Below are 63557 nucleotides of genomic sequence, written 5' to 3'. Positions count from 1 at the left end.
GTCAGGTATGGTATTCTATAAACTTCAGGAGAAAGAGGAACCAGGGACTTCCCTGGTGGTGCAGTGGATAAGACTCCATGCTCCCAATGCAGGGAGCCTGGGTTTGATCCCTGGTCAGGGAACTAGATCCCACATGCATGCTGCAACTAAGAGTTTGCATGCCACAACTAAGGAGCCCACAGGCCACAACTAAGACCCGGTGCCAACAGATAAATAAATAAAATTTAAAAAAATAAAAAGAGAAACAGGAACCAGGTATGCCTCAAATTAACCATGCGTTTCTAAAATGTTCTGACAAATCAAATCACCTACTAAGCACTTCAGGGGGTGTTAATATTTAAAGGTGCTTTGGAATGTCCTGTTAAAAATTTGGCAATAAAGACGTTAAAAAAAATTGGGGAGGGATATATTTGTTTTTTAAAATTACATTAAATAAACTAAAAAAAAATTCCATAATCCCACCCATGTTTTTAAGACTGCCATCTGTAGAGAAAAATGTGTGTGTTGCACACCCTTCCTTTAATTAGCTGATTCAAATTGATTTCACGGGAATTATTTCACAATTCTATAAATTTTAAGTAATTTGTGGACAAGTAATTTCTGACTTGTCTGACAGAGGCTTGATTGTTTCCCCTCCTTTCCTTGTGGAAAAAAGTCAGTTTTACCTCTGCTTGCAATTCCTTTCAATATATTTTTTAAAGTATTTATTTATTTATTTGGCTGCATTTGGTCTTAGTTGTGGTGCACAGGCTCTTCGTTGCGGCGTGTGGGCTTCTCTCTAGCTGTGGCGTGCAGGCTTAGTTGCCCAGTGCATGTGGGATCTTAGTTCCCCGACCAGGGATCGAACCTGCATCCCCTGCAGTGGAAGGCGGATTCTTAACCACTGGACCATCAGGGAAGTCCCTCCTTTCAATATTCTAATGGAAGAAATTTTCACATATTGTGGTATGGGGAAATCATTCTGGCTTGTAGATGATTGAACTTGAATTTTATGCTAACTAAAACAGCCTGTTTGTGGCCTATCGAACATATATTATACATCTGTTTTAGTCATCAAAGAAAAGGTTATATTGACCAGAAGTAAAAAATGTCCATGTTAAAAATAAAAATTAAACGCCTCCCTTCCTGGGACACCAATGCTGGTGCTCCTTTGATGGTAAGACTCCCTTCCCAGGTGTCAAGGCCATACTGCTTGCTGTGTATGTGCTGATCTGGGTTTTTATTTTTTTAAACCTTGAAGGAATGTATCCCTGACTTTTTTGATGTTCTTTGTTCTGACAAGATATAAAACTGTGCTGAAAACCATGCTTCTCCAGAGCAGTTCCTTAGAGATATCTGAGGGGCTGTGTCCTATGCTATAGTCCTCAGTTGGGCTGAACTACAACTCCTTTCTATTCCTATTATAGTTTGGTTATTAATTATTTACATCGACAATGCTTGGAGTTCTTGGCAGGATATCAGAAAAACTGGCCTGAGGTCACATTGATGCTACTTTGTGCTGGTGCTTGGTACCAAGCCCCCTGAGGAGACTCCCACCCTCCACCCCTGCTTCACAGCACTCTTCAGATGCTTTGGTGAGTTTTTCCTGATATCTGGATATCCTTTTATTAAGTAATGGTCCGTCACTTTTATTTGAGCTGTTATCTTAAGATTTGTAGTCTTAAGGGGGTAACAGTTCATTTTCTAGGTGAAAGTAACCTAGGGAGAATTCCTAGACAAAAGGACCTAGGGGAAAATTCCTAGGCAGGGACCTAGAGAGAATTTCTAGGCAAGGGACCTAGAAAGAACTTTGGAGTGAACTAGGTCGGCTGACCTTTTTTAAAAAAATGTAGCTTAAAATTGGAAAGATGTGTACTTTATAGTAAAATTAAACTTTTTTTAAAAAGTGGGAGGGCTTCCCTGCTGGAGCAGTGGTTGAGAGTCCGCCTGTCGATGCAGGGGACACGGGTTCGTGCCCCGGTCTGGGAAGATCCCACATGCCGCGGAGTGGCTGGGCCCGTGAGCCATGGCCGCTGAGCCTGAGCATCCAGAGCCTGTGCTCCACAACGGGAGAGGCCACAACAGTGAGAGGCCTGCGTACCGCAAAAAAAAAAAAAAAGTGGGAAACTATGCTTCTAAAGCCTATCAGCTCGCAGACAGACAGCGACCCACTGGAACTGTTGGCTTCATGTACAATTACGGAGCCAATACTTGCAAGTACTTATCTAACCCTAAAATGGCCAGGATGGAGCTCTTTTGACATTCCAGAACTGGTTTTTGCATGTGCAGTTAAAGAAATCTGGCTTAATAAAACATCTTTTCAAAATTCTTACCCTGAGAGAACAGAAGTACTCCTAGGAGAAAACTTGAAGTTATAACTCTTATCATGTCCTTGAAATGCAAACACAGCCCACATTGCCTGAGACTACAGCCTTGGGTCAATTACTGGAAACTAAAATTGAAAACAAAAGGGCAGGTGGGGGGAAAGGGAGGAGAGAGGCCTTTTAAACTCAAGCAAGAAAACTATGAGATCTCTGTGTGTGTCTATCTGGATATACGTGTGTCTTGTGTCTGTGTTATAAATATGATGTTTCTACCTCCAGATGATATTATCAAAATTAACTTGTAAAAGAGCTCTATTTAATTGACTTAAAAGTAAGCACTTACAAATCAAATATTTCTACATGTAACGAAAAACTAACCCCAATTTTTAAAGGATCACATGATCTAAGATTAATCTTTAATGAACGAAAATGAGTTTAAGTTATTGGTTTTATTAATACAGGCATGTCTTTGGAGTCATCAACATTAAGTATAATACTTTTAATGTGCCTGGGTTTACTGAAAGTCAATAAACTTATGTTATCTCTGTTATAAAACTTGTCAACAAGAAAATTAACTTGGTATGATGATATTTTCATAAGTAATAAAATAGAGACAAATAGGATAAGAGTTTTTAGGTGATTAAGAATAATTACATTTTTAAAAATTAATTAATTATTTTTATTTTTTATTTATTTATTTTTGGCTGCGTTGGGTCTTTGTTGCTGCTTGTGGGGTTTCTCTAGTTGTGGCGAGCGGGGGCTACTCTTTGTTGCAGTGGATGGGCTTCTCATTGCAGTGGCTTCTCTTGTTGCAGAGATCAGGCTCTAGGCACACAGGCTTCAGTAGTTGTGGCATGCAGGCTCAGTAGTTGTGGCACACGGGCTTAGTTGCTCCATGGCATGTGGGATCTTCTTGGATCAGGGCTCAAACCCGTGTCCCTTGCATTGGCAGGCGGATTTGTAACCACTGTGCCACCAGGGAAGTCCCGAGAATAATTACATTTTATGGTATGTCTATTTATTTTTTTGGCCACACCACGCTGTTTGTAGGATCTCAGTTCCCCGATCAGGTCACAGCAGTGAAAGCCCAGAATCCTAATCACTAGACCACCAGGGATCTCCCTGGTATGTCTACTTAAAAATAGGTTCTCCATATTTTGGGGTTTTGCTAAATTAATTTAAATAATGGAACACATTGAATATCCAGATCATTTCCAAATAAGATAAAATACTAAAACATTAATTGCTAAGCAAGTCTATGTTTACCTACTTTGTCTTCTTAGATGTTTGGGTTTATTGGAAGAGAAAATGTATGTTTCTAGAGGTTTGGGAATATATTCATAAGTTTGCCAATCAGGAAATGTTGGTATGACAAACAGTTTACAGTTGCTTGTTTCTTGGTTTCTTAATCTAGCAACTAAGGTTTTTTAAGGGCTAAAAATTATAATACATATGTAATTAAAGCTACTAGAAATAATATGGGAAACATTTCAGTATACAAGGAAAATAGGTGTGTGTTTTTAGTAAAAGAAGGTATGAAGAGTGACTTCCCTGGTGGCGCAGTGGTTAAGAATCCAGCTGCCAATGCAGGGGACATGGGTTCGATCCCTGGTCCGGGAAGATCCCGCATGCCATGGAGCCACCAAGCCCGTGCGCCACAATTACTGAGACCACGTGCTGCAACTACTGACGCCCGCGTGCGTAGAGCCCATGCTCTGCAACAAGAGAAGCCACCACAATGAGAAGCCCGCGCACTGCCATGAAGAGTAGCCCCTGCTCGCCGCAACCAGAGAAAGCCTGCGTGCAACAACAAAGACACAATGCAGCCAGAAAAAAATGGTATGAGGAATGGAAATGACTTTTGTTAAGGGAAAAGAAAGTAATTTTGTCCTAAAGTGTCTCAAAGGGAGATATTAAACGAATTGGGCTTATTTGGTATGTTAAATTACATGGGAAGCATTGTCAAATAAAAGGTAACATTAAGCCTTCTTTATGTTATGCCTATATAAATATATATTATAAATGTTCCAGAAATTATGTGAAATTCCTGGAAGTCTTATTTTTTTTTTGGCTGTTTCAGGTCTTAGTTGTGGCATGTGGGGTCTTTGTTGTGGTGCGGGGGCTTCTCTCTAGTTGTGGTGTGTAGGTTTTCTCTCTCTAGTTGTGGCATGTGGGCTCCAGGGAGCATTGGCTTTGTAGTTTGCAGCACGCGGGCTCTCTTGTTGAGGCACACAAGCTCAGTAGTTGTGCCTGGCAGGCTTAGTTGCCCTGTGGCATGTGGGATCTTAGTACCCTGACCAGGGATCGAACCTGTGTCCCCTGCATTGGAAGGTGGATTCTTTACCACCGGACCACCAGGGAAGTCCCTCCTGGAAATCTTATATGTCCTCACATAAAAATGTCATTTGTCATCAAAATTGAGGCTCACACTAAAGGGACTGAACCGGAGTATTAGGGAAATGCTCTAGCTGACTTTCATACAAAGGCAACAACAACAGAATCTGTAAAGGTTATGGCACGTGTAGATAAAGTCCATTCTGCTTTTGAAAAAATGAACCCCTTGCTGTCAGACTTTTGCCATCTTGATGCCTTTGTAACATGACAACAGTCTGCTCCCAAATCAGAGAAATTAAGATGGGTAAACAGTAGCTGTAAATTAAACAGTTGGGGCTGCTATGGGAAACCCAATACAGCTGCTTGGCTCTTCCTGGCTCCCTGGCAACCCCCTTTTTGTTTGATGGGTTAAAGCCTTCCCTTGCTGCAAAGCTGACATCCTCCCAAGGACAAAGAAACTGTTAGAAAATGTATTTTCCATGTGGGGTATGCTTTCCACAGTCTCCAGTGATCAAGGCACCCACTTCACTGGGCAAATCATAGGAGTCTTCTTTTTACCTTTTATTTTTAAAAATAAAAAAATTTTATTTTTTATTTTATTTTTTATTTTTTGACCGTGCCATATGGCATGCGGGATCTTAGTTCCCCAACTGGGCATCGAACCCGTGCCCCGTGCAGTGGAAGCACAGAGCCCTAATCACTGGACCTCTAGGGAATTCCCAATCATAGGAATCTTTAAAAAAACCTTACAAACTTCTTAAAATTATTACTGTCACTATCATCCTCAATCACCAGGCATGGTCAACAACACTAAAGGAAAAACTAAACTCAAGCAGAACAAAAATCAACTACACGGGATTTGACTAATTGGTAAATATGATTATGATTTTTGTGACTTTTTATCTGAAATACTACTGGCTTTTAATCTTTGTTTTCCAGATATAAGGGAACTTTTCCCCTTAAGCTAAGTATGGCTTATAGCAGTTTGGTAAATTATACCTTTGTAAGCAGAATTGAAGCATTTATCTTTTCTTTCTATCTGATCCCTCCAGAATTTGGAAACTCTTAGGTTCTCAGCAGCCTTTCCAAGTGAATAAGGAAGGCCACTTCCTGGCAGATGCAAGAACTTCAAGATATTTTGGACCCCGAGAAGGGAGGAATCCACTTAAACCTGTAGGTATTGCAGGTGGAATCTGATGGCCAAGTGCTTGGCATGGATTTCCTGGCCTTGAGATGCCTTTAAAAAGTTCCAGCAAAGACAAGTTTAAAAGAGGCTATATGATCAATTATACTTATGTAAATAATCATGACAAGTTTATTGAAACCAGACTTATTTTGCAAACAAATTAATCTTAACTTGACTACATTTGGTATAAATGAGGATAATTTAGAAAGAAAAATTATGTTTCAATAATATACCTTTATGGATATTGAGGTTTTGTATATACTTCTTACATCTAAGATAACCTCTTTGTTGCTATGTTACATTATTATAAAGTTTAATTAAATTATTAAAAGGATATTCTAAGACTGAGTTTTTTCTTTTTGTAAAATTATCTATTTATTTATTTATGGCTGCACTGGGTCTTACTTGCGGTATGTGGGATCTTTCACTGCGGCGCGTGAACTTCTCTCTAGTTGTGGCGCGGGCTCCATAGTGCTGGGGCTCAGTAGTTGCGGTGCATGGGCTCTCTAGTTGTGGCATTCAGGCTCCAGAGCACGCAGGCTCAGTAGTTGCAGTGCGCAGGCTCTCTAGTTGTGGCATTCGGACTCCAGAGTGCATGGGCTCAGTTGTTGTGGTGCACAGGCTCTCTGGTTGTGGCATGCAGGGTCCAGAGTGTGTGGGCTCAGTAGTTGCAGCATGAGGGCTTATTTGCCCCGCAGCATGTGGGATCTTAGTTCCCTGATCATGGATTGAACCCATGTCCCCTGCACTGGAAGGCGGATTCTTAACACTGGACCACCAGGGAAGCCCCTAAGATTGTTTCTGAAGTTGATCATAGTAAACTTTTTTTGGATGAAGATCAGATGCTCCATGTCCTGCAACCAGGGGATTATGCATACTGGAAAAGACATCATTTAAAGGTCTCCCTCCAACTTATTTGGAAGGACCCTTATCAGGTATACTTAAGTAGCTCATACGCAGTGAAAATGAAGGGACTTTACTCTTAAATTCATATTTCCCACTTAAGAAGGGCTTCTGTACTGGACTGGTCTATAGAAAGGATTGCTGACCTCAAACAACACCCACACCAGGACAAGAATACAACATCGGTGGTAGACTGCTGACCCAAGAATCCGAACCAGGCTTGTAAGACTCATCCTACTAATTCAATTGTACTGTTTACCAAATGTTTGTCCCCTATCAAAATTGAAAATTATTGTTTTACTTCTAGCTATACTTTCACCCCAATATTCAGGATGGAAAGAAAATTCTTTAGTAAAGTTGTCACAGAATATAGCTACTGGGGTAACCTAACCAATTGTTGGATCTGTCATCAAATTCCCCAGTCAACACAAGATCAATATAGGTCCCTCATAAGTCCTGTCACCAACTTTTAAGATGTTCCTAACATTACCATTTACCTAGACCTACCTCCCTCTGGCCTAACCTTTCAGGTTCAAATTCTTCAACATATTAATGTGTCCATCCCTTGTCTGATACTGTCCTCAATCCTTAGAGACTGGACACAACTTGCCCTAGGACCCCTTCACTCCATCCCTTACTTAATAAACAAATGTCTTAAAGAGAAAAAAATAAGTAAATTATGCCCATAACTCCTTTATGTCAAATACCATATTGATGGCTTTTGGAAAGCCTGCAAGAGAAATGACCCATGGTTTAATACCCTGTTAACAAAAACTTCCAGTTAATGAGGTTATCAATAAGAGCACTCTAGGAGGGATCACTTGTGTCCCTCCAGGTTTTGTCTCATATGTGGTATTGGAATTGACCCACCTTCCCAAGGATGGGCACATAAATGTCTTAATAGCTGGCAGATAGGAGGTTTTTGCTTATTGGGACATTATGTTACCCCACTGTCTATACACAAGGAAACAGATGAACTTCCTTTCTCTTCCCATTACAGAGCCAAGAGATCCACGTTAGCAGGATACCAAGATACCACATGGCAAAATCTTTTGGGAATCTTAATTCCTAGTGCAGGACTATATGTAATGAGAAATCTATCAGCCACCATTGATCAAATAGCCAGAGACTGAAAAAAGCACTGCTGCACAAAAGACATCCCTAAACTCCTTAGCCCGCATAGCATTAGATAACAGAGTTGCCTTAGATTTTCTACTGGCTGACCAAGGAGGTATTTGTGTTATTGCTCATACCACTTGTTGCACTTATACTGATACCTCTGGAGAAGTAGAGACATACCGAGAAAAGATTTCCCAAAAGGCAAAATGGTTATAAGATGTAAGAACAACTGACCTTTTAAATGATCTATCTAGTTGACTCCCCTTAGGAACAGATAATTTTTCCACTTTGCTTTATACACAATTATCTGAATCATTGTCATAGTATGTATTATTATTCTTTTCCTAGCTACCAAGCTATTCATGACATGTATCACTGCTTTCTTTAAGCCTACTGCTAAAAGCACATGTACAATGTTTGTATGACAATTTGATATAATTGATAAAATGGATAGCCTATAAAATGTTTCCCCATCAGCATTTACCTCTATTTTGGTCGCTATGTCTGCTTAGTTTCTCCCCAATGTAGATAACTAGGGAAATCTCTATACATATATAAACAAACAAACAAAAAAGGAGGCCTAGGGCTTCCCTGGTGGTGCAGTGGTTGAGAATCTGCCTGCTAATGCAGGGGACACGGGTTCGAGCCCTGGTCTGGGAGGATCCCACATGCCGCGGAGCAACTAGCCCGTGAGCCATAACTACTGAGCCTGTGCGTCTGGAGCCTGTGCTCCGCAACGAGAGGCCGCGATAGTGAGAGGCCCGCGCACCGTGATGAAGAGTGGCCCCCGCTTGCCACAACTAGAGAAAGCCCTCCCACAGAAACGAAGACCCACCACAGCAAAAATAAATAAAATAAATTAATAAACTCCTGCCCCCAACATCTAAAAAAAAAAAAAAAAAAAAAGCATACAAGAGAACTATACCTAATAAAATACAGGTGTTGGAGGAACAACAGAGCAGAACAGAATTAAACCAGAGCCCCTAACTCCTCATTTTCCTCATTAAAAAAAAAAAAAAAAAAAAAAGGAGGCCTAGCACTGAGGTACACGATGGACCCAGGGCAGGCAGCAACCCCCCTGGAATTGAGGGACAAATATTTTGATGATCAGTGCTTTCTATCAAAAGATTTACCATCAAAAGGGGGAAATAATGGAAGAAATTCTCACATAGAGGTATGGGGAAGTCATTCTGGCTTATAGATGATTTAAGTTGAATTTTATGCTAAGTAATACAGACTATTTGTGGCCTATCAAACATACATTATGCATCTGCTTTACTCGTCAAAGAAAAGGGGACATTGACCAGAAGTAAAGAATATCCATGTTAAAAATAAAGTTCCTGGGACACCAGTGCTGGTACTCTTCTGATGAGAAGACTCCCTTCCCAGGTGCTAAGGCCATACTGACTTGCTGTGTACGTGTTGATCTGGTTTTTTTTTTTTTTTTCCTGGAAACCTTGAAGGAATGTATCCCTGACTTGTTTGATGTTCTTTGTTCTGACAAGATATAAAACTGTGCTGAAAACCATGCTTCTCCAGAGCAGTGCCTCAGAGTTATCTGAGAGGCTGTCTCCTGGTTGGCTCAAATACAACCCTTTTATATTCCTATTATAGTTTGGTTATTGATTATTTCTGTTGGCAATTCTTTTTATCAGACAAATTGTGCTGCTTTTTTTGAACCAGCTGAACGATCTATCTGACTATCTTCAGTGAATAAGTTAAATAACATCTTTAACATGCATTCACTTTTATACCAGTAGGAGTCATGGTTTTACCGTTTTTTTGTTTTGTTTTGTTTTTTAATTAATTAATTTTATTTTGTTTATTTTGGGCTGCATTGGATCTTTGTTGCTGCGCATGGGCTTTCTCTAGTTGCGGTGAGTGGCAGCTGCTCTTCATTGCAGTGCACAGGCTTCTCATTGCAGTGGCTTCTCTTGTTGCAGAGCGCTGGCTCTAGGCGCCCAGGCTTCAGGAGTTGTGGCTCGCGGGCTCTCAAGCGCAGGCTCAGTAGTTGTGGCCCACAGGCTTAGTTGCTCCATGGCATGTGGGATCCTCCCGGACCAGGGCTCGAACCCATGTCCCCTGCATTGGCAAGCAGATTCTTAACCACTGTGCCACCAGGGAAGCCCCGGTTTTACCGTTTTTGGTGAACATTCTCTTAGTATTTCAAAATTTTAATTCAAACAAATACACGTTTGACATAATTACAGTCACAGCCTTTATAAAATTATTTTTCACTTACTACTATTAGGTAAAAAACTCTTTTATACTGTTGTAAAACTTCATAATGATTGGGTTTTTTTTTTTTGGTTGTTGTTACATAAGTGATTCTACCACAGTTTACTTCCCCATTCTCTAACCATTGAATATTTAGGTTATACATTAAACAAACTTTATTTATTTATTTATATTCTTTTTTGGCTGTGCTGTGCAGCATGTGGGACCTTAGTTCCCTGACCAGGGGTTGAACCCATGCCCCTACAGTGGAAGCACAGAGCCCTAGCCACTGGAATGCCAGGGAATTCCCTAAGCAACTTTTAAAAAGCAAAGATTCTGCATCTATTTAACTGCTTTGTAATTCTTGAATTTAACTATCATTACTATTTTTACCCTATAAAATGATAGCAACGTGTAAGTGAGAGGCATCCATACTATATGTCCGTGTCACACACATAAATATTGTTTGGCCCACCAAAAAGAAGTGTTGGTGGGAAATGAGTGTTCCAAGCACTTTGAAGAAAAATAAAAAGGCAACTTTGCAGAGGATCCCTTGCTACATGCAGTGCACTTATAAGTGCATGTGTCTGGGTGTCTCCCATGGCACCCAGCAAACTGCCTTGCACATAGAAATTGTTCAAGTAATGTGCCTGTTATTTCAGCTGCAGTCAGGGCACCTTCTATGGAACTTGTTTCTAAGAGCATCTATGCCAAGAAAAGGGTGCCCTGAAAACAACCATGAGTAGCTCCTTTCAAGGAAAGCCGTTTTCCCCAGAAGGCAGAGGGAAGATGAAGAAGGACAAGATAAAAGAAGCCTGGAGAGCTTCCCTGGTGGTGCAGTGGTTAAGAATCTGCCTGCCAATGCAGGGGACACGGGTTCAAGCCCTGGTCTAGGAAGATCCCACATGCCGTGGAGCAAGCCTGAGCACCACAACTACTGAGCCTGCGCTCTAGAGCCCACAAGCCACAACTACTGAAGCCCACGCAACTACAGCCCATGCTCTGCGACAGGAGAAGCCACCACAACGAGAAGCCCGCACACCGCAACGAAGAGCAGCTCCTGCTCGCGGCAACTAGAGAAAGCCCGCGCAGCAACAAAGGCCCAACGCAGCCAAGAATAAATAAAATAAATAAATTTAAAAACAAAACAACAAAACAAAAAAACCGAAGAAAACCCAGGAGCCTGGAAGCTCCATTGCCCTCGTCAAGTAACCCCATTCCCAGGGGCTCTCTCAGCCCCACCAGATACATACCAAAATGGGAGACGTCAAAAGAGGTGCTGGACAGCAACTTCTGTTTCTATTTCACCAATAACAGTACTAAGAATGTGTGAAGGAAGGAGCAGTTCTCTAGGAAACCCTGCAAGGCCTTGGCCAAGCCACCATATTTTTCTGGGCCTCACTTTCCTCATCTGAAAACAAGAGAAATACCAGGGTCTTTAAGATCTCTTCTGATTTAACGAGACTTCTGATTCTGTGATTGGACACAGTTCTATAACATTCCCTAATACACTGCAGCATTTCAACTCCCTACTTCATCCCTGGTACACATACCAAGACTTTCTTTTGACTGGCACAGGAAGAGAGGGCTTCTGGGGGAACCTTGGTTCAGGGGAGCAAAAGCAGGACTCTCTCTTTTTTCATTAATTACTTAAAGGAAGCATCTCAACCTGAGAAACAGAGTGTGTGTCAACTGTAGAGTAAACAACCTTCTGAGGGTTTTGTTATTGTCTTACTATTTATTTAGTCAGGTGGGTGCCTTAGGAACAAAAAGTGAAAACAAAAGTTTCAGACCTGTACTTTTTCACACACTCTTCCCTCTGAGTTGGAGCTCAGAGGAGGGGACATAGTTCACATTTTGCAACGACTGGAAGGACCCTCCAACACACTGCTTCAACCTTCACACCCAGGCTCAGAAAACCCCTCAGTTATTTGTCATGTGTATTTTTCTGTTTCTGGTTTGTCTGCTACAAATCGTTGATGCCCTCTGATTTCCTGGCTGTCACTCTCTGGCCCTGGAGAGGATGCCCAATGGGGTCGAAGCCTGCTTTGTTCTACAGTGGGGGCAGCTCTACTATTCACCCTGTGTTTGTTCTTGTCATCACCCCTGAAAGGACAGCAGTGCCAGGCTCTGGCCTATTAGCTCCCACTGCAGCCAACCCTCTCAGAAATAACCCGTTGTCAGGGATTTTAATGGAAGCCCTCTGGAAGCTGTAAATCTTTGCAGCTCCCTCCTGCATCCTCTCCCTCATTTCCATCACAATATCACTCCACAGGAACCAGAGACCAAAGTGTGAGCTTGCCAGAGCAGATTGGTAGGACACTGGGGAAAGAAAGAGGCAGGGTGGGGGAGGGGAACCAAGCTGGGACAGTTGGTCTTAGGGAAGCATCTGCTGAGTGACCAGTGGACGATGGTCACCTGGGTCCTCAAGGCCCTGGAGAGGGGGAAGGGCAAGATGGCCTAGGGCCACCTGGAGGGAAGAGGGAAAAGGGAAGAGGGAAGAGGACAGGACGGCAGCGAGTTTTCTGGAAGAGCAGCAGAGGGGCTGCTGGTTCCACCTCGGGCCCTACAGTGTGAATTTAAGTACCACGTAGCAGGATTTCAGTGTCTGCTTCGGGTTAAGCTATGCCTTTGCCTCTATCCTCCTGCCTGGGCAGATCAGCAGGTAAAGGGGCAGTGTCCTGTGTTGGCAGGAAATCTTTTCCTCTACCAATTTAGGTCTGAAAGGTAACAGTTTATATGCATACGAGAGCAGTCAAGAGTGAGTAAACCTCCCAATAGCTAGGAATTAAGGTTTATACATCAGTTTAATAAGGGTGTGTGTGGGGGGGTGTTCAAGGCTTCAAAGGATGGAAGGCTCTGATGAGACTTATTTAGACAGTTTTTTTGGAATATCCGTGTATCCCGGGATGGTGCCTCCCTGACTGGAGGTCTCCCTGGAGGGGTGGGAGTGTTGCTGGGTTGTAACTGCTGGCTCTTGTAAACCTCTGCATTATTCAGATAAGGGAAGTTCAGATAAGATTTCTTTCTGCATCTGCTGTAGCTCAAATGTTTCCACCTTACAGTAAAAACCATTCTGAAGGGTTTTTTTAGTCCCTTCACCTGCTGTTTCTCCAATATCCTATCACAGCATAGCATGAAGTCCTGGGCAAAGTCACTGACCAGAATGTTCCCAATGGATCTGCTAAAAGCTTACATACTCTAAGAAACACTCCTGGACTAACTCCAACATGCTTCAAATCAGAGATTGGATTTTGCCTCTTCCCTTAGTTGCTTCGACTACAGGTTTTCTGAGATGGCCTTGTTTCGCCTTTTTACATGTCTCCCCTCAACTGCTGGAAAAGAGCTCTACCCTCAGTAGAAAGTAATGATCCACATCTTACATAAATCTTACTCCTTGGGACTAAATGATTTTTTTTTTACCGGAGCAATTACATTTCAGTGGCATCAAGTTAAGCATCTGGAAATATTTCAAGAATGAAGAGGGATGACTCCTCGGCTCAATCCATAAGGGAGTTTCTCCAAATCACTATGGTTCAAGACCTTAACATCTATCCTTCGTTCAATCTTTCACCAATCCTGAATCAACCCAGGCAGAAACAGCCCTACTGGCTGCCAATCCTTTGCAGGCAGGACTCTGAGCTTAGACAAGTGGAAACGTTAGGAAACCACAATTATTTAAATCCAATCACTACTCTGATTCTCCACCTGAGGACAGTCAAGGTGTTGCTTCGAGAAGCCAAGACCCCTGAGCCCTGGGCGGCCCTCTCTTATTGGCCAGTTCAGTGCAAGGGCCAGGACCCCCCACACTCTGAGGAGATGTCATGATTCAATAAGCCTGAGCTGTTCATCACAGGTTTGCGATACCCATTTTACTGCTAAAGAGGCGAGGCCTCAGGTCACGTCAGCTGCCTGAGGTTACACAAGCAGCCTGAGATCTTGACTTAGGTCTCAATCCAGTGCTCTCCGCAAGGCGCCTGCTGCTCTCGGTTTTGGCTTTTTATCCTCCGCAGACGCCCGAAGGGGCAAGGCGCCCCTAGCTCGGCACCACCCGCGCCGCCGGAGCTCCGGAGGTAGACTTGCTGATCTGCGTCAGCCCGGACGTTCCAGCCGCGCCTGCGCACGACGCCCCGACGGCGCGGGTCTGGACCGACGCGGACGCGGGGGCGGGGCGGACCGGGGAGGGCGGGGACCTGCGTAGGGTGAGCGGTAGTCGCGCCTCGCGCGCTGGGAGCGCGGCCCGGCGTCCCCGCGTCCTTGGCGTCTCCCGGGGCGACCTCGGACGCTTCCTTCTCCGAGCGGTTAATTGGGGAGCGGGATGGGCGCGCATGTCAGCCTACCGCAGGGGCCAGTCGGAGGCCTGGAAAGCCCTATATGCAAATAGGAGGGCCGGGCGGACCCCAGGTTAGGAGGGGCGCGGGTTGGGGTTACGGGTTGTCTGGCAACCAATGGGAGTGTGTCTCCTTAATCCTTCGAGCAGGGGACCCACAAGTGTGGTTGCGAGCAGTACGGGCGGCTGAGCTGGGGCGAGCCGGGAGAGTAAAAATCGCGGGTAAGAGCGCCCCAAAGCTCGGTGCTGTCCCCAGGCCGCGGCTTCCTAGTGCCTCCCCACTGAAAACCAGGTTCTACATGTCCCCCTTGTCCCCCACGGTGCCCAGTTCCCCAGGGCTACCCCCTCCCTGGTGGCGTTCCACCAGGTGGCAAAAGCCACCGCCCCGCACCCGCTTCCTCTCGGCTCCATAGCCCACCGCTTCTCAGCAGTTCTAGGTATCGCTCGCCGTCTTCCACGCCCCATACTGAGTTCACTTCGCACACCCTTTTCTCATCCGCAAGACCCCCATGCCAGGACCTTTCTCACACACCGACCCTTCTTTTCCCAGCTCCTTACTCCCCTCCTGTCCTAGCTTTTCTCCCGAACCCGGGTCGCCCTTTGTGTGCACCCTCACTTCCTGACCTCCCTCGATTTCCCAAACCCGGTGACCCCAGGGAGCTGTCCCTTAGATACAAGAGATCCCTGGGAATCGCACAACTCTCTCCACCTCCCCCTTCTCCATCTTTGGATCCTTCTCTTGATAACCTTTCTTCCTTTGTCTGGAGAATCCTTACAGAAAGACACTGCTGTTTTTCTTGGCAGCACAGCCCTCTGCAAATAACCTACCCCCTTTCCAGCCTCTTTTTCTTTCAGTTCCAGATGTTATTTCTCACCCTCCTGAAGGAAAACTCTTCTAGGCTTGAGAAAAGTTCTTTGGGATATGAACCCTACGGAAAAATGTAACTTCCATTTGGGGGTGACGCAGGAAGGGAGCTAACAGTTTCCTAAGCACTGGTAGGTGCCAGGCACTTAAATAAGTTATTTATTGTATACACCAATACCACCATTATATTTTCATTTTACGATATAGCCCTTATTTTGAACCAAACACTGCTTTAAGAGCTTTAGAGATATTAACTCATTGAATCTTTAAAGCAACCCCATGAGATGAATATTATTATCTTCACTTTACTTATGAGGGAACTGAGGTACAAAGAAACTCAGTTACTCACCCACAGTCGCCCTTGTAGTAAGTGGTAGAGATGGCATTTAGATCCAGAGCCATCTGTCTTTGTTAGTTATGCACTGCGTTTTGTGGAGAAAATGACTGGGCATGAGCCTGCTCTGAAAATTGCATCTTCCAGTCTTGCAGAATTCCTCAGTTTCCAGCAGAATAAAAGGTGGCATCTGAGTCAGCAAGATTCTTATTGTTCCCAGGGAATGTGGTCAGTCATTCTCAGCACTTACTGGCAAAGCCCTTGAGTACTTGAGTGCCCCCTCCCCTCCCTTGTTTGTCCACGTTTTGCTAAGGATCCCTTCAGGCCCTGTGCTGAAATTCAAAGGGTGGCTAGAATGAAAAGCCAAAGACCATAGAAGGCATCTTATTTTATCCTACCTGCTTCAAAGCTCAATGCACTTTTCTGGATACGAAGCTTTTATCTTCCTGGTGATTCTGTAATGATGGAGAAGACAGGGAATGAGGGAGAAGATAAGTACTGGCTTCTTATGACATACTATGTCAAAGAGGCAAAGCTGAAAGCAAGATCCAGGGGTCCTACCTCCACATCTTTTTTTTTTTTTTTTTCCCTATCTACTTCGACCTTTTCCAAGGGCTACCCACTGAAAGCCTTCAGAGGATGCTTCTAGGAGGGGAATGAGGACCAAAAGATGAAAAGGGGAGGGGAGTGCAGGAAAACCTATTATTTGGGAGAAGAGAAGGAAAGTCACAGGCAGACACAGTAGGAAAAACTCTTCAGTGCCGTATGAGTTCCTACAGACTGAACGAAAAGTCTAGGCTGTGAAGATCAGGGTAAAAAAACTGGGCTAAAACTTGAAACACTTAACTACCAAATGATTCTTTCCTCCCATTTACAGACCACCCATATTAATTCAGCCTTGCAAAGGAAAGCACTAAACATTTCCCACCCTTCTGCAATACCTTTAGAGCCAAGAAGAGTAGTCAACATGAATAGTCCTTCAGAAGTGGAAAGGAGTCCAAGTAACCTGCAAAGTGTTTGTTTGCATGGTGCCATCCCAGTGCTCATTCCCTCCCCCTGGTGGCCAATGAAGGTCATTTTCATGCTGCCTAACCCGGCTTTAGTTGGCAGCCTCTGACTTGGAAGATCCCAAGAGCAAATCCCATACCAAAATGGAAGGAAACATCAGGGTTTTTTCACTGTCTTAACTCTCCTACTTGGGAAGGTGAATTGAATGTGTCTTGTGTCATCAAGAAAAGCTGAAGATGGTATTTTCTATGTTTGCCACATATATTTGTACAACATAGTGTTCTTTTTTTAACTCCCCAAATCCCTTGGTCCACATTGCCTGCCCACCTACCTGGCATAATGGAAAGCTATGTAGAAGGGCAGGAAGCTGGGGCTTTCATCCTGGCTCTGCAGACTTCTCTCCGGCTTTGTGCATGTCCCCTCCAGTAGCTGGGAGGGGGGATTTCAAAACCTCTAAAAAGCAAACAGATTGAACTAGACACTCTCCAAGGTCCCTCCCAGCCGTAACATTCAGGACTTCCACTAGAAAATGTTCTAATTACACTCCAAATAAGAGCCCTGGTACAGCATGGATACTGGTGAAAAGAAGGGAAAGAAACAGAGTGAAAATAAATGCGAAGTAGAAACAATAGGGCTGGTCCCAGATTATGTCAAACCTGAGGAGACCTAGGCCCCTTGTTGGAAGTGGGAATTTAGAAGCACTTGGCTTTAAGGCAGACAATGTGGGACCAGCTGATTCTTAAGGGACTAAAGTCACCGAGACGCTTCTGGGAGCTAAGAAGTCAGTTGCTTCTCTTTATGGCCACAAATCATTTATAGGTGATCAACAGAGAGGAAAAGGCAGTGCATGGAGTGTAGAGGAGAGACAGGTGGTGGGGTCAGACAGACATGGCTTCTAATCCCAGCTCTCCTCTTAACCTCTCCATGTTTCAGCCTTCTCATCTGTAATAGAGGGAAGAGAGTATCTGTGATATGATCTTATGAGGATGAGATGAGACAATATGTATATAAAGTGCTTTAGTATAGTTAATACCTGTTACTTGGTAAGTAGGTTGTAAATTGTATTTACTATTATAAGTGAATGAAACTCAGTGTTTTGAGTGCCTGCTATATGAAAGGATGCAAGGTCGATGCTTTAAAAAGTGTTTTTTATTTTTTAATGCTCACAGCAACAGTTCTATTATATAAATGGGGGAAAAGAACCTTAGTTAGGTGAAACTAGTTCATGCATTTATTCATCCTTCCAGTCCATTCATTCAAGAAGCATAAAAACCTCTGCTATGCGCCAGGCACTGTGGTAGGAGCTGAGAATTTAGACATAGCCTCTTCCATCAGGGAGTTCACGGTCCAGGGCCACACAGCTGAGAATGATAGGTAGCAATTAGTGAGCACCTACTATGTGCCAGGCACTGTTCTAAGCACATTGTATTAACTCTAATGAATTACCTCATTTAATTCCCACGGCTGGGGCAGACCATTTTACAGATGTGGAAACTAAGGCAGAGGGCTGTTATGATAAGTACATTGCCTGAGGCCACACAGCTAGGAAGTGGCAGAGCAGAGGTTTAAATCCAGGCAGATGGACTCCAGAATCTTGAGTTCTCAGCCACTTCACTACAGCTGCCTCTTAGCAAGTGATTTAAAGCCACATCCCTGACGGCAGAGGCCCTGAAACTGGGAGATAGATATAGTATCTCAGGATGCCAGCAGCAGCCCCCTTCTCTCTTTTGTATTCTCCTTAGCCTTGTCCTTTGAATCTGTGGCCCCACCTCTTTTGATTCCTCAAGGCTGCAAGACTGCTTTTGAACAAATTTTAAGGCAGGAGAGGAACCCCCAGGTTAGCGGGGAGTAGTTGCTGAGATTGGGAAAGAGAAGTAGAGATGCGAAGGTGGAGGATGGGTAAGTTCAGACGTCTGGGGTCAGGCGTGTAGCCTAAATGAGAGAGAAGTGATCTGAGGCATATGAAAATGTTCCCTCTCTCTTAATGAAGATAATAGCACAGGGGCAGCTGTCACTTGGCTCCTGAATCAGGGAGACAATAGGGAAAGATAGGGACTGGGACAAGCCGGAAAATGGCTAAAGAGGGAGCCATTGCTTGGCTCTAGTTGATTGCTGGCTTGAAGCAATGGGGACCTGCTTTTCCAAAAAGGAATGGAAATCTAGATTTTTATGAGAAATCTACATTTCCTAGTTATTGGCAGCTGTTTTTATGAGAAATCTACATTTCCTAGTCATTGGCAGCTGTTTTTATGAGAAATCTACATTTCCTAGTTATTGGCAGCTACTTCTATTTTACAGCTATAACAACTACCACCACCACCATGGCCCAGTAAACATTTCTGTAGGCTAGATTCAGGATGCAAGCCCTGGTAGGCAACTTTTGAGTGAGCTGTTCTCTTTCAAGGGTTGGAGAGAAGCCAGAAGGATTTAGCCTTGGGGATGAAACAGGAAGGAGAGGGCTGGGAGAAGAGAAAGCCCCCAAAGAGAAAGCAAATATAGTTACACGTGGCACTGACTGTTGTCTGCCGTCTTGCACCTGTCTCGGGTGCCTTCCAAGAGGCTCTCGTGTCACAGGTAGCCTAGTTTACAGGGGAAGGTGGGCAAGACTGCCATGATGAACCAGCTCCTGCAGACATATCAATACATGGTCTCCATCCCTTCCTTGCTTACGTGCCTGAGGCCCTCTCGTGCGAGAGTAAACAGAATTTGACTGTTTTTTGTTCTTCTCTTTGAGGCAGACAAATATAAGCAGCCACGACTTGTTTTTACCACTTGGGCAAGGATTCGAAAAAGGACAAAGACAACTCACAACTCCAGGGGCCAAACTCAGGGTCAGTTTTCTCTCCTCAAGTTAACATTAACCTTTAGGTAAATGGAGCCAGTCCTCCTTGAGGGCTTGGTAAACAGGAGCTGTTGTGGAGGCCACGGGAGGGGAGCTGGCCGTTTACCTGGCAGGAAGGAAGCAGCCCAAGGTCAAGATTTCATGTACTGTATCCTCTTGAGCTTTGCCAGGAATGTGCCTGTTCACTAAGAAAAACGGACTCACAAGGCCCAGGCTTCATCGTCCGGTGTCACCACAGAGGGCTTAGGTGTTAAGGGACAGCCCCCTTCAGCAAGAGAGAGAAACAAGTGGCAATCCCTGGCCATTAAAAAACTGTGCTCTCTCTCGGGCTTCCCTGGTGGCGCAGTGGTTGAGAGTCCGCCTGCCGATGCAGGGGACACGGGTTCGTGCCCTGGTCCGGGAAGATCCCACATGCCGCGGAGCGGCTGGGCCCGTGAGCCATGGCCGCTGAGCCTGCACGTCCGGAGCCTGTGCTCCGCAACGGGAGAGACCACAGCAGTGAGAGGCCCGCGTACCACAAAAAATAATAATAATAATGATAAAAACTCTGCTCTCCCTCTGAGAAGTGGCTACAAGCATTCAATGAGATCGTATATGTGACAATTCTTTGGAAAGCCTAAAGAATGATGCCCACGTAAGGGTTTATTATGAAATTATTCATAGGTAGCCTCTGAGTTAGAGCCCCCTCCCCCATTCTGGTTTGAGAAAGAAGCAGAGAGAGGTGGCAGGATGTATTAATGTTTAAAAAAACCCTGGCCGTAAGGTATAAAAGTTGTCTAGAATTAGCACGGTTGGGTACAGAGGGGAGATGATTCCCAAGAGATTGTGTGACTCTGGTGAGTCTGCTATAATTGCACGTTGATGGTGGTAGTCAAAATTGTTGGAATCCCTCTGGGAAATAACATGGTGATATAAATAAATAAATAAATAAAATATCAGAGGCTACATAATTTTCATATTCATTAACTTAGTAATTCTAGTTCTGGATAAATATCTTAAGAATATAATCCTAAAGAAATACAAGCTCTTCTGTACATGAAAGTGTGCATTTTAGAGCTATTTATGTAATAGCAAGATTGAAAGCAACTTACATTGCCAATAATAGGGCAATGGTTGGTTCAATTCAGACACATTCCTTCAATGGGATATTATTATACAACCATTAAAAATTAGAACTATGTAAACTTTGCCACAACCAGAAGGATAGTTATGTTATGATAGTAAGTGGGCAAAAAGCAGATACAGGATTGTTTATCTATTATGGTTACAATCATATAAGAATAATTATGCTTAGAAATTTAGAATAAAAAAGAATACAGGCTTCCCTGGTGGCGCAGTGGTTGAGAGTCCGCCTGCCGATGCAGGGGACACGGGTTCGTGCCCCGGCCTGGGAAGATCCCACATGCCGCAGAGCAGCTGGGCCCGTGAGCCATGGCCGCTGAGCCTGCGTGTCCAGAGCCTGTGCTCCGCAAGGGGAGAGACCATAACAGTGAGAGGCCCGCGTACCACAAAAACAAAAAAAAAAACAAAAAAACAAAAAAAAAAAAAAAAAAAAAAAAAAAAAGAATACAGAGAAGGGCCAAAGTTGCTATGTTAGCTACGGGTGATTTCCCACACTGCCCTTTTCAGAGCTTCCTTTAACGTTATAGTATTTCAAAGATAATAATACATTAGAATAAATTATAATAAAGCTATTATTAATATCTTGTTTCAAAGCCAAAGAGTTTGTGAGGAAAGAACAGGGTAAGTAGCAAGAAGAGAGAGGGCCTGACATAGTGAGGAGGTTGGCGGGCTTTGGGGAGGTGAGGAGAGGGGGGGAAAGCACCCGAAATTTGGCTTTACAGTCATAGAAGCCTCAGATGTGAAGAGGATATGAACCAGTTTATTGGGCCTGGGCAGTTCTGGGTACCCAAAGGCAGACTAAGCACATTCCTAAGGATTAGTGAAGCAGGGGCATTAAAAACCATGTCAAAAAATTCGATATTTGAAATTTCAAGCAAACATCACAGAAGTCATCATGGGGGCGGCGGGGGTGGGGGTGGAATGGGAACTTCGCTGGACTTCCTTGTAGGTATTTTACAATTTGGTCTTGCTTTCATCTTGAATTGGATGGTGAGGGAGACACTGTAGCCTCCTCTGGGGTTGGGGTCTCCGAAGGGCTGCATCTGGCCCCGGGCTTGAATCTTGTTCAACCAGCTACGAGTCAGTCCTGCACTCATGAGCGCCCGTTGTGTTCACTCTCAGGCCAGCAGATCGTGAGAGGGAGGTTTGGTGCAGAGCCCAAATAGTTAACAGACTTCCTCAAAGCACCTCATCTGCACCCACGGGGACTAACTCCCTCAGCTAGGGAGGCTTAGGGCTTGGTTCTGAGGCTGTCTCCAGACACTCACTCACTTTAATAAGATTGTTTATGGCGTGGTGCCATGCATAGCATCTCAGCTTGCTTCTGAAAACCCCAGGAGGGAAAAACCAAGGCCAGTGTTGGCTGAATGAGTCCCCAAGGTCATAGTCTTGGCAAAAGGTGGAATCAGCTCCTTGCTGGAGCCTGCACCAACTGTGGAGGTGGGGTGGCATTTTATAAACTGCAACCTGTTGTCTGGTCTCTGAGCGCTGGTCCACCGCCCACAAGAGCAAGGAAGGGGGCTCCCCCTGCAGGTGGATCCGAGTAACTGCCACTCCATTTACCCTCTCTCCAGGGGAGGACCGGTGTTTCCCCAGAGCTTCCTCCAGGCAGGGGAGATGCTCCAGTGCCTGCTTTTGGAAGGAGAGGAAGGGAGAGACTCAGAAGAGAGACAGGACAGTTCCATAGAAGATTCAAAAGAAATCGTCACCCTGGCTTTTGTGAGCGAGAACACTGGGGCTCAACATGGGCTTCAGAGTGCCCAGCAGCAGGGCAAGAAGAAGAGGAAGAAAAAGAGGTTAGGACTGAAAGATGAGGAATGGGGATCCATGTTGAACTGTGGATCCCAGGGGGGACCTGGAGGGGGGCGGGCCTTGGCTGCTAAGGAGTGGGTAAAGGAGAAACTGTGCGGAGGAAAACTCACACCACTTTTGGTTCATATAAAAAGAACCCACTTTTGATCACCTGTTTTATAGAATCCAATAATGGTGTGTACTATAAAACCATGCCTGTCCTAATCCTCCTTCTAGTTGTGTTTAGAATCCCTTTAAAACATTGTGTGGGGAGAGGCGATTGATTTCCTTGTTTTAAGAAAGTACTTATTGTCCTGGGGATTTCGAACGCTTTAAATGTAACAGAATCACGCTGGCTTCTTAGGACCTGACTGCAGCGGCCACATTCTAGATTCTATTTATATTTTGCCACGCCTTGCTCCACTCTGGGGGGGGAGTGAATTACTCCTCAGACTGATTGATGTCTGAAAGCTTGTCTGCTTTCTAACTCACAGCTTCCCTTAATGGGGGGGCAAGAGGAGGGAGACCATGAAGTATTTTGGCCAAAAGGATGTTCCCTTCCTGTTCCCGATGGGCCACTGGAGTAAAAGGATTGAGGAGGCGATGATGTTCATATGAAGCTTCAAGCAAAATCGGCTATAATCACAATACAGAATTTCTAGCTCGTGGGCAGAGTGTTCTGAACCCATGTTTGCTGTCACTCTGCAACCCTGGGGATGTGTGTCCTCAGTAACAGGGATGGTCACACCGGGCTTAGTGTGGCCACTTAGGTATCAGGCAGCTCCATGTGGGACACGATGTTTCTACGTGCAGTCCCTTGTTCTGGCATGTGTGTCTGTCTCTGTCTTGGTGCTTTCCCCTTTCTCTTTTCCAGATGATTGGTGATCAGTCTGTCCAGCTGCCGATATGAGAGTGGTGAGCATCTGCATTCAAGGCACCCACCATGGGGACCCACTGGATTCCCGCAAAGAGTTGGGAAGTCTCACTCATATATTCTTTTTTCCTTTTTTTTTAGAAGGGTGATTTTTTTAAAAAAATTATTTATTTTATTTTTATTATTTATTTTCTGACTGTGTTGGGTCTTCGTTGCTGCACATGGGCTTTCTCTAGTTGCGGCGAGTGGGGGCTACTCTTTGTCACGGTGTGCGGGCTTCTCACTGCGGTGGCTTCTCTTGTTGTGGAGCAGGGACTCGACGCTCATGGGTTCTAGAGCACAGGCTCAGTAGTTGTGACGCACGGGCTTAGTTGCTCCGTGGCATGTGGGATCTTCTCGGACCAGGGCTTGAACCCGTGTCCCCTGCATCGGCAGGCGGATTCTTAACCACTGCACCACCAGGGAAGTCTGCTATTTTCATTTCGAATTTCGGTGCTTTAGTTTGGTCCTGACTCTCCTGGTCACTGCAGGCACTTCTTCCTTTCCAGGCTCTTGAAGGCATTTGACTTTGTGTTGGAGTCAGCTCCCAGTTATTAAGATTAACAGGGATCGGGCTATCGATCGGGCTATCGGACTATCGCCCTGGTGGCGCAGTGGTCGAGAGTCCGCTTGCCGATGCAGGGGACACGGGTTCGTGCCCCAGTCCGGGAAGATCCCACATGCCGCGGAGCGGCTGGGCCCGTGAGCCATGGCCGCTGAGCCTGCGCGTCCGGGGCCTGTGCTCCGCCACGGGAGAGGCCACAACAGTGAGAGGCCCGCGTACTGCAAAAAAAAAAAAAAAAAGATTAATAGGGACCGAGGAAGAAGGACATGATGGCATGTATATGGTTTTGAAATACACTGCGTAGTTTTTTCTGTCAGTTTACCTTGCTAATTAAGCTTGGCTCTGGCCGACGTTAAGGACTAGTTTATATCCCCTGAACATTCAGTGCTAGTGCTTGGAGGAAAGCCAGAGAGGCCTACTTGCTGGCAAGGGTGGGTGAAACATTCACCCCAGACAACCTTCTGTGGAGATCACTGGGCACAGGCTGTGTTCTCCAGGACCTTTCCACTCTCCGTGTTCCTTTCTCGGCAACGGTGTGTCCAGATGGGGCAAGATGGCTTCCAGTCCCAAGGAGCCCAGTTGTCTGGCTTCAGTGTAGGGTCTGGGAGCACCTAGAAACATAACCTCCCCACCACGTGCTCCTCCCCCACTTCCCGGCTGACGGGCCTTTCTTTCTCCACCTGCCATGGCAGTGCGTAGGGCTGCCCAACAGTATGGCCTTCGAGAGGGAGGAGAAAACGACGACTGGACTCTCTACTGGACTGACTACTCGGTGTCGCTGGAGCGGGTGATGGAAATCAAAAGTTACCAGGTATCTGGGTCAGAGCTGGTCCTCTGTGTAAGCGTGGCATCTACCCCGTGGAGCCCCAGTCTTATGACTGTCCCCAAGGGGAGCTCATGGGTACTCCCATGGACTCCTGTGTTCACGACTTCCGGCTTCCTTTGCAGAAAATCAATCACTTCCCAGGGATGACTGAAATCTGCCGCAAGGACTTGCTGGCCAGGAATATGAGCCGCATGTTAAAGATATTCCCAAAAGATTTCCACTTTTTCCCTAGGACCTGGTGTCTTCCTGCTGAGTGAGTGCCCACCTGCGCCCCTTTCTCCACTCCCCACCGCCAGTTTACATTTTCCTCTTGCCCCCGATTCCCTGGTTGCTCCTTTCCCTTCCCATAGGGTCTCCCATCTCTCTCTCTCCGCTTCAAGAAGAGAAGGAATAAAGGGTGTGTCCAAGGTTGAGAAAACACAAGGATCTGCCTATAAAATCAGATGACATTTAGGGGCTGGGTGCCTTGGAGCCTGTGCCTGCAGTCGGGATGAGAATTTGTTCTGACCTTGAAAGCTGTTGATTTTGAACTTGTTCCAGCCTTTTCACTGTGCAGTTTCTGAATTTTTAAGGCCCTCGAGCATTTCTGGAGGGAGTGAGGTAATGGTTAGCACCCAGGTTAGGAGCAGAGAGGGACACCTGACCTCTGACCCATGGCAGTGCCGTGGATGGCAGTCAGCCTTTTCCCATCTCTGGTCTTACTCTATCCATCTGGAAAATGGACATCCATTCCTGGTACATAAAATACTCTGGCCCACACCACGAGAAGCAGGAGGAATGTGAGATGACGTGAGGATGACCTGGGTACTGTCTGGTGTTTGGGATGAGGTGGGGGAGTAGAGGAGCGTTGCCATCAGAATTGTTCTTACTCACAAAGGCCCCCCAGGAATCCCACTCTCCCGCTTGCCCCCAGTGCTTTCCCAAACCAAGTGCCCCAGGGTTCCCAGCCTTTCCTAACTTGTCTGGAACAATTTGCAGAGCTTAGCAGCAACTTCAAAGAAAATGTGTTTGCCATCGAGTTGACAGGCGCCTCCAGATTTCATGGCCACTGAGGGACACTGCAGTCATGTGACTTCTCCAGTGGTGACAATGCTCCTTTGACTTAAAATGCAAAACAAGAAGTATGAAAAAAAAAAAAAAGAAGTATAGCAAGACTGAGATTTATAATCCTTTAAGTTGGTTTATTTCTTCTGAATATACTTTCTTCAAACTACGTTCAAAGATAGTATTTGCCCTCTCACACTCTAGCTGGAGTGGAAGCATTACAGAGGAAAAGCTGAAGCCCAGAGCAGGGGAAGAGACTGATGGATCCAAGGTCACATCATTTGTCAGGGCCTGAGTCAGATTCAGAACTTCACACCTCTTATCTGCAAACTCAGAAAGCCATACCCGCTTGGATCACAGTTACCTTTGTGGGGTGTGTGGCATGGACCAGCACCTTGCCTGCATCATGTCATGTGTGAGATAGCTGTCATTGTCCTCATTGTGTAGATGATGGGATTGAGGCTGAGAGAGGTCAAGTCCTGGTAAAGGGCTACACCGCTGGTGAGTGCTGTTGCCGGGGTTTAAATCCAGGTCTGAATTCCCTCCAGAGCCCATCCTCTCTCCGCTGTGTGTGCTCGACTGCCTCTCCTATAACCAGATCTCTGGGCGTCTGTCTGTCAACTCCAGGGCTTTTGTCACTTTTTTCTTTTTTTTTAATAAAGAGCTAGCCTTCATTTTCACTGATAGCCCCGCTAAAGGTGTATCTCGTTCTCTTCCTGCTCTGGTAGCTGGGGAGATTTGCAGAAGTACAGCAGGTCAAGAAAAAATAAGACGTACATCTGTAAGCCAGATTCGGGCTGCCAGGGGAGAGGTGTATTCATCACCCAGACAGTGACAGAAATCAAACCAGGGGAGGATATGATCTGTCAACTCTATATCTCAAAGGTACTTCCTCATCGTGATTATTTATTTATCATCCACGGCAACCTCAGGCTGTAGCTCCACTGGACTGGTTGTGAAAAGAGGGAAGGGAGGGTGGGGTGGGGGTGAAGCCAAGTCCTGCCTTGGACTTGGTCGGACCAAGCCTTCTGACCAGAGACGTGACATGTGCCTGGGCCAGAGCCCCCTTGCCCTTGCACTCTTGTCGATTGGTCTCGCGCTGCCAGGCTGGCCCCTTGCCTCTAACAGACGGCAGCTGGGAGGGAGCCCCTTGCGTCTGTGGAGGCCCCACCTCCTTTGGGAGAGGGAAGTAGCCCTGGAGAGAGCATGGTAACCAGCTGTCCATGACTGGAGGTATAGCCGTGTACAGGGAGGGAGGCTTCTAGAAGGTGCATAGGAGACCTGGCTGGCATTGCAGTCAATACTGCAACTGCAGGGAGAACTCTGGCAGAGTGCAACAGTAGCAAGCCCTGGGTGGTGACAACATGGCCTTCATCACAGGACTTTGTCATGTTATCTTGTCTTGTTGCCAGGAGAGCTCTTGGAGGTGGTTACTCATGCCATTTGACAGATGAGGAAACTGAGGCCTGGTGTGCTTAGTGACTTCCACAAGGTCACATGGCCTAATTCCCCTTGTCCCCCTCCCCAACCCCAGCCCAGCCTGGCCTCTGTAATGCAGGTAACACTGGAGCTGAAGCCACGAAAACAAGACAGGGTGCTAATGGGCTTCAAGTCTGGGTTTCTCCTCTGACGCCGTGTGGCTTCTGTTCTCTCCTCCCAGCCCTTTATCCTCGATGGGTTCAAGTTTGACCTGCGGATTTACGTGCTCATGACATCCTGTGACCCTCTCAGGATTTTCGTGTATAAAGAAGGACTGGCGCGCTTTGCCACCACCTCCTACTCCCACCCCTGCCCAGACAACCTGGTGAGCTTGGGGACACGCCGCCTCCCCTCCTCCCTTAGCTGGTAAAAAATCCTAGTGACACCTACATTCCCAAGGCATGGTGGATGTGGCTGTCAGTTGCTGAACTGTGGTTTACTATGTGCCAGGGTGTATCTGTTCTTTATCTGTTTAGCCCTCCCAAGAGCCCTCAGAGATAGGGATTATCATCTCCAGTTTACAGATAAGGAAATTAAAATCCAGTTATAAGGGACTTGTCCAAGGTCACAGAGCTAGGAAGAGGTGAGGTGGGGACTCGTGGCCTGACTGCAAAGCCACAATTCCGTGGTGCCCAAGGAAAGACGGATGTGGGCGAGCCCCCAGCCCTCCCCCCACATCCCCAGGCCCTCGGGGCTCCTGAAGTCCCCCCTCAGCAGAGCGCCACCCAGCCTCAGGAGGGGTGGGATTGTCTTATGCTCCAGGCTGTAGGACACCTCTTCTTACTTCCTCTGTTGTGCCAGTGTAAGTCAGCCCCAAGACGCCCCCTTTCTCTTCCATCTCTTTAAGCCCCAGGGGCCATGGAAGGGCACAGAGAGGAAGTGGAAGGCTGCGCTTCCTCCTGACCCCACAGACTTGTGTCTCTTTCCCCAGGACGATATCTGCATGCACCTGACTAATTATTCCATTAATAAGCACAGTTCCAACTTCCTTCGAGATGCTCACTCTGGCAGCAAGAGGTAAGGAAGCGGCTTCCCTTCTCTTTTCTTTCCCTGCTGGGCTCCGAGCTGCTCTCTGAGATTCTATCCAAACCCTGTCAGTCCCCATCGGTGTTTCCATCTTGGGTCACATGGTGTCAGAAAATATTTCTTTGCCTCTAAGCCCAGAACAGACTCCTTGGTCTCTGCCCTCTGGCTGTTAATCATTAAAAGAAGGCCACATCATAAACCCTAGGAGGTTGGGAGGAGGAGAGATAAACATGAACTGTTTCCTCAGCAGGATACACACACACACACCAAAACGTACTCTGATTACAGTTGGCCCTTCTGACATTTCTAGACCAACAGATATTTATCGATTGCCGGTCTGACACCGGAGAAGGGCCTGCCAGGCCTGTGGTTCCCTGGGGTGTTGCTCCAACAGAGATTCTCAGGTGATGTGTCACGATGCCCCTGCTTTTTCTCTTGCATCAGACTTAAAGGACTGATAAACAGGCAGTCTGTTTGGCTTCAGAGCATCAGAGAAGCACAGGAAATTTCACGACTCCCTTGGTAGCAGAGTTCCAAAAAGCAAATGGAACATCATTAGGCTAAGCCTGCTGGAAGGGGACGTGTTGGGCTGGCAGGAGGCGATCTCCCCCTTGTCGAAGGGCGCTGGCCACCCGACTTTGCCCACAGCTCCCCCACTTCCTCTTTGCCCACCTGGTCTGTGGGCACCCTCTGGCCTCCCGCACGGTTGCATGTTGAACAGCGGGGCTCGGTGAGGCCCGGCTTCCAGTCCCCGCTCTGACCCTCGCCGGCTGAGTCAGCTGGAGCAAGTCCCTTCAGCTCTCTGAGCTTCCATTTCTTGGTCTGTAGGATAGGGCAGTGAGACGCCCTGCCCTGCCCACCTCGTAGGGTCACTCTGAGACTCAAGTGACCTGTGACAGAGCACGGATATTGCTTGTAGTTACTGTGTTTTCTCCTTTGTCTAAAGGCATGTCCTCAAAGGGCCCTCATCTCCCTCCTCTTATGAGAATGGACACCCCACTAGCAGGCTCTGGGCCCTCAGGCTGTGATGGGGGGGTGTTATGTGGTGCCAGGGCTAAGGTGAGGGTGTGGAGTATTGTTCTGCTACCCTAACTGCCCCCCCCCACTTCCCCTTCCTTCTCCTCGCCTCACTCACCCGGGCCTGGCCTCAACCCTCTGCTCTCCTCCATCCCCCCTCTCTGCTGGAGCTGTCGGCTGCCCCCCCCTTCCCCTGCCCCTGCAGTACCCGCCACCTGTCCCCCTGCGGTGCTCCAGGCCCATGTCTCCTTAGCTGCACCTGGATGTCTCCCCGTTGCTTCCAGCTCAGCATTTCCCAATGTCACGTGTTCTCCCACGTCACTTCCACCTCAGCAGTCCAAGCTCCCCCATCTCTAACTTCTAACCCGCAGGACTGGAGAGCTTGGTGTCATCTTAGATGTTTCCTTTTCCAGCATGTCACTGAATTCTGAAGTTTCCTCCTTCAGATGTCTCTCGGTGCCTTCCTGTCCTCCAGGCTTAGCTTCAGCCTCATCCTCGACACCAGCCGCCTCTGCTTAACCTTTCTGTACCTCCGGTTTCTCCTCTCTAAAATGACGCAATAAGGAATTCCCAGGCAGTCCAGTGGTTAGGACTCAGCACTTCCACTGCTGGGGGCCCGGGTTTGATCCCTGGTCGGGGAGCTAAGATCCTGCAAGGCGCAGGGTGCGGCCCAAAAATAAATAAATACATAAAATGACATGATAAACATGAATCCCGGCTGGCCAGCCTCACAAATATGCCGTGAGGACCTATTGAGATGATGTGTATGAATAGGCCTCAAAAACAATACCCGCTATGCAAGTGGGTGCTGTTATTATTACACATTCCGTATACTCATTTCTTCTGCTCTCAGGTAACCAGTGTGGCTCCCAGGTGCCTAGAGCATCCAATTCAAACTCCTCTGCTTGCTGTATGCTTTGACCAGACTCCATTTCCCACTATTATTATTACTACCTTAATAGTTACCATTTTATTTGTTGAGCGCTTCCTGTCTGCCAGGCACTGCCCTAAGAAATTTACATTCCTCAACCTATTTCATCCTCATAACAACACTATAAAGTTGGCTTGATTATGATCACCCCGATTTTGCATATTGGGGAACAGGTGTAAAAAGGTTAGGAAACGTGCCCACGTTCGCACAGCTAGGCAGTGGCGGAGCTGGAATGAACTCTGGGGTCTGTGCCCCTAACCACTAGCAGTACTGCCTGTGCCGTCCGCTCCGTGGTGCTCTCCCCGGATACTCTTCTGCTCATTTTTGATACACGGGCCTTGCTCATTCCCACCTCTCTGCCTTTGCTCAGCTCCAACTGAAAACATGGGAGAACATCCTTGAAGGCCCTTTTGTCAAACTAAGCTTCCATGTTGCCTTCTCTGACCTGGTTCTAGGTGCTGGCTCAGCCATATAACCACTGCAGTGTGGGTGAAACCCATCTTCTCTGTGGGCCTCCAATTCCTCACCTGTCAGATGAGTGGATTGTCTTCCATCTCTAAGGACAAGCCTATGGAATCCGAGTCTAACCACCCCCAGTAACCTCTCTATCTCTGGACTCCCACCACCCTCACGGTCAGCATCAGCTGTAGCCCGTAACTTCTCTGTGCTTGGGGCACATGTTTTCCTTGTGTCCCCAGTTGTACTTAAATTCCTTGATGGTTAGAATGGTGCCCTGGCCTTCTAGGTGCCTCCCATGTTGCGGGGCAGAGTCCTTTCCTTTTCTCCCTCCTGTTTGCTTTCACCTTTCCTCATCTTCCTCTTCCCCATCTTTTGAGACAATCTGCTTCTCCTACTAGCCCACCCCCTACTTCAAATTCCCCCTCCCTAGCCTGAGGCCAGCTGTACCGGCAAACTCAGTAGGAGCAATGAAGAAGAAGAAAAACTGGAAACCTGGCAGGCCTCTGGGGCAGAGACTGGGTCCTCTTCGTCTTTCAGGGTGCCTGCCACATAGCTGATGTGTTAAATTGAATGGACTAGCCACTGGACGTTATGAAATTGCACAATTATGTGTGTTCATTGTGATGTGCCTGAGTCATCAAGAAGAGGTTATGTTATGGCTCATAACTTCTGTTATAAGAAGGTAGAGGAGTGTATAATCTACTTTGAGAACACTTATTTCCCAGTTAGGCAAATTAAACACTTTTTTTTTTGCACTTGAAAGGGTTGCTTTCAAGCGATCTGGAAAATTCATGTACGTGCAACACTCCATCCTTGACAATGGCAAGTAGTAAAGGTGTGCCTCTATGTTGAGTGGCCTCTGTTTATCTGTCATGATGTAAATGCATCTTTGGTTGTCTCATGTGTGTGCTGACTCCTCAAATGGTCCTTAGGCTTCCCACTGTGATAGGGTGACCAGCCATCTAGGTTTGCCTGTGACTGAGGGTTTTCCTGGGATGCGGGACTTTCAGCTCTAAAATCAGACTGTCCGGTTTGCCCTGGGACAGTTGGTGACCCTATCTGTGGCGATGCCCTGGGGTTTCCTTTTCCCTCTGGTCAGCCCTTTAGGGGGTTAACAATGAACAAAATTAACAAAATTTCTGTGTCTTCAGCGTCCCCAGAATCCCCTCAGATAGCTGAGGTGGAACCCAGGTATCCTTGGCCTTAAAAGCCTCCTTAAGTGCTTCTAATGAACGCCACAGGCTGAGAAACCATTACCACCAAAGCAAAACCATGATGTAGGGTGTTTTTTTAAAAAAAATTTTTTTTAAAGGTGCTGGTTATACGCCTGTTTCTTGATGAACTCTTTTTTTTTTTTTTGAAGATGTTGGGGGTAGGAGTTTATTAATTAATTTATTTATTTTTGCTGTGTGTTGGGTCTTCGTTTCTGTGCGAGGGCTTTCTCTAGTTGTGGCGAGCGGGGGCCACTCTTCATCGCGGTGCGCGGGCCTCTCACTGCTGTGGTCTCTCCCGTTGCGGAGCACAGGCTCCAGACGCGCAGGCTCAGCGGCCATGGCTCACGGGCCTAGTTGCTCCGCGGCATGTGGGATCCTCCCAGCCCAGGGCTCGAACCCGTGTCCCCTGCATTAGCAGGCAGACTCTCAACCACTGCGCCACCAGGGAAGCCCTAAAAGAATTTTTTATTCATCCATTCAGCTTTCACCTGGGATACCGAATCCCTGCCCCAGCCCACAGGTGCTTTCTGTGTTACAGTGAAAGTGCCCAGGCTAGGGCTTACATGTCAGTATATCTTTGCCCACTCCAGGACTGTGGAGGCTTGAGGAGTATGGCCCTGCGGCTCCTGCAAGGTCCTCCTGAGCCGACACAGCCCTGGTATCACCCTGGCTCCTGGGTGTCCCTCCCCACTGGCTTTGGGGCCTTACCTTCTCCGGAAGTTTCTGGTTTCCAGCATGCCAGGGCCTTAGATGACCAGAGGTGGGCTGCCCTACCTCATGGCCCGCGGTTCCCTTCCAGGAAGCTCTCCACCTTCAACGTGTACATGGAGAGCCACGGCTACAACGTGGGGCAGATCTGGAGAGACATCGAGGACATCATCATCAAGACGCTCATCTCGGCTCACCCCAACATCAAGCATAACTACCACACCTGCTTCCCCAATCACACACTCAACAGCGCCTGCTTTGAAATCCTGGGCTTCGACATTTTGCTGGATCACAAACTCAAGCCCTGGCTGCTGGAGGTGCGGGCTTGGGGCGAGGGGTGAAACTGGCGCCTGTTACCAGGCTCAGCCAGCCGGGCCCATCCTTCCGCCCTCCTGCTCAGCCAGGCAGTTGTAATCCACTTCCCAAGCCACTGCCCCCTGAGGTGCTTGCTGCCTGGGGCTTCTCCCTTTGCTGAAAAGTGGCCACCAGAGGGAGGTAGACGGCCGGGAATTAGAGAATTCCTTGTGCCTTCTGGAGGTCCACCCAGACTTAGAAGCTCTGATCTCAGGCCCAGGCCCAGGGTAATTCTAAAGACAACTCTACCTTTCATAACAGAGTCGTCTCCCAGAAAGGGGTGGTTCTTCAACACAGCTGGGTGGAGGATGTTCAAGATCAGACAGGATCCGCCAGGCTTGGTTCTCAGGGGCCTGGACCACTCGGTTCCAAGCACCTACGGAGAGCAGCCCGGTGTCTGTGGGCACGAGAATGGGTGGGGAGCCACTCAGTGAGTTTCTTGCCTCCCCCAGACCCATGGGGTGGCGGGAAGAGGAGGAAGAGAAGCTCCTGGGTGGCCTCCTCTCTTCCCGATTGGACCTGTGCAAGCAGTCCTCTCCCGTGGCCATTCAGGGTGCACGCCGGGAATGGGGGTGGGAGTGGGGCTGCGGTACAAGTCAGAGGTGATGGTGACGGCTGCCAGTGACACAGCGTCAGCCCTCAGAGCGCAAGACCCAGATTTACAGATCAGGTTGCTGGGGCCTTGCCTTTCCTCCATTCCCAGCCCTTATTCCCAAGTGTGGCTGGGAAGCAGAATATGGCCCTTTGGAGCTCTCACCCGAAGAGCAGAATAAGCCACCAGGAGCAGGCCTTCAGAAACTGCTGGAAACCTTCAAATGTCACACAGTGCCTCTGAACAACATAGACTCTCATGTGGGCAGAAATGGGTCCTCTCCGTCCTCCCCCCAGTCTCCCCGTCAACCCCGGTCAGGGTCCCGAAGGCATCACTCCTTTCCCCTCCCCACCTCCCAGCCCGGCCCTTTGGACTGTCCCCTTCCATCTGCTCTCTGGGATGCACAGTGCACGGGACGGGGCACACGCACACCAGGTGGAGGGGAAACCAAAGACAGCACCCCCCGCCCCCTGCCATGCTTCTCAGGAAGACAGGACTAAAATGAAAGCTAGTTAAACTGGAGGGGGGTCTGCTTCCTCCTTTCTTCACCGTGGCTCCAGTCTAGACCCTCTCTCCCTCTCCTTTCCACTCATCTTGGTAGCCAGGGCCCCGGCCGAGGTGGGCTCGGGTGGTTCCCTGGAGGGGCCGTTTCGCCTCACGCCCCGCTTGCTCCCTGCCCAGCCTCCCCAGCTGCCGTCTTGCCCTCACAGGTCAACCACTCTCCGAGCTTCTCCACTGACTCCTGGTTGGATAAAGAGGTAAAGGACAGTCTGCTGTATGACACTTTGGTCCTGATCAACCTGAGAAGCTGCGACAAAAAGAAAGTCTTGGAGGAGGAGAGACAACGGGCGAGGTTCCTGCAGCAGTGTCGTTCTCGGGAGACCAGGTACAATTGACAGTAATGGGTCAATTCTAACAAATGATAATCCTATTTGGAAAATTAATATATATTGGCAGGATGTGGCAGATTGAACAGTTTTACTGTGGCTATTCCTTTGTTCCTAAAAATAGGAGATTAAGTTATAGACATACATACCTGTGATGGATATGAGTTTATTAATATCATATGAAGATCCAGGGATTACCAATTCAAAAGTACAACCATTTATCTATACAAAAAGGAAGATCTGTCCATCCTCCCCTTGCCTCTGTGTTGGCGGGAGCCTCTGTCGCCCTGCTCCCTGCTGGGTAGCATTTGCCTTTTAACAGAAGCCTTCCTCTGTAGAGCGAGAAGGAACACCAGAGCCCGGTCAGGGAGTGGCTTTGTTGTTTTTCAGATCCCACGGTGGCCCGCTGTCCTCCGCATGAGCAGAGCCAGCCTGATCCTTCAGGACTGAGCTTCTGGAACCGGGGCATGGCATCTCTGTTTGGATGGCACTGTGTTTCTCATAGCGTGTTCATGTGCACTGTCTTCCCTGGAAGGGGGGTGGGTAGGTGGTAGCATGGGGTGTTGTATGGTCCTGTTTTGGGAGCTAAGAAGACCAAGACTCTGGAAGGGGAACTGCCTCGTACAGGTCACCTCGCTGGTAAGTGGCAGGTCTGGACACAGAGCCCGCTGGGTGGGCTGCAGTCCATTAAACTCCTGGAGAAGGAGGCAGCGTCAGCTAAGGGGCGGCCAGGGCCCTCCTCTGGATCAGTCTCCTCGTCATGACTTAGCCCTGGGTGGCTCAGGGGCTCCTGGTTTCCCTGCTGTAAAAGGGGCTTATCGTTCCTCCCTCCCTGACCTCCGCCTCCCCGGGGTGCCGTGAGGAAGAATGAGATCATCACAGCTCATAAAAGCTCATCAAGCTCATCCATGAAGCCCTCAAATTTAGCAAAACACAAGCTGCCAGTTCGCCAGAGAAGGGTAGCAGGGGTTGTGACTGGGAAGATGGCGACAGTCTGCCTCGTCAGAACAAAGCCAAGAGGGAAATAGGCTCTACTTGTAACGGGAGAGAACCTAGTGAGCCGTCGGGGAGACCGTTCCAGCCAGCTCTCAGAGCACTATGACACTTGCTGTCCCGGGAGGGCTAGAATCTCCTTTCAGGGAAACGTTCATGCGTTCATTTATTTAGGAAATGCTGACTGACCACTGTTGCGTGCGAGGCCTCCGTCTGGCCCTAGATGACATCCGTGTCCTTGGAAAGGCCATGTCCTCTCCAAGCTTGGTCCCAGGAAACCCTAACGGCAGCCCTGTGTTCTGCTTCCCAACAGGAAGGAGGAAGTCGAGGGCTTTCAGGCTGTGCTTCTAGAGAAAACTGAGAAGTATGAGAAGGAAAACTGTGGAGGCTTCCGCCTGATTTATCCCAGTGTGAATTCGGAGAAGTATGAGAAGTTTTTCCAGGACAACAACTCCCTCTTCCAGAATACAGTTGCCTCCAGGGCTCGGGAGGTGTATGCCCGGTAGGAAGGCTCCTGGGGCTAGGGGAGCAGGGTGTTGGGGGAAGAGGGGTTTGCTTGACCTGTGGGGTAACCTTGGGGCAGCCTTGAAGTTGCTTTGGTCTCGCAAGGACCAGGAATCGTAAGATTCTTTGGTGTGGGATGTTGTTAAGTGGATGTGAGGCTGTTTCTAGAAACTCACCCACGAGACAGGTACCCCCACCCCATTCCAGAATGCCCAGCCCCTCAGGGCTGCCTCCCGGATTCATGTAGGTGTCAAATCTAAGGGCCGGAAGGGACTCATCCCATCCGGTCCATTCCCCGCCCTCCACCTCATTTCATGGAGCAGAAGAAGGATCGTACGGCAGATACTGACAGAAGAGTCTCTAGAACCCCCGTCTCCTGAGTCATATGACTGAGTTATTTCTGTCACATAATTGGCCAGAGAGGCCCAGCACAGGAAGGGGTCCAACGTGGGAGCCCCTAACTTCAGCCTCCTACCCAGACCTTCTTCCCAGTACCTGCCAGTTGTGGGATCTGGCCTACTGGGAATTGAGGAGAGAGGTGGGGTGTGGTGAGTGGGGTGCAGCCCGCCACTCCACCCTATGAGGTGGGCAGGGCAGGGTGTCCCATTGCCCTCAAGGAGAGTGTCCCCATGCCCAACCCATCCCTAACCTACATGACTGTTCCTCACTGGGCAGGCAGCTGATCCAGGAGCTGAGACTGAAACAGGAGAAAATATCCTTCCAAACGAAAGATAAGAGGGTAGAAATGCAGGGGGAATCAGCAGACGAGCGAGCAAGAGGCAAGAGCATGCAGAGCTGGCGACAGAAACAAAGGCAGGAGTGCAAGACCGCCACCAGCCCGGCCTCCAAACAAGTAAACCGGGATGGGAGGGGGCGCGCGCATGCCCAGCACCCTTCCCTGGCTGGGGCTGGTCGGGGTGGGGGGGGGGATGCCGAGGAGACCACCACTGAGCGCTCAGGCACACTGAAGGAATGCGGCCGCGTGGAGGGCTGGGCCCCGGGCGGGGAGCCCGGAGGCCTTCAGAGGATCCCTGCGTCCAGGCAGAGAGGACTCTCGCTGGTCCGCCCTTATTCCTTCAGCGGGAGTCAAAGCAGCTGGGAGGCTGACCACCATCCCCATGTAGGGAGCAGGCTCTAAGACTACCTGTGGTCGTGGTCCCCAGCTCTAGTTTGGGTGGGAATGCTCCCCTCCAGCAGGCCAGGGGCACAGCTGAGAGAGGAGGCCACAGGGAAGAGCTTCTGGGAGGCAGGACCTCAGAACACTACCCGGGGTGACTGAACACAGCTGGTGCTTCCAGCCTGCTCTCTGCTCAAAGTGTGGACCAGCCTCTAGGCTGGGGCCAGCTATCCAGTTGTCCTATCGCCTGAATCTCTGGATCCCCCGCTTCTCTGCCTAGCTCTCTCTTCTGGCTCACTGGGAAGATTCAGTTGACTTTTCAGTCCATCTCCTTCTCAAAGGCTTACCTGAAGGGACAGGTTTAGAGCAGGTTTTTATTTTTATTTAAAATAAGTTTGTTAGGGTCATAGACCCTTCGAGAATCTGATAAAAGCTATGGAATCTCTTGCCATCACGTATACAAAGATACAATTTTAAAACTGCAGTTTCAAGTGGCTCAAAGGCCCCGTGAAACCATCCATGAGCCCTTTAGGGGTCCTTGAACCCCAGGTTAAGAGCCCCCGATCAGAGAGACTTTGATTCCGATTGCTTTCCTCTCCTCCTCGTCTCCGCTGCACCCACCCTTGGGTGCAGATGACCTGGAAGTGGACAGAGCTGGGTTCCCACGGGCCGTACGTTTGGTTTCCTCCTTCCCAGCACCTCCAGCCGTTGACTTTAGTGTCCTGCACGCCCGACTTGCTGTCGAGCATCAGAGACACAAAGAAACATGAGACAGACAGCAGCCTCGAGCAGGAGGCCCCCAGGGAGGAGGCTGGCCCTGCTCCCCATAGGCCTACATCTGCGAGGCCTGACAGCTCTATTACTGACTTGAGGAATTCAAGCCTCCTCGGCTGCTCCAGGCCAGAGCTCAGTAAACCCGTCTCCAGAATCAAGGAAGCCAAGTCCACCTCTGCAGTGAACACAATCACCAGCACTGTGGTAAGTAGAGCAGTCTGCCTTCCCTGAGGGCCGAACTGGTGGTGGGGTGGGGTGGGGGGTGAGGTAGGAGTCTGGCTTTCTGGTCCCTTCTCTGCACTTACTATGGCCCTTTGAGTAAGCCACTTACCCTCTCTGGGCCTCCATTTCCCCACTTGTGAAGCCCAAGCTGTGGAATGGCATACTGTTAGGGGTCTAGACCTATACCATTAGGGCTTTTAGAAAGGCCGTCTTATGCATCCCCTCTTTTGGGCCGGTTACCACCTGTTGTGTTAGTTTCTGTAGGGCTGCTGTAACAAATTACCGTAAACTTGGTGGCTTGAAACACGAATCTATTCTCTCACAGTTCTGGAGGCTAGAGATCTGAAAACAAGGTGTTGGCAGGGCCATGCTCCATGTGAGGGCTCTCTAGGGAGGATCCTTCCTTGCTTCTTGCTAGATTCTGGTGGTTGCTGGCAATCCTTGGCATTCCTTGGCTTGTGGCAGCATAACTCCCATCTCTGCCCCTGTCATCACAGGGGCTTGTTCCTGTGCTTCTTCACGTGGCTTTATAAGGACACCAGTCATTAGAGTTAGGGCTCACCCTAATCCAATATGAGCTTTTTTTTTTTTTTTTTTTTTTTTGAGTGAGGGCAGGGCAGTAGAGAATGGGGTCAGGGAGGCTGGCAGGGGAAAGGAGGGAGGTGGATGAGGTCGGTCGTTGTAAGTCACAGTTTGAACCTATAATTCAGTTGGAGAGACAGACTGATGTTTGTTTATAAAGAGTTCTCAAAGGTATGCTAAAAACTTGGGCTTTATTCTGTGCTAAGTGAAGATGTTTAAGCAACAGAGCAATCCAGCCAAGTTTTTATTTCAGAAAGATAACACCTTCCATGTGGAGGAGCAGTTGAAATAGACTTTTTTTTTTCTTTCTTTTTTTGAGGTACACGGGCCTCTCACTGTTGTGGCCTCTCTCGTTGCGGAGCACAGGCTCCGGACGCGCAGGCTCAGCGGCCCTGGCTCACGGGCCCAGCCGCTCCGCGGCATGTGGGATCCTCCCAGACTGGGGCACGAACCCGTGTCCCCTGCACCGGCAGGCGGACTCTGTGAGCTTATTTTAACTTGAGATCTGCAAAGATCCTATTTCCAAATAAGGTCACGCTCTGAGGCTGTGGGTGTACATGAATTTTGGGGGGGATATTGTTGAACCCAGTCCACGACCTAAACAGTCTTTTTCAAACTCCATTGTTGTACAGACAGCTTTTGAAGGAAAGAAAGCTCTTTTAGATTCCAATTGTAAACTTAAATTATTTGTATAAATATATACAAGCATAAAACCAGATATAAAGTCTTTACACATATATAGCTCTTATGCAGCTGCAAAACAAAACAAGTAGCACCAATAAAATTTTCATAAGATATTAATTCAATATGACAGTTGATTTTCTATGTTTCTGGAAACTAACTTGCCACATGAATGTAGTACCAACAATGCTAACACAGGTTCTTTTGTATTCATCATACTTAGGCCCACCAAAAGCTATGTGATGACTCTACTATAACTACTGGAAAATCTTCCGCATTGTTGGGTCTTTGCTCGGTCCAAGTGCAGTGTAGAGTAGTGCAATGTTTTTCAAATTTCTAACCATAGCCCATAGTAGAAATTCATTTTATTTCATAGTCCGACACATACACACACATACAACTGGAGAAAAGTTTCTAAAACAGTGCTTAGCCACACTGCATATAGTGACTCTTCCTATTCTTTTAAAAATACCCGTTACATGGGCTTCCCTGGTGGCGCAGTGGTTGAGAGTCTGCCTGCCGGTCCAGGGGACACGGGTTCGAGCCCTGGTCTGGAAAGATCCCACATGCCGCAGAGCAACTGAGCCCATGAGCCACAGCTGCTGAGCCTGTGCGTCTGGAGCCTGTGCTCTGCAATAAGAGAGGCCGCGACAGTGAGAGGCCCGCGCACCGCGATGAAGAGTGGCCCCTGCTCGCTGCAACTAGAGAAAGCCCTCGCACAGAAACGAAGACCCAACACAGCCAATCAATCAGTCAATCAATCAATAGAAATGCTGTAGAATTATTTTTTAAAAACCCATTACAGTCCACTAAATTAATTTCCTGACCTACTGGTAGGTTTGCAACCGTGGTTTGATAAACACGTTTACAAGAGTATGCTTTGGAGCTTCATCACATTGGATTTGGCAATGATTTCTTGGATATGACACCAACCCCACAGGCAACAGAAGCAAAAGTAGATAAGTGGGACTACATCAGACTTAAACAGTCAACAAAATGAAAAGGCAACCTGTGGAATGGGAGAAAACATTTGCAAACCATATATCTGATAAGGGGTTAATATCCAGACTATATAAAGAACTCTTACAACTCACAATGACAACAACAACAAAACAACCTGATTAAAAAATGGGTAGAGGGCTTCCCTGGTGGCACGGTAGTTAAGAATCCGCCTGCCAATACAGGGCACACAAGTTCAAGCCCTGGTCCGGGAAGATCCCACATGCCATGGAGCAACTAAGCCCGTGTGCCACGACTACTGAGCCTGCGTTCTAGAGCCCTCGAGCCACAACTACTGAGACTGCGTGCCACAACTACTGAAGCCCACGTGCCTAGAGCCCGTGCTCTGCAACAAAGAGAAGCCACGGCAATAAGAAGCCCGCGCACCACAACAAAGAGTAACCCCGCTCACCGCAACTAGAGAAAGCCCGCGTGCAACAATGAAAACCCAACGCAGCCAAAAATCAAATAAATAAATAAATAAATAAATGGGTAGAAGCGGAAGTTCCCACATGCCATGGAGTGGCTGGGCCCGTGAGCCATGGCTGCTGAGCCTGCGCATCCGGAGCCTGTGCTCCGCAACGGGAGAGGCCACAACAGTGAGAGGCCCTCGTACCACAAAAAAAAAAAAAAAAAAAAAATTGAGTAGAGGCTTAAATAGACATTTCTCCAAAGTGAAATCAGCCAGTCACAAAAAGACAAATACTGCATGATTCCACCTATATGAGGTATCTAGAGTAGTCAAACTCTTAGAAACAAAAGGTAGAAGGGTGGTTGCCAGGGGCTGTGGAGAGGCAGAAACAAAAGGATGTTTAATGGGTATAAGTTTCTTAAGTTTTGCAAGTTAAAAAGGTTCTAGAGATGTTTTGCACAACAGTGTGCATATAGTTAACACTACTATACTTTACACGTAAAAATGGTTATGATGGTAAGTTTTACATTATGTGGGTTTATGTGAGCCACAACTACTGAAGCCTGCGTGCCTAGAGCCTATGCTCCGCAACAAGAGAAGCCACCGCAAGGAGAAGCCCACACACCTCAATGAAGAGTAGCCCCCGCTCACCACAACTAGGGAAAGCCCGCATGCAGCAACGAAGACCCAACGCAGCCAAAAATAAATAAAATTTTAAAATAATAATAATGAGTAAAGAGTATACTTTGGGGAATCTGGCTGCCACTGTTTAGATCCTGGAGTCTCCTTTTATTACATATATGACTCCCATCTAGTCACTCTCATCTCCCTAAGCCTCAGTTTCCCCATCTAAAAAATGGTGTTTTCATAATAGTACCTACCAGCGGATCATTGTGAGGCTTAAATGAAAAGATCCACGAAAGTGGATCCACGCACGAGTGGTGTTTCTCACACAGGAGTCAGTGTGCATTAGCTAGTATTTTAATATAACTGCTTCTTAAGACTGCCCTTGCTCTTTTTGCATTAACCTAAGGCTTACAGCAGTACTACTTAACACTAAAGAGATTAAAAAAATAAGGCAGCTAAAAACAATTCATTATTTTTTTTTCTTTTTTGGATTTCATGATGATTTAATCAAAATCATTGGTTCAGGATGTTGTATCATACTTGGTTCATTCAAAGCCTTTGACTGTTTTGTTTATTTATTTGTCCCTTTATCCCTATGCTCACCTCCCATTCATCTATCCACCATCTTTTGTTAGTTTGTCTCCTTGTAAAGAAGGGATTTCTAAATTTTTTTGTAATTTTAAAATTTTTATTTTAAAAAAATTTTTGGTCACACTGTATGGCATGCAGGATCTTAGTTCCCCGAGCAGGGAATCTAACCCGAGCCCCCTGCAGTGGAAGCACGGAGTCTTAACCACTGGACCGCCAGGGAAGTCCCAAGAAGGGAATTTTTTAAAAACATGCATTTAAAATCTGTTTAAATGTGATTGGGTTTTTTTATCTCATTCTATGTCCTATTGTTTTTCTTATTGAGCCCCACTTTTTTTTTTTGCTAAAATCTTAACTGTACAATTCTGACAAATAAATACACCTGTGTAATCCATATCCCTATCACAATATAGAACTTTCTGACATTTCCCCAAAGTTCCCTCCTGCCCATTCCTAGGCAATTGCCGTTCTGCTCCCTGCATCCCTCCCCAAGGCATCCACTATCCTGACTCTGACTTTTTCAATCTTAGAGTAGTTTTGCCTATTGTAGAATTTTGTGCAAGTGGAATAATATAGTATGTATTCTTTTGAGTCTGACTTCTTTAGTTCAGTATTATATCTGTGAGATTCATTCATGTTGTTGGGTATATCAGTTCTTCTTTATTGCTGAATTGTGTTCCATTGTACAAATACACTGCGGGGTTTTTTAATCATTCTCCTGTTGATGGACATTTGGGTTGTTCCCAGTTTTTATTCTTTTATTGCTATTGTGATTAAAGCTCTTATGAATGTTCCTGTACAAGTCTTTTTGCGGACATAGTTTTCATTTCTCTTGGATAATTACCTAGAAGAAGGATTACTAGGTCAAAGGGTAGATCTATGTATAACTTTATAAGAAACTCCAAAGTCTTTATTTAAAGTGATTGTATCTTTTGTACATTTCAGCCAACAATGAATGAAAGTACCAATTGCTCCACGTTTGTCAACATTGATGCTATCTGTCTTTTAAATTTTAGCCACTCTAATGGCTATGTTGTGATTTCTTATTGCAGTTTTAATTTGCATTTCTCTGACGATTAAGCATGTCAAGCACTTTGTCAAATGCTTATTGGTCATTCTTGTATGTTTCTTTATGGAGAGTCTGTTCAAGTTTTTGCCTTCCTCCCTTTTAAGAAATGGGATTATTTATGTTTTTACTATTGTGTTATAGGAATGCTTTATATAGTCTGGAAACTTGCCTATTATTTTTCTTGATAGTGTTTTTTGATTAGTGAAAAAACTTAATTTTGATGAAGCTTATCAATTTTTCTTTTATGGTTTTTGCTTTCTGTGTCCTATATAAGAAATTTTCATGCACTCTCAGGTCACAAAGATATTCTCCTAGGTTTTTTCTAAAAGCTTTATAGCTTTAGCTTTGTTTATAGTTCCATGATCCATTTCAAATTAACTTTTGAGTGTGCTAGGTGATGGGCACTAGGTTTTTTTCCCCATATGCACATCTAGTTACTACACTATTGAAAGACTTTCCTTTCTCATTGAATTGCTTGGGTGCCTTATAAATTCTAGTAAGGATTTTTGTTGTTGATTCTGTAGGATTTTCATCAAACAAGTATGTCATCTTCAAATAAAAATGGTTTTTACTTCCTTCTTTCAAATCTTTATGCCTTTTATTTCTTCTTCTTACCTTATTGCCTGACTGGGATTTCTAGTACAGTGTTGAACAGGAGTAGAGAGAACAGATATCCTTGTCCTGTTTCCAGTTTTAAAGGGGAAACATTCCAGTCTTTTATCATTAAGTATGGTGTTAGCTGTAGTGTTTTTGTAGATATTCTTTACTAGGTTGAAGATGTTCACTTCTATTCCTAGTTTGCTGAGAGTTGTTTTTAATCATGAATGGATGTTGAATTTTGTCAAGTGCTTTTTTGGTATCAGTTGATAGTATCATATAGTTTTTCTACTTTAGACTGTTAATATAGTGGATTACATTTATTATTATTATTATTATCATTATTTTGGGCCACACCTCGCGACGTGCAGGATCTTAGTTCCTGGACCGGGGATCAAACCCATGCCCCCTGCAGTGAAAGCGCGGAGGACTACCAGGGAAGTCCCATCATTGATTAATTTTTTATCTTGAGCCAGTCTTACATTCCTGGAATAAACCCCACTTAGCCATGATGTATTGTTCTTTTTATGCATTGCTGGATTCAACTTGCTATTGTTTCGTTGAGGATTTTTATGTCTGTGTTCATAAGAGATGTTAGTTTATAGGGATTTTTTTCTTCTCTTACTTTTTTTTTTTTTGGCCTGTTATCTCCATAAAATCAATTGGGAAGTGTTCCCTCCTCTTCTGTTTTCTGGAAGAGACTGTGTAGAATTGTCATTATTTCTTATTTAAATATTCAGTTAGAGTTCTCCAGTAAAATTATCTTGGCCTGGAGATTTCTTTTCTGGAATATTTTAAACTACAATTCAATTTCTTTAATGTTATGTATTTTATTTTGAGTGAGTTTTGGTGGTTTGTGGTTTTTGAGGTATCAGTCCAATTTATCTAAGTTGTTGGATTTATATGTGAAGAGTTGTTTATAGTAGTTCCCTCTTATCCTTGTAATGTCTGCAGAGTTTGTAGTGATACCCTCTCTTTCATTCCTGTTATGGGTAATTTGTTTGTTCTTTCACTCTCTTTTTTTTCTTGGTAAGTGTTGCTAGGAATTTATCAGTTAATTCTTTTTGAAGAACTGGGTTTTTGTTTCATTTTTTTCTATTATTTTCCAATTTTTTTTCACTGATTTCTGCCCTTATTAATGCTTATGTTCTGCTTGATTTGGATTATTTTTCTTTTCTTTTTTATAATTTCTTACGGGGGAAGCTTAGAATGTTGATTAAGACCTTCTTCCCTAATGTAAACATTTAATGCTATAAATGTCTAAGAACAACTTTAGCTAGATACCACAAATTTTGATATGTTTTCATTTTCACTTAGTCCAAAATATTTTATAATTTCACTTGAGATTTTCTTTATGACCCATGGGTTATTTAGAAATGTAGGGGTTTTTTTTTAATTTAAAAAATTTTATTTTTATTGAAGTATAGTTGCTGTACAATATTATATGTTACAGGTATACAATATAGTGATTCACAGTTTTTAAAGGTTATACTCCATTTATTATTACTGTAAAATATTGGCTATATTCCCCATGTTGTGCAATATATCCTTGTAGCTTATTTTGTACCTAATAGTTTGTACTTCTTAATCCCCTACCCCTATATTGCCCCTCACCCCTTCCCTCTCCCCACTGGTAGCCACTAGTTTATTCTCTATATCTGTGAATCTGCTTCTTTTTATATATATATATATATATATCCACTAGTTTGTTGTATTTTTTAGAGTCTACATATAAGTGATATCGTACAGTATTTGTCTTTCTGTCTGACTTGTTTCACTTAGCCGAATGTCCTCTAAGTCCATCCATGTTACTGCAAATGGCAAAATTTCATTTTCTTATAGCTAAGTAATATTCCATTGTAAATATAGACCACATCTTCTTTATCCATTCATCTGTTGATGGATACTTAGGTTGCTTCCATATCTTGGCAATTGAGAAATGTGTTGTTTAATTTTCAGTTGTTGGGAGATTTTCCTGGTGTTTCTCTGTTACTGATTTCTACTTTAATTCCATGTCGTCAGAGAACATACTTTATATGACTTCAGTTCTTTTAAATTCATTAAAGTTTATGTTATGACTCAGAATATGGTCTCTTTTGGAGAATGTTTCACGTGCACTTCAAAAGAATGTCTGTTTTGCTGCTGTTGGGTAGTGAGTCAGTTAGATCTGTTTGGTTGCTGATGTTGTTCAGTTCTTCTATATTCTTATTAATTTTCCGTACACTAGTTCTGTTAATCACTGAGTTCTATTAATTACCGAAATCCACCTCAGGATTTCATCATGGACATGGGGGTACAGAGAGCGGAGAAAAGAAAAGGAGAAAGAAAGGTCTTTGAGCCACAGCTATAGGGCTTTTCGTAGAGCTTTCTCTGTCTACTCCCCAGTAGCCACTTTTGAGTTTTGAATTGCCTTGAGCTCAGGTCAGAGGATACTGGAGGAAAAACAGTAGACTCACTGCTTTCTTGCTGGTACTTTAAATTCTCATCTTCCTCAATCTGCCTGCTACGGTTTACTTTTCAGAATTGTCGGGTAGCTACTCTGTGCATGCATTCTGTGCAGGTTTTATAGGAACAGTCAGTGGGAGATACAGATGCAGTATATGCTTAATCCGTCTCAGCCAGAGCCGACATTACTGTCCCCTCTCGTTGTTTTAACTTTCCTTATCCCTTTGATGTCTGCATGATCCATACTGATATCCCCTCTTTCATGGATGATAAAAGCAACTTCTATTTCCTCTTTTTTTTAATCTTGATCTTACTATGGGCTTATCCATTTCATTAAGTGAAGAACCAGCTTTAAGCTTTGTTGATTTTCTCTATGGTTTATTTTCTATTTCCTTGCTTTCCAGTATTATCTTTATTATTTCCTTTTTCTTCTACTAGCTTTTAGTTTAATTTGATCACCATTTTCCAGCCTTTAAAGTAGAAAGTTAGATTATTTATTGTAAGCCTTTCTTCCTTTCTAATATGTGTTTAGCACTATAAATTTCCCTGTAAACACTAGTTTATCTGCATACTGCAAAGTTTGATATGTTGCATTTTTATTATCATTGTTTGCAATATTTCCTAATTTCCTTGTGATTTCATTCTAGTTCCATGGGTGATCTAGAAGTATGCTGTTTAATTTTTTAATATTTAGGGATTTTCTAGATATCTTATGGTTATTAATTTCTAATTTAATTCCTTTGCGATTAGTAGAAATGCTTTGTCAAGATTTATCAAGACTTATTTGACGGCCCAGCAAATGATTTATCTTCATGAATGTTTCATGTGCACTTGAAAAGAATGTGTGTTCTACAGTTGCTGAGTATAGGGTTCTATGAATCAATTAGGTCCCTCTGGTTGACAGCGTCACTCAGATTTTCCATATCTAGACTGATTTGGCTTCTACTTTTTATATCAGTTGCTGAGGGATGGATGTTAAAAATCTCAGCCCCAATTGTGGATTTGTTTATTTCTACATTTTGTTCTGTCAATTTTTGTTTCATGTGTTCGGAAGCTCTTTTCTTAGGTACACATTTATAATTATTTTGTCTTTTTGATGTAGTGACCCTTTTATCATCATGAAACGATAAAATCTTTATCCCAGGTAATACTCCTTGTCCGAGAATTTATTTTGTTTGATATTAATATAACCACTCCAGCTGGTTATGGTTAGTGTTTGCATGGTATATCTTTTCAAAAAAATTCTTTTAATTTCAACTCACTTTTCTCATTATATTTAAAGGATTTCTCTTATACACAGACATAAGTGGGTCTTGCTTTCTTATCCAGTGTGACAACATCTGCCTTATAATTGGAGTGTTTACTCCATTTTCATTTAATGTAGTTACTAATACGATTTAGGGCTGAAATTCTGTTTGTTTTCTATACATCTTTTCTGTTTCTGCTTTTTCCCCATGTTCCTCCTTTTCTGCCTTCTTTTGGATTAATCAAAAAGTGAATATTTGTTAGTTTTAATTTCTCCATCATCTTTTTAGTTTTAACTTTTTGCCTTTTGGGGGGTGGGGTGTTATTCTATGGATTGCAATATTCACCTTCAGCTTGTCAGAATCTACTTAGAGGTAACGTTGTACTTAATTTTAAGTATGGGAAACTTATTCTCTCTTTTGTACTAACATATATTACTAGTATTTATTGTAGTGCACATCTGTATACTGGTGATGAATTTTCTGTTTTTGTTTATCTGAAAATGTCTTTCTTTAAAGGCCTTCATTTTGAAGGAGATTTTTGTTGGACCTAGAATTCTGGGTTAACATTATTCTTGAAGCACTTTAAAAATGCTGTTCCGGGCTTCCCTGGTGGCGCAGCAGTTGAGAGTCCGCCTGCCGATGCAGGGGACGCGGGTTCGTGCCCCGGTCCGGGAAGATCCCACATGCCGCGGAGCGGCTGGGCCTGTGAGCCATGGCCGCTGAGCCTGCGCGTCCGGAGCCTGTGCTCCGCAACGGGAGAGGCCACAACAGTGAGAGGCCCGCGTACCGCAAAAAAAAAAAAAAAAAAAAAAAAAAAAAAAAATGCTGTTCCAGTTCTTCTGATATTCTTCTTTTTCTTTTTTAATGAGAAATTAACTATATTCATATCATTGTCCCGTGTATGTAATGTGTCATTTTTCTCTGGCTGCTCTCTTTATCTCTGAATTTCAGCAATTTGAAATGCAATATGATGTAGTTTTATTTGTATTTATCCTATTTAGGATTCTTGAGCTTATTGGTTTTGTAAATTGATGTCTTCCACCAAATTTGAGAAGTTTCTCTCCATTATTTCTTCAGATATCTTTCCTGCCTTATTTTTTCCTCTCTGTCGTATTTTCTGTCTCTGTCAGGACTCTAGGTAGCTCATATAAATAGAATCATACAATATTTGTACTTCTGTGTCTGGTTTATTTCACTTAGCATAATGTGTTCAAAGTGCATTTATGTTGTAGCGTGTATCAGAATTTCCTTCCTTTTTAAGGCTAAATAATATTCCTTTGTGTGTATACACCACATTTTTTTTATCCATTCATTTGTTGGTGGACATTTGGGTTGTGTCCACTTTTGGCTATTGTGAATAATGTTGCTGGGAACCTTGGTGTACTTGTTTAAAAGGAGCAGTCTAATAAACTTATTTAGCATATATAGCTAGGAGCAGAATTGCCGGGTCATAAGGTATTTACAATATTATCTAGCCAAGTATTTCTAGATGGTTCACCAGAATGGCTGGACCAGCCTACATTCTCATCAGCAGTACATGAGACAGCCCCCCCATTCCCACCAACACTGATATCCAGCTTTCTAATTTTTGCCAGTCTAATAGCTGTGAAATAATACCTATTTCTCTGATTACCAGTCTCCAGGGTTTAAAATCTATCTCATGTTTAGAAAACCATAATTCAAAAAGAGTCAAGTACCAAAATGTTCATTGAAGCTCTATTTACAATAGCCAGGACACGGAAGCAACCTATGTGTCCATCAACAAACGAATGGATAAAGAAGATGTGGTACATATTTACAATGGAATATTACTCAGCCATAAAAAGAAATGAAATTGAGTTATTTGTAGTGAGGTGGATGGACCTAGAGTCTGTCATACAGAGTGAGGTAAGTCAGAAAGAGAAAAACAAATACCGTATGCTAACACAAATATATGGAATCTAAGAAAAAAAAAAAAGGTCATGAAGAACCTAGGGGTAAGATGGGAATAAAGACACAGACCTACTAGAGAATGGACTTGAGGATATGGGGAGGGCGAAGGGTAAGCCGTGACAAAGCGAGAGAGTGGCATGGACATATATACACTACCAAACGTAAAATAGATAGCTCGTGGGAAGCAGCCGCATAGCACAGGGAGATCAGCTCAGTGGTTTGTGACCACCTAGAGGGGTGGGATAGGGAGGGTGGGAGGGAGGGAGACACAAGAGGGAAGAGATATGGGAACATGTGTATATGTATAACTGATTCACTTTGTTATAAAGCAGAAACTAACACACCATCGTAAAGCAATTAGACTCCAATAAAGATGTTAAAAAAAATAATAAATAAATAAATAAATAAATAAATAAATAAATCAATCAATCAATAAATAAAATCTATCTCATGTTTAAAGACCTCCAGAGGAAGCTCTGTGGACACTCCCCACCATCTTCTGCCCTAGTGTTTAACCAGTTCATGGTTAAGAAACTGTTCTAACCAAAATCTTTCTTGCTGCTCATGAGCTCAGCTCTTCATCTGTTTCTTTTAATTAAAAATGGCATAGGAGGGAGCCCTTTGCTTTCCACAATCTCATTTTGGACCATTTTCATTTTCAGCCTCTAACCTCAGTAGAAACCTTCCCAGAATCCACCACCCAGGTCTCAGATACCCCTCAGTCTCTGCTAGGGGTGACCATGGGAACCAGCTCTGAGTGCAGTAGCTCAGAGATGGACAGGGGCGCCTCCTTTAAACGCAAGCAGCAGCAGATGCCTTGGCACCTCATCCAGGAAAAATTGTCAAACAATTCTCTGCCTACAAAATCCCGGAGCTTCTCAAGAAGTCTGAACCCAAGCTGGACTTTGCTAAAGAATGGCATGAAGAAGCAGCATCCCGTGTCAGAGCTGTTTGCCAAGGTTCCACTGAGGGAGAAGCTGTCCTTGTCCCCAGCTCACTACAACCCAGAGCTGGTGCTGAGTGAAAAGTCACGTGAGTGCTAGTGTACAGGGATGTGCGAAGAGCTTAGGGGATGGAGAAAGCAACAGAACCTGTCCTAATCTTGGGGAGTGCCCCGTCTGAGGGGGACTGTAGTCCCTGCCTTCAGGGAGACCCCAGTCTGATGGCAGAGACATAGCTTTTGTTCTTAGGGAGTCTCTAGTCTTATTGGGAAGGCAAAAAAATGATAAAAGTAGAGCTATGTCTAAGTACCCTCTTCAACGTTCCCTGTTCTCATTCAGATGAGGCCCACTCAGCTGAGCCTGTACAAGTTGGGGGTGTTAAGTTTGGAAAAAAAAAAAAAAACAGGGAAGAGAAACTGTTTGGAGGAAAGGCACAGTGGCTGATTCTGATTCAGCAGCTTCTACCACTTTTCAGTGGGAGACCCTAGTGGGAGGTGGCCTTCGCCAGGAATTTGTGCTGAGTCCAGCAGCACAGATTGATGATGCCAATGCCTTTGCCTTTCCAGAAAATCCCTCCCTGCCCCGGAAGTGCTACTTCTGCAGCCGAAGCTCTGGCGAGAAGAGGCAGCTGGATGTGCCCGCCCACCTCCTCTTGCAGAATTCTCACAGCCATGCTGTTTCCCTGAATGACCTGCTGGTGGTTGCCACTGCAGCCCGACTGGATCCGAGGCCTGGCAGAAGCCATACAGGTGCTGTGCGAGACCGGTGTATACAGGATCAGGAAGCATACAGCCACTGCCTGACCTCTGGCCAAAGAGGATGTGAGAGGAACTAGGTAGGCCCATCCATATTCCCTTCATGTGTCTGGTGCATTGGCAGGCACTATACATATACTTGTAGAATGTTGGGTAGGTAGGTGGACTGATGGATTCATAAATACATACAGGTAAGTAGACAATTAAGACTTAACCTCAGTCAAAATGTGACCCCCTTGCAATGTATATTTCTGCTATGACTGGTCCGGCCCCACTGCTTCAGGTACACTTAGCCTTGTCTTCCACTCATGGCTGAAATTGAGACAGTCGCTAATGCCGGTCCCCTAAGTAGAACCATGCCAACCGTGAGGGGCTGATTTCCACACCTTTCGTGCTCTGCCAGCCTGGCCTAGGTCCAGGTCACTTGCCCTGAGAGCTGGCCCTGTGATGGAGTGTACAACAGGATAGTGGCGCCTGAGAAGATCTGGAAACAAAGACCCTTAAGCTTTGATTCCACTGTGTAAAAGGACCAAAGAGATAGCAAGGGAGCCCTCTGTCAGAAAGTTAGTGCTTCTAAAGGAAAGTGATATGTAAAAACTTAGGAGAACTCTACAACGTAGTATTGCCTATGGTGGAGGGGTCTGTGCTGCTTGGCTGCTTATGGAAGGAAATACATTTTAATCATCTCCCTCACTCCTGCCAGCCACCTAAAGCAGACTGTGACCAGACAGTCTGACCTGGCCCCCTCGTGACCTGTAGCTCACACTGCAGAAGGGCTGGCGAGTGAACATCAGCCCATAGGGATCACTTTGGGTGCTCATAAAAATGCATATTCCAAGGCCTGCTCCTGGAAATTCTTATTCGGTAGGTCCTACTGGGGGCCCAGAAATCTGCATTTTAAGAAGCTCCTCTAGGTGATTCTGTTGGTCCTCTTACCACCATCAGAGAAGAACTGGGCCTGGTGTTTCCCAAACTTCCCAGATGATATGAATCATATGGGGCTCCTTGTTGAGCCTGTAGTTTCCAAGGCCACACCTCTGGAAATTCTGACACAAGAGATTTTTTGACAGGCCACTGAGAATTTGCCTTTCAAGGAAGTATCTCAGGTATGGTAGTGAAGACTGTCCTGTGTTTAGACCCAGGCCTGGGCAGAGGAACCTGTGACGGCCAGGCCTGACCTGTAGGCCTGTTATAAGAACAAAACTCCCCAATCCTGATGGGGCTCAAACCTACCCCCTCTGTCTTCGGTTCATAATTTTCCAGAATTTTAAGTTATTTATGCTCCTACTTTTAAAAAGGGGGATCATGTAGCAGATTACAATAAAAATTTGTATTTAATATGACTGTTAAAATGAAGTTATAATGATCAGAAGCCACACAGGGAAAGGGAAGAGATAATTATATTGAAAGGATGTGATAAAGTGCTTCCTGTAATGACCATTGAATTTGTCTCTGGACAGAAAAAGCCAAACATAGCGTTCTGTTTTGGACTTTGTTGTCTCCCCAGAATAGAGACTCCTTAAGGACATGGACTATGCCTCTACCATCACACTGGGGTCTCTCTGAAGGCAGGGGCTTCATCCTCCCACCCCCACCCCACACTGAGCTCTTGGACATCCCTATACACACTGGCACTCACATGACCGGTCACTCAGCGCCAGCTTCGGGTTGTAGTGAGCTGGGAACAAGGACAGCTTCCCCCTCAGTGGAACCTTGGCGAACAGCTCTGACACGGGATGCTGCTTCTTCATGCCATTCTTTAGCAAAGTCAGCTTGGGTTCAGATTCCATGAGAAGCTCTGAGATTTTGTAAGCAGAGAAGGTTTCGATATTTTCTCCTAAATGAGTAAAGATAAGTTTACTCATCTAGTAAATAGGTGATTCTTTAGGGGAGACTTCTTTCCCTGCCTCTAATTTCTAAGAGCAGTTTGTCATGTGGTCACTTGCTATTATAGACTTACTACCATCCATGGTGGATAATGGCGGAAGGTATTGACATGTCTTCTAACGAATATTAATGATGGTAAAATTTACCCTTTATTTTGGTAGCGTACTCTCTAGGTGCCAGCACTCCTCTAAATATATATATATATTTTATCTAATTTAATTCTAATCATAGCTGTACACCTTAGAAAGGAAAAAACTGGCGCTCAAAGAGCATAAGGCTTAACATTCAGGAGGTTCCACAGTGGTGGAGAAAGGATTTGAGTCAGATGTTGCTGATTCCCAACCCTCAAGCTCTTAAAGTTACACTATTGTTCTTTCAAATGGCATTTTTAATATTAGGCTTCAGTTAGAGCTGAGAATAATAAATGGCTCTTTAGTGAAGGCATTTCTGTAGGAAGTAGTGATGGCCAAGACCAAGCAGGGCTTCCTAGAATACCACGTGGAGTCACCAGATCTCAGAGCTGGTCCTCTGCTTTTAGATCAAATAATGGCTTCTAAAAATTCCCAACTAGCCAGGTTGCAAAGGACTGACACATACAAGTCTGATTATATACAGCAGAATGCCTATCAACACATTGATTTACAAATGGAGCAGGATGTGGTGTGAGAATAGGGCTTCTGCATAGTAAACAATGGTTGAACGAAAGAGGGAAAGAGCGGAGCAGAAGTCCACGTTATGGATCACAGGCTTTCTCGGTAGGTGTGATAATAAAACCTTCCACACATCAAGGTTATGTACCGTATCTCATATAGTCCTCAGGTCAGTGCTGTGAGTTTGGCAAGGCAGACATTATTACTTTATCCTCAAATTGCAGATGAAGAGAATCAAGGTTCGGGGACATTAAATGATTTGCCCAAACTCACACGAGTGGTGGGCTCTGGACAACATAGCCTGATATTTCTTCCTCTTTACCACTCTGCCATGAACTTAGATCGCATCCTGACCCATGTGAGGAATGGACCTCTGACGGTTTCCTCCATTTTTCTGCTTAAATCTCTATAATCTCATCATCCTTCCTTGGGATCCACTTTCATAGTGGGTGGGCCACTTATTTAGGGGATAAATAGGCCATTTTGTAGGATTTTAGGGATGGTTTAAAGCTTGCTAAAGAAGGGTGCCTGACACCCTACTGAATCACTGGTAGCTGCAGTGATGATGACGATGATGATGGTGATGGTGATGAAGAGACCGTGCTGATGGTATTGAGCCCAGCACTCTGGACACTTGCTTTTGGTGCACTAAAAGCTTTGCATACAGTATGTTAATCCTCAAAGCAACCCTTTGTGGTAGGTACTGTTGTTATTCTCTTTCCTCAAATGAGGAAACCAAGGTTTAGAGAAGTTAAGTAACGTGCCCAAGGGCACATAGATACCAGGAGCTAAGTTTGTACTCTTAACTGCTACCACTTGTTGCCTGTGGCCAGCTTTTAAATGATCCATATCAAATGTTTGGGGCTGTAAGGATGCAGGAAGATGAATGTTTATAGGAGATCAGCTCGGTGCTTTGCGACCACCTAGAGGGGTGGGATAGGGAGGGTGGGAGGGAGACGCAAGAGGGAGGGGATATGGGGATATATGTATACGTATAGCTGATTCACTTTGTTATACATCAGACACTAACACAGCACTGTAAAGCAATTATACTCCAACAAAGATGTTAAAAAAAAATAAAGTTTCTGGTTACTGTGGATGTGAATCACCTGAGTGCCTCCTGACCCATTAGGCGATGATGAGTTAATTGGCTTGAATATTCTAGAAACCATTTTAAAGGAAAATCTAAGAAAAATCTGTTTTTCTTTTTTCTTTCCAGAATCAGACTGGATCTCTGCCACTGTGTCCCTTTCCTCCTCTTACTCCCAGGAAATGATTTGTTTCTTCCTACAGTGTCTACAATGCCCATAGAAGCAACTGAGTTTTATTTCCTCGTCTAGACATCCTGGTCTTATGACTACCTCCCATTAGCGCACCCTGAGGCTAATAGCCTTGCCTTCTGTGACCGCCCCCCGCCCCCGCCCCAGTTAGCTTACAGTGCTGGAGGACCATGACTTCTGGGAGTCACTGGTGCTGCCCAGGACACAGCCCAGTTGCCCCACTAGTGACATTCCTATGGGTCCCTCATATAGCGCTGTCATCCAGAACACTCCCAAGGATAGAGCAACACGAAGGGAGGAGTGCTGCAGAAGAGAAGGACTCACAATTTCCAGGAGTCCAAAGCCCTCAGGGCACCAACAGGCCAGTGTCGGTTTGTCCTCAACTCCAGAGAGAAAAGACAAAGGGCTACGCTTGATGGAGAGCTCTGAGCCCTGAGTAAGGGAGTTGAGGCGGTTGAAGCTTCATCAGGTAAAGACCAGAGCTCCTCCTATGCCAGCACCTCAGTGCACGAACATCTGGCTGTCTCTCCCTTACCAGCCTAACTCAAACTGCTGCTGAAGACAGAGGTGAGGTGAGAGTCCCCTGTCTGCAGGTGTCTCTTCCACGGACCTGCAGAAATGACGCGTCTTCCCCTCAAGTGTGCGTTAATCAAATAAACTGCCAAGCTCCATGCCAGGATGAGGAGCCTGGTCCAGAGTGAGAATGGGAAGGGGCGGGTGGGAGAGAGAGTTCTGAGCACCTCTCATTAAGAGAGCTCCAAATGTGGCAGGAGGCTTGGAAGAATTTTTTTGGATGAGTGGTCTTCAATAAGCCTTGTCCTCCTTGCTGGGAGCCCGCAGCCTGAGGCGGCCCTTTGGGGGGCACCATGGCTGCCATGTCTCTGGCTAGCATAGGGCCTGGCTAGACTCGAGGTGTAACATCTTAGTTTGTCCGCCAGTTCATTCTCTGCCCTCTCCAGGAATGTGAGCCAAGATTTTTGCCTCACTTGCTCTTCCTGAGTTAGATCTCTGGGATGAGCTTTAGAGGAGGAGTACGGAGCAGAAGAGGAGGAAGGAGGGTGAGGTCTGAAGTCAAGCATCTGCTTTGCAATGTTGACTCGCTTTGCTTGATGGATTCCCAATGGGGTGAATCTCTGGCCTCAAGGATGTCAGGGGATTCTGAGATACTTGAAGCCTACAGTACCCTTCAGGCAAAAGACTTTAATTATCCAAGATATTGAATGGAGAAGTTAGGCTCTAGCCATTGGTGTCCAGCTGTGAAACACACACAAAGACACACCACCTTTATCCCGACCTCGGCCTGATTATCAAGGACTCCTGGTAGAGGGTTCTTTTTAGTAGTAGTTCAAGGCCCACCTGAATACCAGAAGAAGGAAGCCCTCGTTCCCACTGGGCAGGCTAGTAAAAGCTTAATTGTCACCTCACCCCCTTTCACCAGCCCTTCCCTGATGCCATTGTCACTATCAGATTGCCATAGGTCATAGTCTGGCCCAGACAAAAGATGTAAGACTTGCTGAAATGGGGCTTCCTGAAAGCTCTGTATCTTTCCCCCTTTCTCCCTAGTCACCAGCCCCAGCCAGTCAAGGTTCCTGCCTGAGCTGATAAAAAGGAAGTCTTTTAATAAGGTGAAGTCAGAATTATTTGTCTTTCTAAGGGACAATTTTGATCCTAGAGACAGGGTCAGCTTCCTGGGCAGTCACACAGTGCTCCACACTAGGACGGGCCTTGCGTTTGGTTTAATGCTCTGCTGTTACCATCTTGAAATTCTGAATAAGTTTTCAATGAGGAGTCCTGTATTTTCATTTGGCACTGGGCCCACCAAATTAGGTAGCTGGTCCTGCCTATAGAGACTGTAACGGCTCTGGGTTGTCCAATGAGAAGGCAAAATAGTAGTCTGCCTTTCTAGCCCCACCCGCCTCCTGCCTGTTCAGCCATAGCTGTCTGCTGAATGCTCATGGGGGACAAAAAATGCTTGTGGTGGTCCTTGCCTCCTTGGAGCGCACAGTCGGGTAAGACAGGTCCACGGACAACTAGCCTGAGTTAAGCGCCACTGAAAAAGAGCATCGGTGGATGAGAAGGAAACACTCTCACACCCAGCTGCGAGGATCAAGTCTGCTTCAATAGAAGAGGTGATATTTGAGGTGACAAAAAAAGATAAATGGACTTTTTTTATTAAAAAGATTTTTAATGTAAGATAGTTTTCCACTTCAGAGGTGATTTATTTGCCTTTGCATGAAGTTTTGTATAAAAATTTAGGTTCAAAAAAATTTAAGTTCAAATCCCTTTCTTCTACAAAAATTTTTTTTAGGACTTAGGGGGCATGGGTTCAACCCCTGGTTGGGGAAGTTCTGCATGCCATGCATGTGTGGCAAAAAACAAAGCAAAACATTTTTTTTTAATTGATGTATGGGCTTCCCTGGTGGCGCAGTGGTTGAGAGTCCGCCTGCCGATGCAGGGGACACGGGTTCGTGCCCCGGTCCGGGAAGATCCCACATGCCGCGGAGCGGCTGGGCCCGTGAGCCATGGCCGCTGAGCCTGCGCGTCCGGAGCCTGCGCTCCGCAACGGGAGAGGCCACAGCAGTGAGAGGCCCGCGTACCACACACACACAAAAAAAATTCCTATTGAGTTGTGTGCTATTTCTTTATATATTTTGGATATTAACTCCTTACTGGATATATCATCTACATATATCTTCTCCCTATAAATAGGATTTTTAAAAGTGTATATGAGGTGTGGGACTGAGGTATTAAGTCCTGGAAGAAAATAAAAACAACCCTGAACATGATTAAGAAGTAGGGTCTAGTCCAATTTGGCTGGATCAGAAAGGAAAATAGGAAGATGACGATAGAAAGATAGTTTAAAAGAAGACATGGGAGACCCAGGTGTTCTTTGTTTATGTTGTCATTATTGTACCCTTCACGATGGTGAACTTGTTTGTGTGGCTGTCTCTCCATTGCACTGTACCATGTCTTTACTTCTTTGTATCCCCTGCTTTCAGCCTGGTGCTTAGGACATGATTGGATTTGGTAAATACTTGCTGAATGAATTGATATCGTGAAGAGTCTAAAATGTTATCCTGGGAGGTGGTGACCTAATTCAGTGGGCAGTGGGAAATCACTGAAGGTTTTTGAATGGAAGGGAGACTTTATTAAGTGTTAGAAAGGTGAATCTCATAGTAGATGGTAGAATGGAGGATTGGCAAGGGAAGAGAACGAAGGTGGGAGAGAGATTAGGAGGCTCATACAATGACCCGGATTTCAAGCCCTTGCAGCCCCTAGCAGGATGGCTGACCGTGGGAAAGAAAGAGAGACAGGTGAGAAAAACATCGTCGAGCTTGGACACAGCAGCTGAATGAATGGAGGGGAAAAGGAAAAGAGAAGAAGATGGCTTCAAAAGAACCGAGTCCCTCAAAAGAAAATAGGAATTTTGGGAGAAGGAGCTTTGGGTGATGGAGATCAGGGTAATTGTTTCATAAAGCAGATGGATGAGTTTCTGTCTGTCTCCAGATGGATTTAGAAGAGCAGCACTGAAGGAAACGTTTCCAAATACAAAAGTGACTTCCTAAAGACAAAGTTGTTAAATGTAGCCATGTTGGACTGGGTAGGTTCTCCAGGCTCAGAACTGGGTAGGTTCTCCAGGCAGCTTAAAAGATCTTTGCGCCCCCACCCATCACACGAAAGTAGTCAGTCTGGCTGGGGTGAGGGGGGTTGTTGACCTGGATTTAGAAAGCTCCCTCAGAGGGTCCAGAGGCACAGCCAAGTTTGGGAACCACTTACCTGGCTCATCCCACTGGACAGCCCCAGCCCACCTCAAGCAGGCTGGGTAGCTCTCCCTAGCCTTAAAAGAGCCATTTCCGATTCCAGTTTTCCCTCCACCCTGGCAGGGAGTGGGAGGCAGGCAGACTGGCAGCTGTCCCCGTGTCCTCCCCCACCCAGACTGACTGATTACATGAGCTGAATGTAACCATTCCCAGCCCTTGTCTTCACAGCTGGCATATCACTTAGCTTAATTGCAGCACACAGTGGCATTTCAACTCAAGGAATCTAAAAAAGCAATAAAACGGGTTTTGCAAATTGTTAGGAAGGCAGTGAAGACCTTGAAACTGCAATTTACTAAGCATTGCTTTCAATTATTTTGCATTCTCCAGCCATGACTCTTGTTATTAACCAGCAGCCTGGGAAAGCCGATCAGGCCATATGTGTCCTGGGGAGGGTATTTCACGTCTCCTGAGAACATGCTGTGTGCTGGAGAGGTGGTGAGAAGCTCCAGGAGCTGCCTTGAGGTGGGAAGGGATTGTTCTGAGCACGTGTTTTTATTTTCCCACCAGGCACCAAGACTCTCCCGAACCATGGGCCCTGACTGGTCTGGGGTGGCCTTCATCAAGCCCCCTCTTCCTCTTTACTCCTGAACATCTACTGTCCCCGAAAAGCATGAGGAAAGAAAGAAAAATCTAGGATTTAATTTTTAAAATCTAGATTTGGTGCTTGGTGTCTTCAGCTCTCTGTCTGATTTCTTTTGCTGGCTTATTTCCTGGCTCCTCTTAATTCTTGAGTATGTACTACTTGGGCAGCCATTTTATTTTATTTTTTGAATTTTTGAATTTTATTTTATTTTTTTATACAGTAGGTTCTTATTAGTTATCTATTTTATACATATTAGTGTATACATGTCAATCCTAATCTCCCAGTTCATCCCACCACCACCACCACCCCCTGCCACTTTCCCCCCTTGGTGTCCATACGTTTGTTCTCTACATCTGTGTCTATATTTCTGCCCTGCAAACCGGTTCATCTGTACCATTTTTCTAGGTTCCACATATATGCGTTAATATACGCTATTTGTTTTTCTCTTTCTGACTTACTTCACTCTGTATGACAGTCTCTAGATCCATCCACGTCTCTACAAATGACCCAATTTCATTCCTTTTTATGGCTGAGTAATATTCCATTGTATATAGGTACCACATCTTCTTTATCAGCCATTTTAAAGGGAAAGACTATGGTGTCTCTCTAACACCCTGCTTCCCCAAGCCTAGGAGTCTTAGGAATGATAATAAAAAGGGACTCTGCCCATCTGAGAAAGGGGCGGAAGCAGCAGGAAGTCCAAGCAGGCACCGAGGTTCCCTTGCTGTGAGCAATGTTGGTCCGCATGATAATTGGGAGCAGAATGCCCGCTGCCTCCTCAGTCATGCCAGGCGGGAGAGCAAACACCCAAATCCTGCTGGCAAACCACGCAGGGCCGTCACAACGTGGCCAAAGCAAACAGGAGCTGAGGCAGCCCGCTGTGATGGACCCTCACTTCCCCTTGGATCTGGTAGAGGGTGAGACTGAGCCAGCCAAACCCAGGTGTCAGGGCATCAAGTAGCCATGGGGGCACTCATATCCATCCCCAGGCTGGGGCACAAGCTGGACCCTTGCTCTCCTTGCCATGATCCCCTTTGAATTTGGCACAGGCCAAGGAGAGTCTGATAAAGATCAAGCATGTTCACATGTATTACTTTGTTCTTCACAGCAGTCTTGTAGATCAGTATTATCCCCATCTTGCAGATGAGAAAACTGAGGCTAGGGGACATCAAAGACAAAGAGCCTGGACTTTGTCTCAGGGCCTCTGACTCAGTGTCTGCTGCACTTCTCATCCCCTCTGCCTTTCCACCCCAAACTCTCCCATGTCAGTTCCCAGTCCCATCACTGGCAGAGCTTCCACACTCTAAACGGGACTTGAGTTCTTTCTTTCCATTTCTGAGAAAATGAGCAGCCGCTCAAAGGAGGGAGAGGGGGTTCTTTTTGTTTTTATACCAGGAAACAGCTAGCTGACCTCCCCGATTCTGTCTGCCACACCCACCAACACAAACGGAGGCCCAGTGAGATGAATTTGTTTACAGATATTTTCAGTTATTTGGATATTTCAATAGTGTTTCTGACCCCCACCCCTTATTTAAACAGGAAAGATCTGAATCAAGATCTCTGGTTTTCATGTTAAAATTTGGTTGTGTTTGGACATCGTCTGAATAGACCCTCTTCTGACTTGCAGCCTCTTGGTGTCTCTAGGGCCCAGTGAAAATTCATATCCCTTGCCACCTGGTTGGGAAATTTATATTTCACGGAGAGTTGCACAGTAGCTATATTCATATCTAATGGACGGACTGGGCTCCTATTGAGAAAAGAAAAGCCAGCTGTTGGGTTGGCTGTTTCCTTCTTGGTCCCCATTCCTCGGTAGATTTCCTGGTTATTTGAAATTTCCTGATTATTTTTCCAACATGACTGTTTGAGGGGAAGGAGGGACAGGAGGAAGAAAGAGAAATCGTTCATTGGACTCGGACCCTATAACCAGTCCTTTTCCCCCTAACATTTTCATTTGCTCTTCTGGGGACCCTGCAGGGAAAAGCCACTGTCAGAAGGGGCCCGGGAAAGTGGAGGGCGTGATTGGAGCAAGTCCTCCATCCCCTTCTCTGGAGAGAAGACTTAGAAGGCAGAGTGGGGCTGGGGCTCCACAGGAGAGAGCGAGGTCTGTGCGGAGCTGGTTTGGAGCTTCTGTTCGAGAAGGTGCGGCCCCGGAAAGGCGCATCAGGGCGAATTTGCCGGTAACTGGAGATTAGGACACGCGGAGTAAAAACCTCGCTCCCCACCACCCAGACCCGAAGCGCGGTTCCAAGCAACCCAAGCAGTACGACTGATTCGGGGCGCTGAGCCCCGCACTCCCCAGCGGGGAAAAACCGCGGGTGGACCATGACTCCCAGCCTGCTTCCCCGACGCCGCGCCTCACGCGCGCTGTCCGGCCGAGCGCATCCCGGCTCCGGCTCCGGCGCCGGCGCCGGACCTGGCGGGCAAAAGGGCTCCCCGCAGAGAAGCCAGGCCTTCGCCCCAGCGGGGTCGGAGGAGGATCTGTCGGGGCCGGCAGTAGGACAGAGGCTGGGGGAGCTGCGCCTGAGCTCCCGCTGAAAAAGCTCATGGCAGGGCCGGAAAGCCGGTTACCAAGCGCTTCCCTCTCGCTCCTCTCCCGGCTTCGCCCCACAAAGCCGGAGAAGTCAAGTCGACTCCCCAGGGGCGTGAAATTGGCTTCCTCCGGTATGGACTTGAGAATCCGAATCAGTACGCATCGCTGCTGTTTATTTAACAAATATGATGTTCCAGACCCTGGGGCAAAGCACATAACGAGCTTTATTATCCCCCAAACCACCTGATAAGGGGGCTACTGTCCTCATTTACAGATGAGAAAACTGAGCCTGAGAAGCGGAGTAAACCAGTATGTGTCAGATTCAAGACTGAACAGTCCATGTCTCCAAAGCCAGGGGAGACCTTGGACTCCTGGACCACCACTGCTTGAACTTACACTTCAGGCTTGGAATTAGTTTCCAGTGTTTAGATCTAGTGCTCCCACGCAGGGAACAGAGCTTGGGCATTCCAGCGTGGTCACCTCCGTTCCGTTGCTGCTCCCATAAGGACTCCCATGAAGACAGGGTGGGAATGGGCAACCTCAGCCTTACAGAGCTGGGCTTAGTTACATCCAAGTTATACTCTAGGGAAGTTTCAAGGAAGGTCTTCTGATGTCCTAAACCTAAGAAGAGCGTTCAGCCTGCCTGTTCTCCTGACTTATTTTCACCTTCGGAGTAAAACACAGACTGTTAGGGGTGTCTCTGCCCATGGTAGCTGTGATTTACTAGCATCTGTCTCTCCCCAGAGCCACTGGCTCTCTTGGTGTGGTGGGCTACAGCCTGGACACCAGAAGAAAGGGAACTGAGCTCTCTCCCTTTCCCTCCCTCCCTCCTTTCCTTGCTTCCTTGCTTTCTTCCTTCCTCCCTCCCTCCCACCTACCTTTTTCCTTCCTTCCTTCCTTCCTTCCTCCCTCCCTGGGGGCTGTGGAGAAGAGTGGAGTTGGATGTTACTTTTTCTTTAATTCACTTCTCAATCATTCTAGTCACTTGGCTGGGACTAGACAGAGGGCAAGTGGCTGAGGGTTTTTCTGGGACTCATGTAATTGGGGCCTTAGCAAGGTCTGAGAGGAAGCTGAGGCTGGTGGGACATTTTTGCTGACACAAAGTCCTGGGCTACACCGTGTTGATATGATTCCAGCATCAACACTGTAGCTGTTAGTATCGTCCCTCTTTTGCAGCCGAGAAGGCTATGCTCAGGGAGATGAAGACTCTTGCTGAAGCTGGTGGGGAGAGGGATCCGGGTCTCTGCTGGATCTGTTTGACCTCACAGCTTCTCCCTACTCCGCCCATGGCCCAAGAATGACTTTGAACTGAGAGTCGAAACAGGCTCCCTCCACATCTTCAACATTCAAAATGATAGTCATAGTAGCTCTGTTCTTAAAGTTTAGTGACTAAGTCCCTCCCCAAACAGTGAGGATTTCCTCTTGTTGTGTATGCGCTCTTAACCTTTCACAGATGCCCAGTGTCCCTTCAGAAGGATGTCCTTTGAGGGATGGGAATCCAGCTGGTACCTGCCAGCCCTTTCCTGCTCCCCCCATCCCCCAAGGCTGGGACCATTTTCCAAGTCCCGTTTCTGAGGGCCTAGAGAACCAATTCTTTATCTAGCTGGAGAGAAACAGTGCCCCATGGGATGCTGCTTCTTCAGCCTCGAGCAGGCAGCAAGGCTACCCTCAAGAAAGGCCGCCACTGGATTCTTGGCAGGAGAAAGAGGGAGAGGATTTCAGAACCTTCCCTCGTCTCAGTCTCTCTCCTTTCCTCCCTCCCTCTCCCAGCCACCCCCTCGCTTTCTTGTCCCACCAGTTTTCAAAGTGGAGAGGATGTTTACCCTCTGGAGTGTGGCCGGGATGGCGCTGAGGTCAGAAGCCTGATTCACCGCAGGGAGGCACACGAGCCCGGCCCCCAGCCAACGGCCCGGAGCGCGGCAGAGGGTGAGGAAATCCAGCCTTGGAAACCC

The 63557-nt window shown here is 46.1% G+C and overlaps 2 protein-coding genes across 2 annotated transcripts; both read left to right on the top strand.

Annotated features, from left to right (window-relative positions):
• Positions 1–19379: 19379 nt before the first annotated feature.
• Positions 19380–54667, top strand: LOC308607224 (tubulin polyglutamylase TTLL6-like; the record flags this gene model as incomplete). Its single annotated transcript, XM_081218937.1, has 14 exons — positions 19380–19430; positions 22138–22392; positions 23244–23269; positions 24525–24643; positions 24781–24911; positions 26431–26587; positions 27363–27506; positions 28113–28198; positions 32628–32853; positions 34193–34368; positions 35676–35864; positions 36542–36719; positions 37680–37961; positions 54611–54667. Exons 2-14 carry the CDS (start codon positions 22181–22183, stop codon positions 54665–54667), a joined length of 1983 nt encoding a protein of 660 aa, XP_081075063.1. The 5' UTR covers positions 19380–19430; positions 22138–22180.
• On the top strand, positions 49289–50934 carry LOC308607225 (tubulin polyglutamylase TTLL6-like; the record flags this gene model as incomplete). Its single annotated transcript, XM_081218938.1, has 2 exons — positions 49289–50190; positions 50666–50934. Exons 1-2 carry the CDS (start codon positions 49899–49901, stop codon positions 50932–50934), a joined length of 561 nt encoding a protein of 186 aa, XP_081075064.1. The 5' UTR covers positions 49289–49898.
• Positions 54668–63557: the final 8890 nt, after the last annotated feature.

This window comes from Mesoplodon bidens, assembly GCF_964165515.1.
Source record: "Mesoplodon bidens genome assembly, chromosome: 19".
In the NCBI taxonomy this organism is placed as follows: domain Eukaryota; kingdom Metazoa; phylum Chordata; class Mammalia; order Artiodactyla; family Ziphiidae; genus Mesoplodon; species Mesoplodon bidens.
Note: the sequence above shows the minus strand (reverse complement) of the source record. Positions and strands in the feature narration are given on the sequence as shown.